The 64,465-nt window shown below is 45.6% G+C and overlaps 3 protein-coding genes across 3 annotated transcripts in view; all 3 read left to right on the forward strand.

Moving 5' to 3' along the window:
* Window positions 1-45,084: 45,084 nt before the first annotated feature.
* LOC140902612 (immunoglobulin alpha-2 heavy chain-like) lies at window positions 45,085-48,840 on the forward strand. The gene is made up of 6 exons (XM_073322872.1): window positions 45,085-45,121; window positions 45,371-45,703; window positions 46,245-46,556; window positions 47,528-47,638; window positions 48,051-48,097; window positions 48,775-48,840. Exons 1-6 carry the CDS (start codon window positions 45,085-45,087, stop codon window positions 48,838-48,840), a joined length of 906 nt encoding a protein of 301 aa, XP_073178973.1.
* Window positions 48,841-53,094: 4,254 nt separating this feature from the next.
* LOC140902611 (uncharacterized) lies at window positions 53,095-58,395 on the forward strand. Its single transcript, XM_073322871.1, has 6 exons — window positions 53,095-53,131; window positions 53,389-53,715; window positions 54,521-54,832; window positions 55,649-55,771; window positions 56,185-56,231; window positions 58,300-58,395. Exons 1-6 carry the CDS (start codon window positions 53,095-53,097, stop codon window positions 58,393-58,395), a joined length of 942 nt encoding a protein of 313 aa, XP_073178972.1.
* Window positions 58,396-62,251: 3,856 nt separating this feature from the next.
* The window catches only part of LOC140902903 (immunoglobulin kappa light chain-like), a 2,265-nt gene continuing 51 nt past the window's right edge, over window positions 62,252-64,465 (forward strand). Inside the window, exons 1-3 of the mRNA XM_073323494.1 lie at window positions 62,252-62,294; window positions 62,567-62,896; window positions 64,197-64,465. The exon at window positions 64,197-64,465 is cut by the window's right edge and continues 51 nt beyond it. Of these exons, the coding sequence (XP_073179595.1) occupies window positions 62,252-62,294; window positions 62,567-62,896; window positions 64,197-64,465 (642 nt within the window). The remainder of the gene's footprint in view (window positions 62,295-62,566; window positions 62,897-64,196) is intronic.

Raw genomic sequence — 64,465 nt, forward strand, 5'->3', positions numbered from 1 at the left:
TGGAGGTTTTTAATAACAGGTTGGACAAACACCTGTCAAGCACGGTCTAGGTTTGCTTTGTCCTGCCTCAGCACAGGCTCCTGGATTTGAGGTCTTCTCGAGGTCCGTTCCAGCCCTACATTGCTATGATCCTATGACTTGTAAACTACATTGGTGGAATCCTGGCCCTACTGAAGGCAATGGCAAAAATCCCATTCACTTCAATGGAACCAGGTTTGTAAATTAAGCCAAAGGGTTTAATGCAGTGGCTCTTAAAACTTTTGTGGTGATGACCCCTTTCACACAGCAAGCCTCTGAGTGCGACCCCCTCTTATGAATTAAAAACACTTTTTTTATATTTAACTCTATTATAAATGCTGGAGGTGAAGCAGGGTTTGGGGTGGAGGCTGACAGCTTGTGACCCCCCCAGGTAATAACCTCTCGACCCCCTGAGGGGTGACGATCCCCAGTTTGAGAACCCCTGGTTTAATGAAACGGTGCAAACATGACTACCCCAGCTCCTGATGATCCACTGGAGTCTGCTTCCTCCACAGTCCATCCCAGCTGGTGTATACTGCAGATATTGCACCATGTGGTGGCAGTTTTCCAGGTGGGGTTGATGGTGTCTCTGAGTCTGGCTTGGATTCACGGCTGTTCCAGTCCAGGTAATCAACACATCACAGTCCATTCTAGATGGACAGACCAATAGGCTCAGCAGCCCTATTAATATTTGGGCTGACTTCTCACACAGACACAAACTGAAAACAGTTCTTTCAGTCCCTTCTGCTTGGCCTTGCTGAACATGTATTCCTTCCGGCTGCTCAGTAACTCTTTGGTAGAGAAAAGCCCTATATTCAGCCAGGGAGTCACTATTGCATCTGAGTACTGACACACTATTTATATCAGTCATCGTTTGCTTTCTCACCCAGGGCCAATTTCCACCTGAAACAAGCAGGCGAAACTCCCATGGGAATCTCTGGGCAAATTCAGTTGATGTAAACAGTCATGTAAATTACACAGCAGGAGCCTGATTACCCCATGCACAGCTCCCCATGAAGTGGCAGGATAATCTGGCTCTGGGTGTAAATTGGTCAGAAAACACATGTAGGGGGTGAAGTAGTTGCGCTAACGGGCCTGTTGCCACTCTTTGACTCAAGCGGCCAGTCAAATTTCAGGGCCTTCGGGCTCCAGCTGGAACTAGAAATTGATGGACTCTCCTGTTTTCTTTGTTCATTCCTTGTAAATAAACAAGATTGCATCAAAGTCCTGCTTCTCAAATGCATGAGGAACCAAAAACAAAAGGGGAAGTTTCTTAGCTAACATCCCCAAGCCTCTTCAGCCAACACTGGGCCCAAAATATCTCTCTCTCTAGCTTTTTCCAGGATCATGCTACTCACAGGCTCCTGCCTGGCTTTCCTGCTCTTTGCCTCTGCCTCTCTGTTCTTGTCTGTTCTCAGTGTCTGTGTGTTTTCCCTGCACACACCCCACACAAGCAATATTCAGCAAACCCCCTCTGCCCACTTAGTCAGTGTGGTTTCATAACTCCCTTTTGCCGTAGGTGGGGGCATTCTGATTAATTCAGTCCAAGAGCTACATTAATTGAAGGCTGCTTTCACACCTAATCGCAGAGGTTTGTAATCCAAACTGTCACAAGTACCTCTTAGCATAACACTACTGTTTGCTGGTTGTGCAAAAGGAGTGAATTCAGGACGCAGACCATTCGCCACTATAATTCTCCTGGAGCTGGATTTACACCCTGGATGAATTTGGCCCATTCTGTCTGTTTTGGGAATACGGTAAAGGAGGGAGAACTGCAGCCTCAGAGGAGTTAAAAGGTGCATTAAAAACTCTCTGAATCCTAAACTCTTTTTTCAGCTATGTGCTGAACTCTCAAAGCAAGGTTTCCACAATCGTTTGTGTGCTAATAATGTACACCGTTTTCAAGAGGAGCATTCAGTAAAGCTTAGTAACCTGTTTGAAACCACCTGTGTCAAACTCAAACAGTTATCTGACCTTGCATGGAGGTAACTAATGGTACGAAATGTTGTCAAACAGGGTCAAAGGGTTTATGCCCAAGTGAAGTTTCAGTCAAGGAATCACAACCAGATCAGGATGCAGTGGCTGATGGAAGAGAAAAATCATAACCCACACTGGGATCCGAGCCTGGAAACTCACAGCTGGCTCACTGCCGACCTCGACGACGGCAGCCATTTTGTAAGGTGGTGTTTTTATGTAAAAGCTGTTGGATTGTTGTTACTGCTTCTGCTCTTCATGGCTGCTGCGTGTGGCTCAGTTGCAAAATATAACTCGAAAGTAACCTGACTTGTCCATCTAGAGTATAAACAGCAGGAAGTCACAGAAAGAACCACACCCGTGGAGGTGCTGCGATAGGAAAGACATTGTCATGCCTGTGAGGGGGCTGCTGGCCCCTTCCTGACACTTACTGGGGTTCTGACGGTAGAGTCAGGGGCTGGAGCTGGAGGAGCCCGGAGCTGGGCTGGGGGCAGAGCCAGGGCTCGAGCTGGAGGAGCCCGGAGCTGGGCTGGGGGCAGAGCCAGGGCTCGAGCTGGAGGAGCCCGGAGCTGGGCTGGGGGCAGAGCCGGGGGCTGGAGCTGGAGGAGCCCAGAGCTGGGCTGGGGGCAGAGCCAGGGACTGGAGCTGGAGGAGCCCGGAGCTGGGCTGGGGGCAGAGCTGGGGGCTGGAGCTAGAGGAGCCCAGAGGTGGGCTGGCGGCAGAGCCGGGGGCTGGGGCTGGAGGAGCCCGGAGCTGGGCTGGGGATAGGGCCGGGGGCTGGGGCAATGCAGGCCAGCCGCCGACAGGGAGCCAGGGCTGAGCTGCAGCTGGGAGCTGCAGGGCCGGAGCTGGGGAGTAGACGCTGGCCCTGCTGCACGTAACACCAGAGCCGAGAGCGCTGAGTGGCTGGCGAGAGTGAGGGGGACTGTGGGCAGAGGGCCCGGCTCAGGGAGACATCGCCAGATAAGAGACTTCACAGGCCGGACTCGGAGAAGGGACATGAACTCGATGGGGAGTGGCAGCCCTGGGGAGAAGGATCCTGCCACCTAGATCCTGAGGGCAAGTGGCCACCCCCAGAGCAGGGGTCTGATCCGGGGTATCACTGCAACACAGCCAGGGCTTGGGAAGGAGGCCTGGGAAGTGTGAGGAACAGGTTGTGAGCTTACCTGACATCCCAGAGCCGGCTGGTTGTGGTGTTTCCTGTGTCTGCAGGGTGGGGTTCCTTGTTCTCTTTAACCTTTCCATTTTTTCCCTATTTTTTTTTACAGTTGTTGTTTAGTGGATTGCATTGGGTTTGAACTGTATGTAATGATCCATGGGTCAGGGAAGCGTCCGGTGTGGAGAGAGGACCCCAGAGTGCGGACACCCTCGCCCCTGTCCCATGCAGCAAAGTCCTCACATCCCCGACAAGACTGGGGCTTCAGCCTCCCAGGAATCCTGGGCCCAGCCTTGTTGGCATTATGACAACTCTGCCGCATGGGAGACTGGAAGGGGAGTCCTCAAGGTCAGACAGGCATCTGAGTAAAGGGAGTTGGAGTGAGGACTCAGATCCGTTCGCTGGCCGATTCCATCGGGTTAGTGTATAAGCTAGGAAAGTTCCCCACAATAGTGGGACCATTCCCCCGATTACATACAGGTATCTTTGCAACATATTGGTACATTTAGGGACAAATCCCTCCCTCTCTGTGGGAGCAAAGGGTCGTTGACAGTGTCATTTCATAAAGGGTGTCAGGATTGCAGGAGCCTGCATGTGACCTACGTTGCACCCTGTTTGCTTCAGAACTTGGAGTGGCTCCACCACCGTTTTGTGACCCGTGAAGGAGACGATTCCTCCCCTCTTCCCCCTGAGCTCAGTTACTCAGGCTGGGTGCTGGTAACAGGAGTTGGGGCTTAGGGCCTGCCTTATTCACACAGGCCGTCACCATGAACTCAGCTACTCTCATGTCTAATCGAGTCCTTAGTGGTTTTGAAAGGGTAGGTGGGAGGTTGTACCCTCGAGAAACTGAACATCCACCTGACTGGGTGTGAGACTCAGGTGTGTTACCGGTGGCACAAGCAGGACCAGAAAAATCTAGATGCAGAACCAGCCTTGGCCCCCTGACGCACACAGCAGATGGAAGGGGCAGAACCAGACAGAAGTGACACTTTCCAGCTGGGTGGAGGTTGCTTTTGGCTGCCTCCTGGGAGCTGCCATCAGCAGGACCGTGCTGCCTGGCCAGCAGTATCGTTCCATGGTATGAGGGGAGATGACGAATGGGAAACTGTGTCTGAACGGAGCTGTGTGAGGTCAGGCTCTGTCCGCATCCCTGTCCTGGAGCTGCTACTCCAACAAATTCCTTGGGAAACTGCTGTTTTTCCTGAAGGGCTCAATCCACAGGGCCTCGTGCCAACACCCATCTATCTTCTATCCGTAACAGCGTTATCATTGGGAGGGGCTCCCCCAGCCACGGAGCCTGCACATGCTGCCTGGTTGGATCCTAACTCCTCATTTTGAAGCTGTAATTCTAAATGTTGCTCATTAAAAAATATGCCACGTCTTCCCTCATGTTTCCGTTCCTTTCTCTAGCAGCTGAGATGCATGAAGCTCAGCACATTATATATGACAGGTGACTTCTACTTTCTTTGGGCCCGATACTGCTCTCACTGGGGCTGGTGTATACGAGTACAGAGGAACTCTGGTGAAGGCAGTGGAGTTACTCTGGGTTTACAGGTGTCACTGAGAGTAGTATGTGGCCTTTTGTATTTCATTTGGGGCCAGGCGATGAGTCTCTCACTCCCATTGGGGAGTCATTATTCACAGCAGGAGTGCTGCTGAAGTCCTAGGGACTGTTCACATCCGTAACTTCTCACCAGGGTGGCTACAGGTGTTACAATCTGACCCTTAACATACATGTTCTGTTATTGGATGCTAAACCAGCCCTGTCGCTCACCACGAGTGACAGTAAAAATGTGAAAACACAGGCCTGATTGTGATCTAAGTACTGACCCCAATGCCACAGCACGACCTGCCTTGGGCTGGGATCCCTTTAGATTGCTCCCTCCACACACAGTGAGTGCTTGGGTGGAAACCTCCTCCAGTATAGTAAGTAGCTTCACAAATTCAGTGGGTGACACTGTCACCCTCAATCAGAACCAAATCCCCATCATGGTGATAAGGGATGCTATGGTGCAGGAAGTATGTAAATCCAATCCCCCCTCAACCTACAGTCGATTCTGCACAGCTTTCTTGCAAGAATGGAGGTGTCAACCCAGAATATGGGTTCAGAGAAATGACTAAGGAAGGGGTTGTGTTTCAAGGAAATTCATATCACATTATAGCACATTACAAACATGAGACTTTTTATATATCTCTCGCTTTCTCTTTCATTATTTCTTTCTGCATCTCCTGTTTTAAAAAAAACATACGCCATTTTTGTGAGACTCAGTCACAGAGGAGCATTTCTGTTACTGTACATCAGAGTCGCATATTCAGTCTGAAACAGAAAAAGGAAAGATCAGATATTAATTTTATTTGGAAAGTTCAAAAGGCATCAACTGATCAGGTTTTGTTTGATAAGAATGTGAAAAAACATATTTCCGATTTCTTGGTTGTGGTCTTTTGTCCTGGTAGCTGAGTTCAGTGGCGGGCAGGGCCGGCTCCAGCTTTTTTGCCGCCCCAAGCGGCGAAGGAAAAAAAAATAAAGAAAAAAAAAGAAGACAAACCCAATTGAGCTGCCGCCAAAGGGCTGCCAAAGAAGAAGAGAGGGAATGAAGGACCTGCTGCTGAATAGCTGCCGAAGACCCAGACGTGCCACCCCAATAACAGATGGAGTGCCGCCCCTTTCTATTGGCCGTCCCAGGCACCTGCTTCCTTCACTGGTGCCTGGAGCCGGCCCTGGTGGCTGGATGGTGTTGGTGGCTTGTGATATACATAAGGTCAGATTAGAAGTTCTGGTGGTCGCTTACAGAAATATACACTGCACTATTTCACTATCCCTGACCTGCAGCCACCTCTGGGGTGGAACCCAGGAGTTCTTCGGTACTAATAACCCTACACAACACTTCTACTAGAAGAGCAGAGAAGAATTCAAATGAAACCTCTGTGAATTCAGGAGGCAAAGTGTAGACACTAGGGTTGGAAATTGGCCAAGACACTGGTTCTAATCCCCTGTTGTTAATACACTGTATCTTTCTGACATACCAATGGTGGAAAAAGCAGTTTACCTGTGGCATCTGCCTCATAGGTATTTGATTGCCTCTTTGCACAGCTCTCCCTGATGGATGAAACAGACAAGGGGATAGTTATAGGGATGTGTGATGAGTTTCTGCTTTATAGCACAGTTATGACTGAGTTACCTCTGATGGGGCACTTTCTCCAGAGCAAGATCAACAGCTGGATCAGGAGAAGGATGAAAATACAGGGCAGCCCCGCGTAGAACACAATCCTACAGTCTTCTGCAGAGAGAAGAGATGCTGAGAATGGAAAACTGCGAGCAAAACAGATGGGCAAAAGGAGGTCTTTTCCCTGGAACTCCACGTTCATTCCTCTGTGCTCTGTAGCATGTTGCCCACCTGTATGTGGAGGCTATGGGATGTGGAAAGGACAGGGGACAGTGGCCTTACAAAAATTGTAGTAGCCAATGATCTGCCATGCAAATTCCCTTTCCTTCCCTCTACCCCTCATAATTCCTCTAATGTGTGGATCATTGAGTTTCGTGGTCAGATTCCATGTGGTTCCTTTTTTCCCAGCACAAGCTTGCAGGAAAAGCAGAGGCAATTAGGAAATTAAATGTCTGATTGGCAGGCTGGACACACTCATCTGTGCCACCTGGAATTTGTTTGGCAGGTGAAGAGCTCATCTACATGTTTATGTTTTGCCACTGTAACATTGCCGGCATCACTCCTCCTGGCTCAGGAACTGAAATAACCTGTGCTGGTGTAAGGCACCTTTATCCCGGTATAACTGCGTCCACACTGAGGCTTTTACTGGCATAGTCATGTCAGCAAAAATTTACATCACTGCCCAACAGAGTTACCCGGTAACAGTGGAGACCAGCCCTACTCCTGCTGGCTTGCACTGGACATCATTCCATTGAGTCATTTTAGCCTGAGACAACCTGCTCCAATGATGAGTGCAATAGAATCAAGTTATTTATAGGGGATAGCTCAGAATCCTAGAGGCCACAGGTGGAGATGACCTTGTTTCATTGGGTACCCTCTAACTCCCTCCTGACTACAGCAGGGTTTTTCCCTATATTATAGTGGCTAATGTTTGTCCAGTCCTCTTATTGGGGCTGTCAGCCCTGCCTCTGGGCAATTGTTCCATTATCTGTTAGATCTTGCTGTCAGGAAGCCATTCCTGACATTCATCCTGCTGTTCCCTCTGTTGATTTCCTTCCTGATGCGCCGTTATTCCCCTTTGGCTCACCCCAAGTGACACTTCTGTGTCCTTGCTGTGCTTCAGGCTGCTTGACCAGAAACCCAGTTCACACCACTGAGGGTTGAAAAATGAAGGTTTTCAGAAGGGCTGGGGGTGGGAAAGTGGGTGACGGGGGAGTGACCATAACTGTAACTGCCCCACACCTCAAGCACCTTCTCAGAGGTTTCCAAAACCTCTGCTCGCTCCCATTATACTCTGCAATGTATGCAGAGTATAGAAAACTCCCATCAGAACAAATGGGTCCTGATCTGTACCTCCCACATAGCATCATGGGCAAAGGGAGTTCCTTTCCCCAAAGCTCCACACCCATTACTCTGTGCTCTGTAGCATGCTGCCCTCCTGTATGCGGAAGCCATGGGATGTGTAAAAGACAGGGGACAGGGGCATTGCAAAATGATCTGCCAGGGTATTCTGTCTCTCTTCTCTTCCTTCCACTCCCAATAATTCCTCTGATGTGTGCACCTCCAGAGTTGTGTGGTCAGATTCCAGGTGGTTCCTTGTTACCCCAGCACAAGTTTGTGGCAAATGCTGAGGCAGTTAGGAAATTAAATGGCCATTCGGCAGGCTGGACACACCCATCTGTGCCATCTGGAATTTGTTTGGTTGGTGAAGGGCTCGACTACACTTAAAAGCTTTGCGTTGTAACATTGCCGACATAACTCCTCCTAACTCAGGAACAGAAATAAGCTGTGCTGGTGTAAGGCACCTTTATCCCAGTATAACTGTGTCCGCAGTAAGGCTTTTACTGGCATAGCCGTGTCAGCAAAAATTTCAGAGATAGAGACAACCCTGTTATACTGAGTGCCCTCTAGCTACCCCCTTGGCACTGCAGGATTGTTCTCTGTGTTATATTCACTGGTGCTTTGTCCAGTCCTGTTTACAGGGGCTTCCCGCCCTGCCCCTGGGCATCTGCTCCATTACTTGTTAAATCTCACTGTCAGGAAGCCATTCCTGACATTCATCTTGCTGTTCCCTTTGTTGATTTCCTTCCCTAGTTATTCCCCTTTGGTTCACCCCAAGTGACCCTTCAGTATCCTTGCTGTGCTCACATGGAGGGGAAGGCTCGGGCTGCTTGACCAGAAACCCATTTCTCACCACCGAGCACACAAAAATGAAGGTTTTCAGAAGGGCTGGGGTGGGAAAGGTGGGTGATTGGGGAAGCAACTGTAACTGCCCCATACTTCAAGCACCCTCTCAATGGTTTCCTAAACCTCTCCTCGCTCCCCTTAGTTATCCTTCACCTGAGCCATCCTGTCTGATTCTGTCTATTTCTCTAGCCTGGAGTAGACGTCGCTGACTCTTGGTGCCCAGATACCACGGTGAGGGGTGTAGGATAAATGCCCAGGTAGGCAGGTTAGGCTGGATGATAGGATACTGGACCTGTTTCCTTGGAGACTGTAGCACTGATGCTTCTCCCCGTGCTGTTCTCCTTGGCTGTACAAGTGCAGATCGTCTCCTGGTTCCACGTCTCAGAAGGGATTGTCGTTAGGCTCCAAACACTAAAGACCCCGTTCCCGTCTACGGCTCCAGCATCTGTCTGACTGTCAGACGCCTCCTCACCAGTGTCCCAAAGAACTTCACTCCAGGGAGAAGTGAAATCAGAGAGCAGGCAGAGCAGAGGAATGATGGGGGAAAGCTCAGCATCCTCTGGGTTGGAGGGAACCAGGATGGAAAGGCTCGGCTCGGAGGCATCTAAAAGAGAGTTGAGTCACCGAAAATAGAGACTGGGAAGAACCTGTCAGCAGTAGCTCAGCTAGTCCACACCCTGCTGCTACCCTTACCCCACCAGTGCAGTATGTTTCTAATGCTTTGTCTCTGCCTGTTTTCAGTGTCTTACACTAGTGGTTTTCAACCTTTTTTTCATTTGAGGACCCTTACAAAATTTTGAATGGAGGTGTGGACCCCTTTGGAAATCTTGGACTAGTCTGCAGACCCCCATGGGTCTGAAGAGCACAGGTTGAAAACCACTGTCTTACGCTATGGGGCATCCACCTTGGGAGACTCCCACGAACCATTGCCTTTGAGAATTTTGTACAAATATGATCATCAAGGATAATTTGCTCAGTGCCGACAATATGTTTGGTTAGATAGAAATGCAGAAGAAGAGCTGGTCAAGTATGGTGGTGAGGACACCAGACCAGGAGTCAGGAGGCCTGAGATTCATTCCCAGCTCTGTGTCTGACTTACTTTGTGACCTTGGAGACAAGTTCATATTGCATCTGTGACTCATTCCCCAAATGTAAAGTTAAGGAAACACTCCTATCTATGGATGAAAAGCCTGACAGAGAAACCTTTCTTGTTTAAATACGATAGTCATTCTACATTTTCCTATTATTACATTCATCCCATTTGTCTGAGATACAGCCTCTAGTAGCACGCAAAATAATTCCATGCCTTCTTCTTTAGGTACAGTCTTTGGAATATTTGCACAGAGTGTAGATCAAAAATATATAGATAGTAGTAGCTGTACATTGAATTATTATGTTCAATTCATACTGTGCTGCTTGAGAGACAATGAATAGTGCCCTGTATGAAAACGTTGGGGGAATCATTTCATGAAGCTTGGTGAATGCCTGAAAAAGAACCTGATTAATATTGAAGTTTTAATAGGATAGGAGGACAGGTGAAACATACCCCATGTCCTAAGCTCAGACAGTTTCAGTAGGAATCATCAGCAAGTCTGGCTATCAAATCTGATTCCTAATGTAACATACCAACTAGAAGGCAGGGAAATAGCACCTTGCACTTACAAGGTGCTTTTCATCCATAGGTCTCAAAGTGCTTTTACATAGGAGACTCATTGTCCCCATTATACAGACGAGGAATCTGAGATGCAGAGAAATTAAAGGTCAGATTTTCTAAAATTTCCCAGGTTTTGATCACAGCGTTTTAAAAGTCCCGTCATTTATTTGGGCACCTAAATGGGAGCTGTTGGGTGCTGATTTCTTTTAATCACCCCCCCTGTGCCCAGTGTTTCAGGAACAGAATCTAGGTCTCCTAATTTCCAACCCTATGCCCTGGGTCACTGTCTGGACCGTGCTGCCTCTATGCACAAATGCTGATGGCTTAAAGCTGAAACAGGGGGATCGGTCACAATCTAGCCAGAAAAAGATGATTTTTTCAAACACCACCTAGCATTACGTTATCATTGTTCTGAGGTACTGAAAACTCACCTGTGATAATTAGTCTGGTCCCATTCCCAAAGTTGGGCTGTAGATACACAGAGGCAGAGAGGCCACAGTAATAAACCCCTGAGTCATCTCTTTGTACATTACTGATAAGTAGAGAAAATGTGTTTGCCGTAATGTTCACTTTACTCAAGTATTTTCCATCTAAAGATTCAGACTGAGAACTCTGATGAATCCCATGCAAACTTCCATTTTGTTGTTCCTTGTACCACCGCACTCGCCATTCTTCTTTTGATATTCTACAGTCCAGATGTGCAGTCTGTCCAGAGGTCAGCCACAGCTGTGCTGGGCTTTGCAGGATTTGTATCCCTTCTTCCGAGGCAGCCACTATACAGAGGAAGAATGGAGTGTGTTAATATAGTGAGCACTGGACAAGCCTGGGCTTTTGCAATACACTTTACAGAGCAGATGATCCAAGAATAATATAAAGCACATATTTATTAAATATTCATTTTAATTTTCTCTATTTCTAGCCATTTGTTTTGTTAGGATTCATGTAGCCTGTGCAGGAATTAATGTAATGTAACAACAAAAAACAACCTCAGAGTTCAGAACCCAGGGGTACATACTTCCAGTTCCCAGCACTAATCACCAGGCTACACATCCCCACTTGAACTTACCAAAATCAATGGTAAAAACCCTTCATTTGACTATATTGTACATGGGAGAGGCTTTTACTAACATAACCCTTTGTGTTTCAAATTCTCCCTTTGATCATTCTGCAGAAAAATACATCAGCACGTATGTAAGACATCAGCATAAAAGAAAAATAAATTTTGCACCCCAATGCAGGATATTAACTAGAAACTATTCTCAAGGTGTTAATATCTGGCATTCCGGTTATTTTAAAATAGAATATTTCATCACCTTTCCTTAGATTTCAATTGATGGACTAAAAGATGTGAATTTCTCTCTCACCAGGCTGATGTTAGAATCTCTTGGAATTGCAGAAGGACGTTATGCATAAAGTTAATTGTTTTTAGGGTGGTAGAGAAGAAGCATGAAATAAATCAGGCTAAAATACTTACTCCGCAGATAGACTAGAATCATCCCAACTATGTGGTGGGACATCTTGTGCCTTTCTTCAGTAATCAATAGGTGATGCTGTGAGACAGACAGACGCCTGCTAGCTAATGGATCTCTTGATGAAAGACTTTGTCACGTGGAGAGGAAAATGTTCTGTTTCCTCTTAAAGATCTGTGGGGCAACATGCATGACAAAGGAAGAAGGTCAGGAGATATTAATACCCCATTCAAAACCTGCTCTGAGAACCAGCAGAGCAAACCTGGGAGAAAATATTCCTTTGCCTCCAAAATCTATAAGAGAAGAAGTTCAAGCTCAGACTGGGTAACAGCATGGTGTGTGTCTCAGATGGAATATTTGTGTTATAATTGGATGCCCATAACAAGACATTCTTCTGACTGCAATTCAGGTGGAATATTTTCTCTGCTTCAGGGATTGATAAGGTCAGATGGTATGAGCATCAATAAAAAGGCATAAAAAGGTTCATGAAAACTGTGTTAAAATTGTGATTTATCACTTTTAATTTCAGGGTTTTTTCCTGGTCCTGCTTGTTGTCTGTGGGGAAGTGTGCAATCTGGGAGCAGCAGCAGTCAGTCTGGAAAGAGCCAGCCTAGAACAAGATAGGTGAATTTTGCCTCGCTGCCTTATGGAGCAGCCTGCTTTGTCTCTCTCTGTTTTTGGTTACTGTGTGTTATCATTCTGGATTCTAAGAATAAAGGTAGTGTTAGGTTGCAAACTTTCAGCAAGAGTATTTGATGTTTTTTATCTAACTTCTCTATTGTATGCGGTGAACAGCCACCAAGAGGCATATAAAATGATTTTAGCAAAGGATGGAGGAAACCAACAAACAGGCCTACTGGGCATTCTGGAAGGGGTGAAATTAGCAAAAATACACCTTAACTTGTGTGTTTAATTATTACGATAGATTAAGAAAAGGGGGTCTCTGGGGGTGGGGCCATCTGGGAAAGCAACGGATGGGGCTAGAATATGAAAGTGTGGTGGAGTCACCCCACTCTGGAAAATTTTGGGGCAAAACCTACTTTTAGGACACTTATTTCAGATATGTGCATAATGCATCTTACTTAACGCAATGTGCAAAATGCTTTTTGGAGAGAGCAAAATGAAATGCCCACTAAGAGATTCCAAATCCATGCCCTCTGAACAGTTGTCGCCCCCGCAATCTGTGGCTTGAGTTCACTTGAACATTAAGGCTGAGAGTTGCAAAGTTCCATTGGGGATGTGATTGGCCAGATGAATTGAGCATCGAAATTGCCCTTTCAAACCTCAGCCTCAATAAAATCCTTCTGCAAATCAGGCCAAAACCTTGGCTGGGCTGAGCCCACTCTCCTATTCTCCCATGTTCATCTTCAGGCCATATATAAGCTGGCCCAGCCTGGAGGTTGCTCTAAACTGCACCAGCAGGTCATGACTCCCAAAGAGTCGTTTGCCAGCTGGGGACACCCTGAGTGCAGACTGCTCCTGCCACATGACACGCCAAGGGCTGTTGGCTGCAAGGGCTGGCTGTGTTGCCTTAACACTCCCTGGCACGTGCAGCTAGTTCCTGCTCCCTTGGTGTCATGGGAGCAGCACCAAGGGACCAGGATGAGGGCCTGGTTCTGACCCGGGTCTCATTGATACCTAGCTCAAGGGGACGTTGAATGTGGTGCAAACACCTTTCCTGGCCTAACTGGTTCACTGGGACTTCAGCACATGCTTGAAGAGAGGAAAGATGGTGCAGTTGTTAAGGTGCTAGCCAGGGATTTAGAGGCTTTCCATTAAATCCCTGCTCTGCCACAGGCTCTATGTGTTGCTGATCACTTACATCCCAATGACTTTCAAGCCTGAGTCCCTGTTGAAAGTGGGACTCTGCCTCCCAAATCACTTAGGGGCTTTTGAACATGTTGAATTGAACATGTTACCCCAAGTCTCTCTGGGCCTCCACTCCCCAGCTGTAAAATGGGGATATTTCCTCCCTTTTCTGCAGCAGGGTGGTGAGGAGAAATAAGTACACAGGTAAATTAGCAGAGCTTTGCTGAACTGGGGACCTAGTGCCATAGATGTGCTTTGTACAGCTACATCAGCATCGTACCATACAAAGCTCCTATTGACCAGGCAAATCAACTTAGCTAGAATTCAGGCTATGTTTTTCATAGAATCATAGAATCATAGAATATCAGGGTTGGAAGGGACCCCAGAAGGTCATCTAGTCCAACCCCCTGCTCAAAGCAGGACCAATTCCCAGTTAAATCATCATTTTTGGTGTGGTGTTCACAGTAACCATGAATCTGAGTAAATTCCATGACCCCTGCAATGATAGTTCCTGGCCACCGAGTCTGGGCCCGGCTCCTAGCAATGGACGTTGCAACCTGGCCCACGTGGTCTCAGGTTTAGCACATTTGTCCCTCCGTTTCCATCTACATCCGATGAAGTGAGCTGTAGCTCACGAAAGCTCATGCTCAGATAAATTGGTTAGTCTCTAAGGTGCCACAAGTCCTCCTTTTCTTTTTCCATCTCCAGAGAGGCAGTCACACCAAACCCGAGTGGCACTGTGACCAAGTGGGCCAGATCGCAATGCCCCAAGCTGGACCCAGCCCCACGGGACAGAAGGTGCCACTGCAGGGTGAGTCCAGGGCTCTCCAACCCCCCACATACCCTCTGCTCCCTCCCTTTGTTATGGTCGTTTTCCTCTACCTCTGCCTGAAATTTTCTAACAATTGCCATGATGACATTGTAGACCTGGCTATAACAGAAATCTAGCCGCTTTGGGGCACAAATACCTAAATAATTTAGGAGCCTAAGTCTCATTTTCAAAAGTGACGTAAGTCCTTGGTAATCTAAGTCCTGCTGACTTTCAGTGGTATCTAGGCTCATGAAAACCATATTTCAAGGTATTTAGGTGCTTAAAGATGCAGATAGGGCGGCACTAGGGACGTTTGCAAAAACAATGGGAGGTTTTGAATCTAAGTTATCTGGGCATGTTTGAAAATTTGCCCTAAGACTATTTTCCCCAGTCACACTTAAATGATACAAATTCATATTACACACGATCTTCTCCAATATAAGTCTACTAAAAGCCAAGACAAAGACAAAGTTACTGTCATCGTTTTTATTGATTTCATTAGTACATTATGTTTTATAAAAACAAATGAAAACCGATCTTATAAAACCACAGACTACAGGACAAACAGCCGTGTTTGCTGCAAAGGGCCAGTCGTTTAAAAATAGATCAGAACTGGCTGCTCGGAAAGCTGCACTTGCCGCTGTGGTCAGTTTCAGCCCACTTATTTTGCCACTTTTCTTTTGTTTGTTCTGCTACAAAATGCTTGGGTTATTTGTTTTTTCAGGTCTCACTCCCTGCGTTCGGTTACCAAGGAAGTGTGAACTGCTCCCCCCAGTTCATCTGCAGCCAGGGGATGGTTAGAGAAAGAGTGTATCAGTCACTAATTATCCACTGTGCAGTGTTGCCTAGTGGATAGAGTGCTGGACAGAGTCATGGGTTCTATTCCCAGCTCTGCTGTTGAGTTATCTTGAGTAAGTCACTTCCCTGCTCTGTTCCTCAGTTTCCCCATCTGTAAAATGGATAAGGTTACTGACCTCCTTTGTAAAGCGCTTTGGGATCTACTCATGACGTTCCTGGAATTTTTATCATAAAAGGGAGCCAAAGAATATGCACAAGTATCAAAGAAACCCCAATCAGAGGATTAATCATGTTGTATTGTGCTGCATGAAGTGTTTGCAGTACACCCACAATTATGGTGACCAGATAGCAACTGTGAAAAAACAGGGGGTGAGGGGTAATAGGCACCTATATAAGAAAAAGTCCCAAAAAAGGGGACTGTCCCTTTAAAAGCGTGACTTCTGGTCACCCTACCAAAGATGCACCTTACAGTCCCACAAACTCTGAGCTACAAGGCCACACCCTGCGTTCCTGTTGCACCCAGCACTATTCGACTCAAATCAATGGGAGTTTGGATTGTGCAAAAATGCAAGATCAGAAACTGCACAGTTTGGAGGCAGGTGACAAAGGTTGAGCTGTTCTGGAGTCTGGAAATCCAGCTACAGGGATTTCCTTTTCTCATTTCTCAAGCAAGCCACTGTGAGCGTTCAGGATTCACTTAAATCCTTCATGAGCCAGATCCTCAACTAGTGTAAATCAGCCTCAGTTCATTGTCTTCACTGGAGCGATGCTGATTTACACCAGCTGAGAATCTGGTCCCAAATTACCATTCAGTATCATGTTGTCAAGCAATAAGGCTCAGCGGTGAGTAAAATACTGAGGCAGCAGTGAGAAGCCTGTTTCTCAGCTGTTCATCACCCACGGCTGGGGCCACACTTCCAGAAGAGCCCAGCTCCCATTTAGGGGACGTCTACACTGCAGCTGGGAGGGTAGCGGCTCAATGTAGCGCATTGAAAGATAGCGGTGTGGCCTCGGCGGCCCAGGTGGCAGCTCGAGCTGACGTCCCAAGTTCAATTCTGCCCGACCTCCTGGACACGAACTCGTAGAGTTGGCCCGAGCCACGGCCCACGCCGCTGTGGCCACTCTGCTATTTTCACCACACTAGCTAGACCAGAGCTAGCGCTTGTCTGTCTACCCGGGCTGGGAACTACCCTGCCAGCTGCAGCGTAGATATACCCTTAGCTACCTCAATAAGGGCCATTTCTGGGAAAAATCCTTCACAATAGGCAGCAGGTACAATGCCGCCTACACAATCGCACCTTGAACCAGAGTTGTTTGCAGTCGTCTGACCTGTCAGAAAGCCCTGGCACCTGCTGTCTCTGCACCAGATGTTGTTCTGTGTTGAACTATCTCTTGCTTATTCTACATTGTGCTACGTCCTGGTGGTTATTTTGTTGTTCTGAATCTACCAGCAGCTCTATTAATAGTGGGGCTGATTTCTCACAAAAACTGAAAACAGCTCTACCAGTTCCTTCTTTGTTCCTACTGAACATTAATTCCTTCCCACACACCTGTAACACAGCAGCTCTTCCATAGAGAAGAGTGCTGTATTCAGCCAGGCTCAGTGCTTGGAACTGCTGTTGCCTCTGATGGCTGAACACACTATCTCTATCACTCATCATTTGCGTTATCGCACAGGGCAAACTTCTGCCTCAAATAAGCAGATGAAACTCCCCTGGGAATCTCTGGGCAAATTCCGCTGGGATGTAACCAGTGATGTAAATGACACGGCAGAGGCCTGGGTAGCCCATCAGTTGTAAACGCACAACTCTCATTGAAGCGGTAGGATAATCTGGCTCTGGGTATAAATTGGTGGGAAAACATCTGTAAGTGATGAAGAACAACTTTAATTTGCACAGAGCCATTCTCTGGGTCTTCAAAATCAGTGAATTTAGGGTGCAGACAGTTCTAATAGCCCCTGTCACTCTGCTAAGGCTGGATTTGGACTTTTCTGTCAGTTTTGGAAATTCAGTAAAAGAGCGAAAGCCGCAGACTCAGAGGAGTTCATGGGTGCATTAAAAACTGTCTGAATCCTAAACTCCTTTTTCAGCAGCCTCCTGAACTTTTAAAGCAAGATTCTGTGATGGTTTCTGTGCTAGTGATGTGCAGTTTGCATAGAGGAATTTTAAATAAAGCTTAACAATCTGTTTGAAAACGTAGCTGAGTGTTGTGTCCAACTCTACCAAAGTTTGGCTTCTTGACCTTGTGTGGAGGTGTCTAATGTTACTAAATGTTGTCAAACAGGGTCAAACCATTTATGCCCTCCCTGCTTTGGGCTGGGATCCCTCTATATTGCTCCCTCTACAGAGGGTCATTACTTGGATAGGAAACCTCCTCTAGTATGGGTTGTAATGTCACCGCCTCAGTTTGTGAACCTCCGTTCTATGCCTCTGAATCCGCAGCAAATGCCCATCCTGGTGATAGGGGGCATGATGGGGCTAGTGTGGGGGAAATGAGGCTGACAAGGGGCTAGTTAAGTGGGTAGGCCACAGCTTAGGGGGATTAGGTGAATGATGACGGAGCCCAGCTGAGCAGGAACAGGTGGGGCTGCAGTCAGGCCTTGTCTACACTGGCAAGTTACTGCGCAGGAAAGCAGCTTTCTGCAGTGTAACTCCCGAGGTGTACACGCTGCCAAGCCATTTAGTGCGCAGAAACTCCTCGGCGGCAGCGAAAGTCATAAGCTTTAAAGCGCAGAGGCTCCAGCGCTGTATTGGCAGGGTAAACACATTACAGCGCAGAAAGCAATCAACTGGCCTCTGGAAGTGTCCCATAATCCCTCAAGTGGCCACTCTGCTCATTGTTTTGAACTCAGCTGCCCTGGAGACATGCACCCCTCGCCTTTCAAAGCTCCATTTCTGACAGCCCTTGCGTGCTGTGCTGATCTGCTGTGGAACACAGAGCGAGCCAGAAGCAGGTGGATGTGTGTATGAGAGAGAGACAGATTGCTGTGCAGAGAGCTGGGGAGGGAGGCGAGGGCTCATGTCAGGGTTTCCCCCTCCCTTTGCCTCAGGACTGGTTGCTTCCTGCCGCTGTCTTAATTTACAAGACAGCAGGCTGATGTTATGCTGACAGACCCTGGTCGTCTGCAGGTGGGATTGAACCTGGGGTCTCTAGAGCTTAGGGCATGAGCTAAAAGCCCCCTGGCTGTTAGCTAAGGCTGTAGAGCAGACTCGTTTTCTCTCTCTTTAAGGGGTCTCGGTGCCACTAGATGGGACAGAACACCACACCCAGAAGGTGTGTGGGTTACACTGACACTCTGCGTGCCCCAAAACACACTGTCTCTCCCCTCCTCCCATACACACACACACTCCCTGTCACACACTCTGCCCCCCCCCACCCCTTCAGTTGAAAAGCAGCTGGCACTGTAGTAGGATGCCCATGGAACAATGGGATTGGGAAACCTGCATCATGTAATGCTGTGCCTGCCCCATGAGGCATTGCAAACCCTTCCCAAAGCACCCTGCGGCCAGTTGCATAGTGTGATAGCTACCACAATGCACTGCTCTCTTTGCCATTGCAAGAGCTGCTAATGTGGATGCGCTCCACTGTCACAAGGAACACAGTGTGGACATACAACAGCGGTTTAATTCCAGCGCTTTAATAAAAGTGGTATAACTTGTTGCGCAGAAACTTGCCAGTATAGACGTACCCTCACACTCTGGGCATTAGAGAGGGAAAGGAAGAAACTCAGAGGCAGAGGAGAAACCCTGAGGATCCAGGTCCTGAAGGAAGGGTTTACCCAGGAGGGTGGTGGTGTGGTGAGAGGCAGAGGAGGAAAACGTTCAGGAAAGCCCCAGCAAGGCGGGATGTTGCAGACTTTGACTGCTGATTTAAGGGTCTATGAGCTGGACCCAGGAGTTGAGGGTGGGCCTGGGTTTCCCTACCAGCCACTGGGGAAGTGGCACAGTCAGGGCACTGGGTTTGGAGACTGCCTGAGACACTTAGTTCTGTGGGACTTTGACACCCTGGGAGGGGGGAACCCAGTGACCTGGCCAGAGGGCCAAGGCATGAAGAGGAAAAGTGCAGAGTCCAAAGGAGCGAGTGGGGCTGGAGTGAGAGTGAGCTGGTGGAAGGGGGTGTCAGAGCTGGAAGGAGCTAATCCCTTGAGCAGCCAGGAGGAGGCGCCCTGGGGTGAGTGAACTCTGAGATAGGGCATTATGGTGCAGGAAGTGACATGTTTGAGATGAGATGTAAATCTAATGTCCCACAAATCTGCAGGCAATTACTAATGAACCCTAATGACATGGCTTTTTGCAAGAATGGAGATCTCTACCCACAATATGTGTTAAGAGAAATGACTGTGGAAGAGGTTGTATTTCAAACAAACTCACATCACATCATAGCACATTACAAACATGAGATTTTCCATATTTCTCTCACTTTCTCTTTCGTTCTTTCTTTTTGCTTCTCTTGCTTTTAAAAAAATATAAACCACTTTTATGAGACTACATCAGTCACCGAGGAACATTTCTGTTGTTGTACGTCAGAGCTGCATATTCAGTCTGAAATAGAAAAAGGAAAGAGCCAATATTAATATTAATTCTTTGTATTAGAGCAGCACTTAGACGCCCCCAACAGAGACGTCCCCATTGTGCTGGGCTCTCCACACACATGGAAAGAGACAGTTCCTGACTCAAACGGTTTATAGTCAAAATACACAAGGGCAATGCCTATTGGACTCAATATTAGGGTAACTCGGTGAAAGGCCTGTGATATATGAGAGGTCAGTCTAGATGATCTGGTTGTCCTTTACAGAAATATACACAGCTATTTTTCCATCCCGGATCTGCAGCCACCTCTGGGGTGGAACTCAGCAGTTCTTCCGTACCGATAACCCTACACAACACTTCCACTAAGAGGGCAGAGGGGAATAAATTCAAATAAGAATTCAGGAGGAAATGTGTAGGCACTAGGGTCGGACATTGGCCAGGACACTGGTTCTAGCCCCCTGTTGTTAAGAGGCTGTGTCTTTCTGATGTGCCAAAAGCTGAAAAAGCAGTTTACCTGTGGGATCTGCCGCATAGGTATTTCCTTCTGTCTTTGCACAGCTCTACCTGATGGAAGAAACAGAGAAAGGGACAGTTATAGGGACGTGTGATGAGTGGCTGTGTTCATAGCAGTCAGAGTTATGACTGAGTTACCTCTGATGGAGCACTTTCTCCAGAGCAAGATCAAGAGCTGGATCAGGAGAAGGATGAAAATACAGGGCAGCCCAGCGTAGAACACAATCCTACAGTCTCCAGCGTCTTGTCTCTCTGCAGAGTATAGAAAACTCCCATCAGAACAAATGGGTCCTGATCTGTACCTCCCACATAGCATCATGGGCAAAGGGAGTTCCTTTCCCCAAAGCTCCACACCCATTACTCTGTGCTCTGTAGCATGCTGCCCTCCTGTATGCGGAAGCCATGGGATGTGTAAAAGACAGGGGACAGGGGCATTGCAAAATGATCTGCCAGGGTATTCTGTCTCTCTTCTCTTCCTTCCACTCCCAATAATTCCTCTGATGTGTGCACCTCCAGAGTTGTGTGGTCAGATTCCAGGTGGTTCCTTGTTACCCCAGCACAAGTTTGTGGCAAATGCTGAGGCAGTTAGGAAATTAAATGGCCATTCGGCAGGCTGGACACACCCGTCTGTGCCATCTGGAATTTGTTTGGTTGGTGAAGGGCTCGACTATACTTAAAAGCTTTGCGTTGTAACATTGCCGACATAACTCCTCCTGGCTCAGGAACAGAAATAAGCTGTGCTGGTGTAAGGCACCTTTATCCCGGTATAACTGTGTCCGCAGTAAGGCTTTTACTGGCATAGCCGTGTCAGCAAAAATTTCAGAGATAGAGACAACCCTGTTATACTGAGTGCCCTCTAGCTACCCCCTTGGCACTGCAGGATTGTTCTCTGTGTTATATTCACTGGTGCTTTGTCCAGTCCTGTTTACAGGGGCTTCCCGCCCTGCCCCTGGGCATCTGCTCCATTACTTGTTAAATCTCACTGTCAGGAAGCCATTCCTGACATTCATCCTGCTGTTCCCTTTGTTGATTTCCTTCCCTAGTTATTCCCCTTTGGTTCACCCCAAGTGACCCTTCTGTATCCTTGCTGTGCTCACATGGAGGGGAAGGCTCGGGCTGCTTGACCAGAAACCCATTTCTCACCACCGAGCACACAAAAATGAAGGTTTTCAGAAGGGCTGGGGTGGGAAAGGTGGGTGATTGGGGAAGCAACTGTAACTGCCCCATACTTCAAGCACCCTCTCAATGGTTTCCTAAACCTCTCCTCGCTCCCCTTAGTTATCCTTCACCTGAGCCATCCTGTCTGATTCTGTCTATTTCTCTAGCCTGGAGTAGACGTCGCTGACTCTTGGTGCCCAGATACCACGGTGAGGGGTGTAGGATAAATGCCCAGGTAGGCAGGTTAGACTGGATGATAGGATACTGGACCTGTTTCCTTGGAGACTGTAGCATTGATGCTTCTCCCCGTGCTGTTCTCCTTGGCTGTACAAGTGCAGATCGTCTCCTGGTTCCACGTCTCAGAAGGGATTGTCGTTAGGCTCCAAACACTAAAGACCCCGTTCCCGTCTACGGCTCCAGCATCCGTCTGACTGTCAGACGCCTCCTCACCAGTGTCCCAAAGAACTTCACTCCGGGGAGAAGTGAAATCAGAGAGCAGGCAGAGCAGAGGAATGATGCGGGGAAGCTCAGCATCCTCTGGGTTGGAGGGAACCAGGATGGAAAGACTCAGCTCGGAGGCATCTAAAAGAGAGTTGAGACACCGAAAATAAAGACTGGGAAGAACCTGTCAGCGGTAGCTCAGCTAGTCCATACCCAGCTCCTGCCCCTGCCCCAGCCAATGGATGTTTTAAATGTCTAATGCTTTGTGTGTTCCAGTTATCAGTGTCTTACATTCCAGAGCATCCACCTTGGGAGACTCCCCCGATCTGTCACTGCTCAGAAGTTTGTCCTGATATGACCATCCTGAATTATTTGCTGAGTGCCAACAGCATGTTTGGTTGCGTACAAATCACATCGAATGAGCTGGTCAGTCTGGTGGTGAGGACGCCAGGTTGGGAGTCAGGAGGCCTGAGATCTATTCCCAGCTCAGTCTTTGACTTCCTGTGTGACCTTGGATATTAGTTCACTTCCCCTCTCTGTGCCTCAGTTTCCCCAACTGAAAAATTAGGGAAATGATACTTAGTCACCTTTCCAAGGTGCTTTGATATCTAGTTATGCAAAGCCTGATAGAGGAACCATTCTTAATTAGACATAACAGTCAGGCTAAATTTTCTATTACGTTCATCCTGTTAGTCTGAGGAACAGCCTCTAGTACTGCCCAAAGTAATTCCTTGCCTTCCTTTTTATGTGCACTCTTTGGAATATTGGCACAGAGTGTGATCAAAAATATATAGATCTCACTAGTCATATACTGAATTATGTAAAAAGAACAGGAGGACTTGCGGCACCTTAGAGACTAACCAATTTATTTGAGCACAAGCTTTCGTGAGCTACAGCTCACTTCATCGGATGCAGTCAGTGGAAAATACAGTGGGGAGATTTATATACACAGAGAACTTGACACAGTGGGTGTTACCATATACTCTGTAATGACAGTGATCAGGTAAGGTGAGCTATTACCAACAAGAAACCTTTTGTAGTGATAATCAAGGTGGGCCATTTCCAGCGGTTGACAAGAACGTCTGAGGAACAGTGGGGAGGGGGGGAACTATTTCCCCATGTTTATTCGCCCCCTCCATCCCCCATTGTTCCTCAGACGTTCTTGTCAACTGCTTTGCATAATGACAGGTTTCAGAGTAACAGCCGAGTTAGTCTGTATTTGCAAAAAGAAAAGGAGAACTTGTGGGACCTTAGAGACTAACCAATTTATTTGAGCATGAGCTTTCGTGAGCTACAGCTCACTTCATCGGATGCATTCAGTGGAAAGAGTAGAAGATCTTTTTATATACACTCAGGCATTGGCACCCTGACAGCAGGATTGTCTGGCTATGTAGACTCCTTCCTCAGGCCCTACGCTACCAGCTCTCCCAGCTACCTTCGAGACACCACTGACTTCCTGAGGAAACTACAATCCATCGGTGATCTTCCTGATAACACCATCCTGGCCACTATGGATGTAGAAGCCCTCTACACCAACATTCCACACAAAGATGGACTACAAGCCGTCAAGAACACTATCCCCGATAATGTCACGGCTAACCTGGTGGCTGAACTTTGTGACTTTGTCCTTACCCATAACTATTTTACATTTGGGGACAATGTATACCTTCAAATCAGCGGCACTGCTATGGGTACCCGCATGGCCCCACAATATGCCAACATTTTTATGGCTGACTTAGAACAACGCTTCTTCAGCTCTCGTCCCCTAACGCCCCTACTCAACTTGCGCTATATTGATGACCTCTTCATCATCTGGACCCATGGAAAAGAAGCCCTTGAGGAATTCCACCATGATTTCAACAATTTCCATCCCACCATCAACCTCAGCCTGGTCCAGTCCACACAAGAGATCCACTTCCTAGACACTACAGTGCTAATAAACAATGGTCACATAAACACCACCCTATACCGGAAACCTACTGACCGCTATTCCTACCTACATGCTTCCAGCTTTCACCCTGATCACACCACACGATGCATTCTCTACAGCCAGGCTCTGCGATACAAGCACATTTGCTCCAACCCCTCAGACAGAGACAAACACCTACAAGATCTCTGTCAAGCATTCTTACAACTACAATACCCGCCTGCGGAAGTGAAGAAACAGATTGACAGAGCCAGAAGAGTTCCCAGAAGTCACCTACGACAGGACAGGCCCAACAAAGAAAATAACGGAACGCCACTAGCCATCACCTTCAGCCCCCAACTAAAACCCCTCCAATGCATAATCAAGGATCTACAACCTGTCCTGAAGAATGACCCAACACTCTCACAAATCTTGGGAGACAGGCCAGTCCTTGCCTACAGACAGCCCCCCAACCTGAAGCAAATACTCACCAACAACCACATACCACACAACAGAACCACTAACCCAGGAACCTATCCTTGCAACAAAGCCCGTTGCCAACTGTGCCCACATATCTATTCAGGGGACACCATCACAGGGCCTAATCACATCAGCCACACGATCAGAGGCTCGTTCACCTGCACATCCACCAATGTGATATATGCCCTCATGTGCCAGCAATGCCCCTCTGCCATGTACATTGGTCAAACTGGACAGTCTCTACGTAAAAGAATAAATGGACACAAATCAGATGTCAAGAATTATAACATTCATAAACCAGTCGGAGAACACTCAATCTCTCTGGTCACGCGATTACAGACATGAAAGTTGCTATATTACAACAAAAAAACTTCAAATCCAGACTCAAGCGAGAAACTGTTGAATTGGAATTCATTTGCAAATTGGATACAATTAACTTAGGCTTGAATAGAGACTGGGAGTGGCTAAGTCATTAAGCAAGGTAACCTATTTCCCCTTGTTTTTTCCTACCCTGCCCCAGACGTTCTTGTTAAACCCTGGATTTGTGCTGGAAATGGCCCACCTTGATTATCATACACATTGTAAGGAGAGTGATCACTTTAGATAAGCTATTACCAGCAGGAGAGTGGGGTGGGAGGAGGTATTTTTTCATGCTTTGTGTGTATATAAAAAGATCTTCTACACTTTCCACACTGAGCATCCGATGAAGTGAGCTGAGGCTCACGAAAGCTCATGCTCAAATAAATGGGTTAGTCTCTAAGGTGCCGCAAGTCCTGTTCTTTTTGCGAACACAGACTAACACAGCTGCTCCTCTGAAACCATTGAATGATGTGCAGTTCATACTGTGCTGCTTGAGACATTGAATGGTCCCCTGTATGAACACAGGAATGGAGTCATTTAATGAAGGTTGGTGGATGCCTGGAAAAGAACTTGAGTAATATTAAAGTCGTATAAGGTTAGCAGGACAGGTGAAACATACCCCACATCCTAGACTCAGGCAGTTGCAGCAGGAAACATCAGAAAGTGTGACTAGCTAATCTGATTCCTAATGTAACATCCCAACTAGAAGGCAGGGAAATAATAACACCTAGCACAGACACGGTGCTTTTCATGCATCGATCTCAAAGTGCTTTCACACAGGACGGTCATTATCCCCATTATAGAGATGAGGAATATGAGATGCACAGAAATTAAAGGCCAGATTTTCCAAACTATTCCAGATTTTCAAAAGCTGATTTTTGGTTGGAGCATTTTAAAAATGCGGCCATTTATTTATGCACCTAATTGGGAGCAGTTGGCTCCTGGGGCCTTCTGAAAATTTCACCCTAAGTGCCCAGTGATTCAGGAACAGAGCCCAGCTCTCCTAATTTCCTACCCCATGTCCTCTAATTCCCTACCGCATGTCCTGGGTTACTGCCTGAACTGTGCTGCCTTTTTCCACAAATACACAAGTCTTAACACTGAAATGGTGATCAGTTACAACCTTGCAAAAAAAAAGGATGAGTTTTTCACAGCACCTGCTAGCATTGCGATATCATTATTTTGACCCATTGGAAACTCACCTGTGACAATTAGTCTGGTCCCATTCCCAAAGTTGGGCTGTACATACACAGAAGCAGAGAGGCCGCAGTAATAAACCCCCGAGTCATTTCTTTGTACATTATTGATATTAAGAGAGAACTTATTTGCCGTCATGTCCACTTTACTCGAGTATTTTCCATTTGAAGTTGCAAACTGAGAACTCTGGTAAATCCATTGTAAACTTCCACTCTGCTGTTCTTTGTACCACACAACGCTCCATTCTTTTTTTGAAGGGTTACAGTCCAGCTGTGCAGTCTGTCCAGGGGTCAGCCTCTCCTGTGCTGGGCTTTGCAGAATTTGTATCTCTTCTTCTGAGGCAGTCACTATACAGGGGAAGAAAGGAGTGTGTTAATACAGTGAGCACTGGAAAAGGTTCGGCTTTTGCAACACACTATACAGAGCAGGTGATCGAAGAATAACAAAATGTACTTTGTTAAAGATTCGTTATCATTTTTCTCTATTTCTAGCCAATTTTTTTGTTAGGATTCATGTAGCCTGTGCGGGAGTTAATGTAATGTAAGAACAACATCAGAGTTTAGAACCAAGAGGTACAGACTTCTAGTTCCCTGTCCTAATTACCAGGCTACACATTCCCACTCGAGTTTACCCAAATCAATGGTAGCAAACTTTTTACTAAATTGTACATGGGAGAGTCTTTTATTAACTTACCTGTTATTGCTCAATCTCGGGTTGAAAAGCGGCTGAACGCCACTTGTCCCTCTAAGAAGTTAGCAACTTGTATGTCAAATTCTTTTTGATCTACAGAAAAATACATCAGCCCCTACGTAATGCATCAGCATGAAGGAAAAGTAGATTTTGAACCTTAATTCAGAATACTAACCAGAAACTATTTTCAAGGTGTTTGTCTCTGGCATTCAGGTTGTTTTAATATAAAATATTTCATCACCTCTCTTAAGATTTCAATTGATGGACAAAAAGAGGTGAATTTTTCTCTCACCAGGTTGATATTAGCACCTTTTGGAATTGCAGAAGGTCCTTCTACAGAAAGTTAATTGTTTTTAACATGTTGGAAAATAAGAACGAAATTAATCAAGCTAAAATACTTACTATGCAGACAGACTAGAATCACCCCAACTATCTGGTGGGACATCTTGTGCCTTTCTTCAGTAATGAATAGATGATGCAGTGTGAGAGACAGATGCCTGTCAGCTAATGGATCTCTTGATAAAAGACTTTATCACGTGGGGAGGAAAATGTTCTGTTTCCTCTTAAAGATCGTGGGGGAACATGCATGACAAAAGAAGAGGGCCAAAAGATATCGATAACCCTCAACTACTCAAACTACTTAACTACTCAAAACCTTACTCTTAGTGCCAGCAGAGCAAAGCTGAGGGGAAAAAATTCCTTTGCCTCTAAAAGGCTCAGACTGGGTAATAGCATGTTGTGTCTCACAGATGGAATATTTGTGTTATAATTGGATGCCCATAACAAGACATTCTTTTGACTGCAATTCAGGTGGAACATTTTCTACACTTCAGAGATTTATAAGGTCAGATGGTATTAGCATTAATAAAATGGCAATAAACTCTCATTGTGGTTTATGAAAACTGTGTTAAAATTGTGATTTATCACTTTAATTTTCAGGGTTTTTTCCTGGTCCTGCTTGCTGTCCTTAGGGAAGCGTTCAATCTGGGCCTAGCAGCAGTCAGTCTGGAAAGAGCCAGCCTAGAACAAGGTGGGGTGAGTTGTGTGTCGCTCTATTAAGGAGCAGCCTGCTTTGTCTCTCTCTGGTTTTTGTTACTTTTTGTTATCGTTCATGGTTCTAAGAATACAAGTTGTGTTAGGTTCCAACCTTGCAGCAAGAGTATCTAAGTTTTTTGCTTAACTTCTCTATTTGTATGCTGTGAACGTAACAGTCCCCAAGAGGTATATCACACGATTTAAGCAAAGGATGGAGGTTCATTGGGCACCATGGAAGTCATGAAATTAGCAAATATACAACTTAGCTTCTATAAAAATGTGGGGAAAAACCTACTTTTACAATACATATTTCAGATATGTGCTTAATGCATGTTCCTCAGTGTAATGTACAAAAAGTTTACAGAGAGAACATGCCCACTAAGATTCTAAATCCATCCCTTCTAAACAGTTGTCACTCACGCAGTCTGGAATACGGTCATCTCTGAGGATGGTCTTTGCTTGAACATCAAGGCTGAGATTTGCAAAGTTCCGTCAGGGATTTGGCTGCCCAGATCAACTGGCATCCAAATTGTCCTTTCACAACCTTAGCCTGGAGGCTGCTCTAATCTGCATCAGCTGGTTATGATGCCCAAGGATCAGTTTGCCATCTGGGGATACCCCAAGTGCAGCATGCTTCAGCCACATCACATGACAAGGGCTGTTGGCTGCAAGGGCTGGATCTGCTGCCTTTACACCCACTGGCATGTGCAGCCAGTCCCTGCTCCCTTTGTGTCAAGAGGGCAGCAAAAGGAACCAGAGTGGAGGCCAGGGTCTAACCCTTCTCTCATAGATACCTAGCTCCAGGGAAAGTTGAATGTGGTACAAACACCTCAAATGACCTAATTAGTCCACTGGGAATTAAGCACATACTTAAAGAGAGGAAGGACGGTGCGGTTGTCAAGGTGCTAGCTAGACAGTCGGGGTCCTCCATTCAAACCCCTGCTCTGCCACAGGCTCCATGTGTGACCTAGGGCTGGTCAGTTACATCCCAATGACTTTCAAGCCTTAGTCCCCGTTGAAAGTGAGACTTTGCCTCTCAAGACACTTAAGACGCTTTTGAACTTGTCACCCCAAGTCTCTCTGGGCCTCCATTCCCCAGCTGAAAAATGGGGCAAATTCCTCCCTACTTTGCAGCGGGGTAGTGAGCATATATAAATACAGAGCTAGATTAACAGAGCTTTGGGTCAGATCGCAATGCCCTGAGCCAGGCTCAGCCTCGCAGCACTGCAGGATGGTCTCGATCTCCAACCCCCACCTCCGACCCCGCATACCCTGCTCCCTCCCTTTCTTATGGTGATTGTCCTGTACCTCTGCCTAAAATTTATTAACAATTGCCATGATAAAATTGTAGTCCTAGCTATAACAGATATGTAGCCACATTGGGGCACAAGTACCTAAATTATTTAGGAGTCTAAGCCTCATTTTCAAAAGTGATTGAGGTATGGACAGGTGTAGACAGTGCTTTGTCAGGGGGAGACGCTCTCCCGCCCACAAAGCTACACTGCCTCGTTTGGGGGGGTCATATTTTGTCGGCAGGAGAGTAGACTGTAAGGTGTGCAGTAAGGGCACTGACTTTCAATGGTATCTAGGCTCAGAAGAACTAGATTTCAAGGTATTTAGTTGCTTAAAGATGCAGCTAGGTGCCTAGGGATCTTCTGAAAATCAATGGGAGTTAGGCACCTAAGTCACTTGGGCATATATGAAAGACTGTTTCCCCCCGTCACACTTAAGTGATACAGATTCTTTTTACCCTTCCTCTTCCCCTGTAAACGTCTATTAAAAGCCAAGACAAAGACAAAGTTACTGTGATAGTTTTGATTGATTTCATTTCTACATTATGTTTTATGAAAACAAATTGAAACCGGTCTTAAAAAACAACAGGCTGCAGGACAAAGAGCCGTGTTTGCTGCAAAGGGCCAGTCGTTTTAAAATAGATCAGAACTGGCTCCTCGGAAAGTTGCACTTGCTGCTGTGGTCAGTTTCAGCTCACTTATTTTGACACTTTTGTTTTGTTTGTTCAGCTAGCACAGTGCTTGGGCTGTTTGCTTTTTCAGTTCTCTCTTCCTGCTTTTGGTTACTAAGGAAGTGTAAATTGCTCCCCGCGATTCATCTGTAGCCAGTGGCTGCTTAGAGTAAAACTGAAGCAGAAGAATCCATGAAATAACTGCAGAAACTGGAATTTACTGTTCAGCAATGTGAAACAAACTAAACGTTGTGGCACAAACCAGAGACATTGAGAAATTGTATCAGTTACTAAATATCCATTATGCAGCGTGGCTTAGTAGATAGAGCACTGGTTGGTGACTTGGGTTCTAGTCTCAGCTCAGCTGCTGGGTAATCTTGGGTAATTCATTGTGCCTCTCCGTGCCTCAGTTTCCCCATCTGTAAAATGGGGATAGCATTACTCACCTCCTTTGTAAAGCACATGGGGATCTTCTCATGATGAGTTTAGAATTATTATTAGGAATAAGGAGCTAAACAACATGCACAGGTATCAAAGCCACACCAATCAGGGGATTAATCATGGTATATTGTGCTGCATGAAGTATTTGCAGTACCCCCAGGATGGCCCTTACTGCCCCTCAAACTCTGGGCTAACAAGACCAGATCCTGTGTTCCTTGTGCATCCAGCACTATTCCACTTGAATCAATGGGAAGTTGGGGTGTGCTAGAATGCTGGATCAGAAACAGTACAGTTTGGAGGCAGGTGACAAAGGTTGAGCCGTTCTGGACTCTGGAAATCCAGCCACAGGGATTTCCTGGTCTCATTTCTCAAGTGAGTCATACTGTGAGCATTCAGGATTCCTTTAAAGACCTCTGAGGGCCAGATTCTCAAGTAGCGTAAATCAGCGTCAGTTCATTGGCTTCAGTGGAGCTGAGAATCTGGTCCCAAATTACTGCTCACTATCATGTTGTCAACAAGTAAGGTGCAGTGGTGGATAAATTACTGAGGCAACAGGGAGATAAATTACCCCCTAAAAGCCATTTCTCAAGTGTTCATCACCCCTGGTTTGGGCCACACTTTCAGAAGAGCCCAGCTCCCATTTAAGGCATTTCTACATTGCAACGGGGAGAGTAGCTGACCAAGCTAGCGCACTGAAAGACAGCAGTGTGGCCACGGTAGCTACCCTCCTGAATGCAATTATAGGACTCCTCGTTGGTTTTGCTGACCTCCTGGACACGTTCTTGCACAGCTGGCCTGAGCCACCAAGCTTGCTGCTGTGGCCACTCTGCTATTTTCACCACACTAGTTCGAGCAGAGCTAGCGCATGCCTGTCTACCCGGGCTGGGAACTACCCTTAACCGCCTAAATAAGGGCCAGGTGTTTACAAGTTCTTGGAGCATTAGATGCTCATTGGATGCTGATCTCCTGTGAATCCATCTGGGTGCTGAGCCCTGTTGAAAATTGTGCCATTAGTTAGATGTCTAAGTAGGAGCTGGGCTCTTTAAAAATCTGGCCCCAGTTGTGGGGGCTGATCCCTTGAGAAAATCATTTGCAATAGGCAGCAGGTACAATGCTATAAATTGCCCCTTTAACCCGAGTTGCATGCAGTAGTCTCAAAACTAGGTTGACTGGGCAACAAAATGGCAGATGAAATTCAATGTTGATAAATGCAAAATAATGCACATTGGAAAACATAATCCCAAATGAACATATAAAATGATGGGATCTAAATTAGCTGTTAGCACTCCAGAAAGAGATCTTGGAATCATTGTAGATAACTCTCTGAAAAATATCCACTCCAGATGCAGCGGCAGTCAAAAAAGCCAACAGAATGTTGGACATCATTAAGAAAGGGATAGATAAGACAGAAAATATCATATTGCCTCGATATAAATCCCATGATATGCGCACATCTTGAATACTGTGTGCAGATGTGGTCACCCCCTCTCAGAAAAGATATATATGAATTGGAAAAGGTTCAGAAAAAGGCAACAAAAATTATTAGGGGTATGGAATGGCTTCTGTATGAGAAGAGATTAATAAGACTGGGACTTTTCAGCTTGAAAAAGTGGTGACTAAGTGGGGGGGATATGATTGAGGTCTATAAAATCATGACTGGTTCAGAGAAAGTAAACAAGGAAGTGTTATTTACTCCTTCTCACAACACAAGAACTAGGGGGTACCAAATGAAATTAAGAGACAGTAGGTTTAAAACAAACAAAAGGAAGTATTTCTTCACACAACGCACAGTCAACCTGTGGAACCCCTTGCCAGAGGATGTTGTGAAGGCCAAGACTATAACAGGGTTCAAAAAAGAACTAGATAAGTTCACGGAGGATAGGTCCATCAATGGCTATTAGTCAGGATGGGCAGGGATGGTGTCCCTAACCTGTTTGCCAGAAGCTGGGAATGGGCGACAGGGAAATGATCACTTGATGATTACCTATTCTGTTCATTCCCTCTGGGGTACCTGGCATTGGTCACTGTCAGAAGACAGGATACTGGGCTAGATGGACCTTTGGTCTGACGAAGTATGGCTGTTCTTATGTTCTTACTTCAGAAAGTCCAGCTACCTGCTGTCTCTGCACTAGGCGTTGTTCTGTGTTGAACTATCTCTTTCATATTCTACATTGTGCTACGTCCTGGTGGTTTTTTTGTTATTCTGAATCGTTACACTATATCCTAGCAGCAGCCCTATTAATAGTTGGGCTCATTTCTCACAAAATCACAAAAACTGAAAACAGCTCTACCAGTTCCTTCTCTCTGTCCCTATTGAACATTTATTCCTTCCCACATAACGCAGCAGCTCTTCCATAGAGAAGAGTGCTGTATTCAGCCAGGCTCAGTGCTTGGAACTGCTGTTGCCTCTGATGGCTGAACACACTATCTCTATCACTCATCATTTGCGTTATCGCACAGGGCAAACTTCTGCCTCAAATAAGCAGATGAAACTCCCCTGGGAATCTCTGGGCAAATTCCGCTGGGATGTAACCAGTGATGTAAATGACACGGCAGAGGCCTGGGTAGCCCATCAGTTGTAAACGCACAACTCTCATTGAAGTGGTAGGATAATCTGGCTCTGGGTATAAATAAATTGGTGAGAAAACGGCTGTAAGTGGTGACAAAAAACTTTAATTTAATTTAATTCTCTGGGTCTTCAAAACCAGTGACTTTAGGATGCAGGCAGTTCCGATGCCCCTGTAGTTCTGCCAAGGCTGGATTTGCCCTTTTCTGTCTGTTCTGGAAATTGAGTAAAAGAGTAAAAGCAGCTGACTCAGAGGAGTCAGTGGGTGCATTTAAAAACTGTCTGAGTTCTAAGCTCATTTTTTCAGCAAGGTCCTGAACTTTTAAAGCAAGATTCCCAATTTGGTGTCTGTGCTAATGATGTGCGCTGTTTGCACAGAGGGACTGTAAATAAAGCTTAACAATCTGTTTGAAAATGTACCTGACAGTTCTGTCCAGCTCTATCAAAGTCTGGCTATTTGACCTGGCATGGAAGCATCTGATGTTACTCAATTTTGTCTAACCATTTGTGCCCTACCTGCCTTGGTCTAAAATCCCTTTAGATTGCCACCTTCACATCGGGTCAGTGTTTGGATGGGAAACTTCCTCTAGTACAGGATGTAGTGTCATCTGCTATGTCCTATCACCCTGCATCAGCCCCAAATGCCCATCCTGGTGAGGATATGGGGCGTTCACAACTTCTAGGCTAGTGGGGGGAATGAGGTTGAGAAGGGGCCAGTTAAGAGGATAGGCCACAGCTGAGGGGAATTAGGTGGCCTAAGTAACCTGTGAAGGATGCTGGAGCCCAGCTGAGCAGGAGCACACGGGGCTGGTATAAAGCCAGGAAGCTAGCAGCAGAGAAGCAGTGTAGTGAGGAAGGCTGTAGTCATTCTCTGGGTATTAGAGGGGGAAAGGAGGAAACCCAGTGGCAGAGAAGCCCTGGGCATCCAAACCCTGAAGCAAGGGTCCACCAAGGAGGGTGGTGCAGCAACAGAGACAAAGATGGAAAAGGCTAAGGGAAGACCCTAACAAATTTGGAGGTTGCAGGTTTTGCCTGCTGATTTGAGGGTCCCTGAGTTGGAACCAGGAGTAGAGGACTGGCCCGGGTTCCCCTACCAGCCACAGGGGAAGTGTCACAGTCAGGGCAGTGGGCTTGGAGACTCCCTGAGACAATTTGTCCTGTGGGACTTTGATACCCTGGCAGGGGGAAAACACCCAGTGACCTGGCCAAGGCCTGAAGAGGGAGCAGCCAAGCCAAGAAGAGGAAAGGGGCAGAGTCCCAGAGAGCGAGTGGGGCTGTGGCAAGAATGAGATGACAGAAGGGGGCATCGGAGCCGGAAGTAGGTTATCCCACGAGCAGCCAGGAGGAGGAACCCTAGGGGTGAGTGAACCCTGTGACAAGGTGGGGGAAGTGACATGTTTGAGATGAGATGTAAACCCAGTGCCCCACGAACCTGCAGGCACATCGCTAATGACCCCATGTGGCTTTTTTGCAAGAATGGAGATGTCAGCCCAGAATATGGGCTCAGAGAAGTGAGCATGGAAATGGTTGTATTTCAAGGAAACTCACATCACATCATAGCACATTACAGACATGAGACTTTCTGTATTTCTCTGTTTCTCTTTTCATTCTTTTCTCTTGTTTTACAAAATATAAACCACTTTTGTGAGACTACATCAGTCACCGAGCAGCGTTTCTGTTGTTGTACGGCAGAGTCGCATATTCCGTCTGAAATAGAACAAGGAAAAAGCCAATATAATTAGTAATTCTTTGCATTAGAGCAGCACTTAGAAGCCCCAGTGGAGACTGAGGACCTGTTGTGCTGGGCTTTCTGCACACATGCAAAGAGATAATCCCTACCCTGAAGGGTTTATTGTCAAGATACACAAGGACACAAAGTGGGGGAGGGGAGACAGAAGCACCATGAGCTAAAGTGACTTGGCGACGGTTGCCCAGCAGGTCAGTGGCTGGACCAGGAAAAAAAAATCCTGACTCCCAGTCCAGTATCCTCTGCTAGCCCACACTGCCGCCCATACGGTAATATGCCTAATGAGAATCTACCATCTCATGCATTTAATTAACTGTCCTTCCAGAATGCCATAGCCAGACAAGATGGGTGAGTTGTTCCTTTCCAATAATAAGAAAGGAACAATAAATAAAGAGAAAGAAAGAAATAATAAGTTGTTCCTTTCCAGCAGTTGTTCCTTTCCAATAAACCTACACAACACTTCCACTAGCAGGGTAGAGAGGAATAAATTCAAATAAGACTTCAGGAGGCAATGTGTAGATACTGGGGTAGGAAATTGGCCAGGGCGCTGTCTCTAGCCACCTGTTGTTAATACTGTACCTTTCTGATGTGCCAAAAGCTAAAAAAAGCTGTGTACCTGTGGGATCTGCCTCATAGGTGTTGGATTCCCTCTTTGCACAGCTCTCCCTGGTGGATGAAACAGACAAAGGGACAGTTATAAGGATGTGTGATGAGTGGTTGCTTTTCTGCAGACAGAATTATGACTGAGTTACCTCTGATGGAGCATTTTCTCCGGAGCAGGATCAACAGCTGGATCAGGAGAAGGATGAAAATACAGGGCAGCCCAGTGTAGAACACAATCCTACAGTCTCCAGTGTCTTGTCTCTCTGCAAAGTATAGAAAACTCCCATCAAAACAAATGGGCCCTGATCTGTACCTCCCACATAACATCATGGGCAAAGGGAGGTCCTTTCCCCAAAGCTCCACACACATTACTCTGTGCTCTGTAGCATTTTGCCCTTCTGTATGTGCAAAGGACAGGGTAAAGAGGCTGTGCAAAATTATGTGCCATGGGTATTCTGTTTCTCCTCTCTCCCTTCCTCCCTCAATAATTCCTCTAATGGGTGGCTCTTTGAGCTTCCTGGTCAGATTCCAGGTGGTTCCTTTTTTCCCCAGCACAGGTTTGTGGCACATACCGAGGCAATTAGGAAATTAAATGGCCATTCAGCAGGCTGGGCACACCCGTCTGTGTCACCTGGAATTTGTTTGGTGGTTGAAGGGCTCGACTACACTTAAAAACTTTGCCACTGGAACATTTCTGGCATAACTCCTCCTGGCTCAGGAACAGAAATAAGCTGTGCTGGTGTAAGGCACCTTTATCTCGGTATAACTGCGTCCACACTAAGGCTTTTACTGGCATAGCCGTGTTGGCATGGGTGCCCTCTAGCTCCCCCTTGGCCGCTCCAGGATAGTTCCCTACGTTCTATTCACTAGTGCTTTGTCCAGTCCTATTTATGGGGGCTTCCTCCCCTGCCTCTGGGCATCTGTTCCATTACTGGTTAGATTTCGCTGTCAGGAAGCTATTCCTGACATTCATCCTGCTGTTCCCTTTGTTGATTTCCTTCCTGCTGCTCCTAATTATTCTCCTTTGGCTCACCCCAAGTGACCCTTCTGTATCCTTGCTGTGATCACATGGAGCGGGAGGTTCAAGCTGCTTCACCAGAGGGATGTTGATTAATCACAGTTTACTCACACGATTAACTCAAAACAATTGTGATTAAAAAAATTAATCGCAATTAATTGCAGTTTTAATTGCACTGTTAAACAATAGAATACCAATGGAAATTTATTAAATATTTTATATATTTTTCTACATTTTCAAATATACTGATTTCAATTACAACACAATACAAGGTGTGCAGTACTCACTCATATAATTTTTATTATAAATAGTTGCACTGTAAAAATGATGAGACACTATTTTTCAATTAATGTCATACAAGTACTGTAGTGTAATCTCTTTATTGTGAAAGTGCAACTTACAAATATAGGGTTTTTTTTGTTACATAACTGCACTCAAAACCAAAACAATGTAAAACTTTAGAGCCTACAAGTCCACTCAGTCCTACTTCTTGTTTAGCTAATCGCTAAGACAAACAAGTTATTTTACATTTACAGGAGATACTGCTGCCCGCTTCTTATTTACAACATCACCTGAAAGTGAGAACGCATTCGCATGGCACTGTTGTAGCCAGCATTGCAAGGTATTTATGTGCCAGATATGCTAAAGAGTCGTATGCCCCTTCATGCTTCAGACACTATTCCAGAGGACATGCTTTCATGCTGATGATGCTCGTTAAAAAAATAATGCATTAATTAAATTTGTGTCTCATATCCTTGTCGGGGGAGGGAGAATTGTATGTCTCCTGCTCTGTTTTACCCGCATTCTGCCATATATTTCCTGTAGTAGCAGTCTCGGATGATGACCCAGCACACATTGTTCATTTTAAGAACACTTTCACTGCAGATTTGAGAAAACAAAAGAAGGTACCAATGTGAGATTTCTAAAGATAGCTACAGCACTCGACCCAAGGTTTAAGAATCTGAAGTGCCTTCCAACATCTGAGAGGGATGAGGTGTAGAGCATCCTTTCAGAAGTCTTAAAAAAAGTAACACTCTGATGTGGAAACTACAGAACCCGAACTACCAAAAAAGAAAGTCAACCTTGTGCTGGTGGCATCTGACTCAGATGATGAAAATGAACATGTGTTGGTCCACACTGCTTTGGATTGTTATCGAGTAGAACCCATCATCAGCATGGACGCATGTCCTCTGGAATGGTGGTTGAAGCATGAAGGGACATCTGAATCTCTAGTGGATTTGGGACATAAATATCTGCAACAGCAGCTACAGCAGCGCCATGCGAACACCTGTTCTCACTTTCAGGTGACATTGTAAACAAAAAACAGGAAGCATTATCTCCTGTAAATGTAAACAAACTTGTTTGTCTGGACGATTGACTGAACAAGAAGTAGGGCTGAGTGGGCTTGTAGGCTCTAAAGTTTTACATTGTTTGGTTGTTGAATGCAGTTATTTTTGTACATAATTCTACCGTTGTAAGTTCAACTTTCATGATAAAGAGATTGCACTAGAGTACTTGTATGAGGGGAATTGAAAAATACTATTTCTTTTGGGGTTTTTACAGTGCAAATATTTGTAATAAAAAATAAATATGAAGTGAGCACTGTACACTTTGCATTCTGTGCTGCAACTGAAATCAATATATTTGAAAATGTAGAAAACATCCACAAATATTTAAATAATTGGTGTTCTATTATTGTTTAGCAACACGATTATTTGTGATTAATTTTTTTAATCGCTTGACAGCTAAACCAGAAACCCATTTCTTACCACCGAGCATCAAAAAAAAAAAAGGCTTTCAGAAGGGCTGGGGGTGGGAAAGGTGGGTGATGGGGGAAGTGACTGTAACTGCCCCACAACTCAAGCACCCTCTCAATGCTTACCAAAACCTCTCCTCACTCCCATTAGATATCATTCACCTGAGCCACCCCATCTGATTCTCTCTATTCCTCCAGCCTGCAGTCGATGTCACTGACCCACGGTGAGGGATGTAGCATAAATGCCCAGGTAGGTAGGTTAGAGTGGATGATACAATACTGGACCTGTTTCCATGGAGACTGTAGCATTGATGCTTCTCCCCGTGCTGCTCTCCTTGGCTGTACAAGTGCAGATCGTCTCCTGGTTCCACGTCTCAGAAGGGATTCTCATTAGGCTCCAAACACTAAAGACCCCATTCCTGTCTATGGCTCCAGCATCCATCTGACCTTCAGACACCTCCTCACCCATGCCCCAGAGAACTGCACTCCAGGGAGGAGTGAAATCAGAGAGCAGGCAAAGCAGAGGAATGACAGGGGGGAGCTCAGCATCCTCCGGGGCTGAGGGCACCAGAATGGAAAGTCTTGGCTCGGAGGCATCTAAAAGAGAGTTGAGTCACCGAAAATAGAGATTTGGAAAGATCTGTTAGTGGTAGCTCAGCTAGTCCATACCCAGCTCCTGCTCCTGCCCCTACCCCAGTCAGTGCAGATGTTTTAAATATCTAATGCTTTGTCTATTCCACTTTTCAATGTCTTATACTCCAGGGCATCCACCTTGAGAGACTCCACTGATCTATCGCTGCTCAGAAGTTTGTCCTAATATGATCTTTGTGGATTATTTACCGAGTGCCGACAGCATGTTCGGTTCAGTATGAAATTCAAAGGAAGAGCTGGTCAGTCTGGTGGTGAGGACACCAGACTGGGAGTCAGGAGGCCTGAGATCCATTCCCAGCTCCGTCTCTGACTTGCTGTGTGACCTCGGAGATGAGTTCACTTCCCGACTCAATGCCTCAGTTTCCCCAACTGTAAACTTAGTGAAGTGATACATAGTCACCTTTGCAAGCTGTTTTGAGATCTAGCTGTGAAAATCCTGATAGAGGAACCATTCTTACTTACACTTAATTGTCAGGCTAAATTTTCCTATTACGTTCATCCTATTAGTGTAAGTTACAGCCTCTATTAGTGCCTGTAATAATTCCTTGCCTTCCTTTTTATTTTGCACTCTTTGGTCTATTTGCACATAGTGTGGATCAAAACTATATAGATATTATTCGTTATAATTGAATTATTCTGTGCAATTCATGCTGAGCTGCTGGAGACAATGAATAGTTCCCTGTATGAACAGGTGGGCGCAATCATTTAATAAAGCTTGGTGGATGCCTGGAAAAGACCTTGAGTAAAATTAAAGTCGTATAAGGTTAGGGGGGCAGCTGAAACATACCCCGTGTTCTAGGCTCAGGCAGTTTCTGCAGGAATCATCACAAGTATGAATATCAAATCTGAATACTAATGTAACATCCCACCCCAGAAGGCAGGGAAATAACACCTTGCACTGATATGGTGCTTTTTATCCATAGATCTCAAAGTGCTTTTACACAGGAGAGTCATTATCCCCATTACACAGATGAGGAATCTGAGATGCAGAGAAATTAAAGGACATTTTCCAAAATGTCCCTGATTTTCAAAAGCTAGGTTTTAACTGGAGCATTTTAAAAATCTGGTAATTTCTTTGGTCACTGAAACGGGAACTGTTGGGTGCTGACTTCTTTTGAAAATCTTGCCTCGGTGCCCAGTGATTAAGGAACAGAGCCCAGGTCTCCTGATTTCCACCCCAATGCCCTGGCTTACTGCCTGGACCATATTGCCTCTTTGCACAAATACCAATAGCTTAGAGCTGAAATAGGGAAGATTGGTCACAATCTTGCTAAAAAAGAGGATGATTTTTTCACATCTCCTAGCATTGGGATATCATTGTTCTGGGCCATTAGAAACTCACCTGTGACAATTAGTCTGGTCCCATTCCCGAAGTTGGGCTGTAGATACATAAAGGAAACGAGGCCACAGTAATAAACCCCTGAGTCATCTCTTTGTACATTACGGATAATTAGAGAAAACGTGTTTGCCGCAGTGTTCACTTCACTTGAGTATTTTCCATCTGACGATGCAAACTCAGAACTCCGGTAAATCCACTGGAAACTTCCACTCTGTTCCTTGTACCACATTACACTCACTTCATCTTCTAATGTTTTACAGTGCAGCTGTGCAGCGTCCCCAGATTTCAGCCAAACCTGGGCTGGGCTTTGCAGGATTTGTATCTCTTTTTCCGAGACAGTCACTATACAGGGGAAGAAAGACATGTGTTAATACAGTGAGCACTGGACAAGCCTGGGCTTTTGCAATATGCTATATAGAGCAGAGGGTCCAAGAATAACAAAAAGCACATATTTGTTAAAGATTTATTTAAATTTTTCTCTATTTCTAGCCATGTATTTTGTTAGGATTCATGTAGCCTGTGTGGGAATTAATGCAACGTAACAACAGAAATCAACCTCAGAGTTCAGACTTCCAGTGCCCTGCCCTAAACCCCAGACTACAAATGCCCACTCATGCTTACCCAAATCAATGATAAAAGACCTTCCTTTGACTAAATTTTACATGGGAGAGTCATTTATTAACTTAGCCATTTGTGTTTCAAATTCTATTTTTGATCATTCTGCAGAAAAATACGTCAGCCTGTGTGTAATACATCAGCATAGGAAAAAAAAATAGATCCAGGACATTATCCAGAACCAGAAACTATTTTCAAGGGGTTTGTGCCTGGTATTCTGATTGTTTTAAAACAGAATATTTCCTCACCTCTCAAGATTCCAGTTGATGAACTGAAAGATGTGAATATCTCTCTCCCAAGTTGATGTTAGCATCTCTTGGAATTGCAGAAGATCCTTGTGCAGAAAGTTAATTGTTTTTAATGTGGTAGAAAACAAGCGTGAAATAAATCAGGCTAAAATACTTACTTTGCAGGTAGATTAGAATCATCCCAACTGTCTGGTGGGACATCTTGTGCCTTTCTTCAGTAATGAATAGGTGATGCTGTGAGACAGACAGATGCCTGCTAGATAATGGATCTCTTGATGAAAGACTCTGTCACGTGGAGAGGAAAATGTTCTATTTCCTTTTGTAGATCTGTGGGGCAACATGCATGACAGAAAAGGAGCGCCAGGACGTACTGAGAACCCCGTTCAAAATCTTACTCTGAGAGCCAGCAGAGCAAACCGGGGGAAGAATGTTCCTTTGCTTCCAAAATCTACTAAAGAAGAAATTCAAGTTTAGACTGGGTAACAGCATGGTATGTGTGTCTAGTGGGCAATCTGCTGTGTTCTGATTGGATGTCCATAACAAGACTCTCTTCTGACTGCAATTCTGTGTTTCACGGGTGATTAAGGTCAGATGGGATTAGCATCAATATCACAATGGTGTATGAAAATTGTGATTTATCCCTTTAAATTTCAGGGGGTTTCCTGGTCCTGCTCCCTATCTGTAGGGAAGCACGCAATTGGGGCCTAGCAACTCTCAGTCTGGAAAGAACCAGCCTAGAAAAAGATGAGGTGAGTTTTGCTTCTCTGCCTAACAGAGCAGCCTGCTTTGTCTCTCTCTGGTTTTGGTTACTGTATGTTATCGTTCAGGCTTCTAAGAATAAAAGTCATGTTAAGCTGCAACCCTCTAGCAAGAGTATTTCATGTTTATTTAACATCTCTGTTTGTTATGTCCACATCATACAATCGCCAAGAGGCATATCACATGGAGGTCAAAGTTTCCCAAAGATTTTAGCAAAGGATGGAAGAAACCAGCAAACAGGCTCATTGGGCACCATGGAAGTGGGAAAATTAGCAAAAACTTTGTATGGGAGTTTAGTTATAACTATAGATAAAGGAAAGGGCTGGGAATGGGGCCCATTGGGAAAGCAATGGATGGAGCTAGAATATGGAAGTGTGGTGAAGTGACACCATGTAGGACAATTCGGGGCAAAAAGTGTTTTAGGACACTTATATCTGAGATACACAGAATGCATGTTCCTTAGCGTAATGTGCAAAATTGTTTACCAAGGGAGAAAAGTGAAATGCTCACTAGGAAATTCCAAATCCATCCCCTCTAAACAGTTTTCACCAACCAACGAACCAAATTTGGTGGTGAATCCTGGTCTCGTGCCACCTGAGGCACATTGCACATGTGCTAAGAAAACCCCACGCAGGCTGGAATATGACCATCTCTGCGGATCGGCTGCACTTGGACATTAAGGCTGAGATCTGCAAAGCCCCATCAAGGGATTTGATTGCCAAATTCACATTAACTGAACGTCCAAATTGCCCTTTCAAACCTCAGCCTCAATAAAACCCTACTGCAAATCAGGGCCAGATCCTCAGCTAAAACCACTCTCCTGTTATCCCAGGTTGATCTTCCAGCCATATATAAGCTGGCCCAGCCTGGAGGCTGCTCTAAACTACACCAGGCAGTAATGACTCCCAAGGATCCATTTACCAGCTGCGGGTTCTACAAGTGCAGCATGCTCCGGCCACACCCCACATACCAAGGGCTGTTGGGCTGCAAGGGCTGGCTCTGCTGTCTTTACACCCCCGGCACATGCAGCCAGTTCCTGCTCCCTTCGTGTCACGGGACCACCACAAAGGGACCAAAGTGGGGGTCAGAATCTGACCTGTGTCTCATTGAGACCTAGGTCCAGGGGAAGTTGAATGTGGTCCAAACACCTCTCCTGGCCTAACTATTTCACTGGGACTTCAGCACATGCTTGAAGAGAGGAAGGACGGTACAGTTGTCAAAGTGCTAACTAGGCATTCAGGGGTCCTCCGTTTAAATCCCTGCCCTGCCACAGGCTCTGTGTGTGATCTAGGGCTGGTCACTTACATCCCAGTGACTTTCAAAGGATTTAAGAGCTTTAGTCCCTGTTGAAAGTGGGGCTTTGCCTCCCAAGTCACTTGAGGCTTTTGAACATGTTACCCCAAGTCTCTTTGGGCCTCCACTCCCCAGCTGTAAAATGGGGACAATTCCTCCCTTCTCTGCAGCAGGGTGGTGAGGATAAATAAGCACAAAGCTAGATTAAAAGAGCTTTGCTGAACTGGGGGGGGCCTAGTGCCATAGATGTGCATGGTGCAGGTACATTGTCGTTATGCCCTGTGTAAAGGTCCTGTATATCAGGGCAATCAACTCAGCTAGAATTCAGGCTATGATTTCGGCATGGTATTCATGGGATCCACAAATCTGAGGAAACTCCATGACCCCGTGCAGTGGCGGCTCCTGGCCAGCAAGACTGGGCCAGGCTCCTACCAATGGACATTGTGACCTGGCTGGCCCACATGGTCTCAGCCTCACTCAGCTTTGGCATATCTGCCCCTCGGTTTTCTTCTAAAAAGCAGGGGACGCACCAAACCTGAGTGGCACTGTGAGCATATGGGCCAGGTCGCAATGCTCGGAGCTGGACCCAGCCCCCCGGGACAGGAGGTGCCCCTGCAGGGTGAGTGTAGGGTGGTCTCGCTCTCCAACCCCCGCATCTTTCCCCTGCTCCCTCTCTTTCTTATGGCTGTTTTCCTGTATTTATGACAAATTTTCACGATAAAACCATAGCCTTAACTGTAATTGTTAAAGAAATTTAGCCAAATTGTGATGGAAGCACCTAAATCACTTAGGAGCCTAAGTCTTATTTTCAAAAGTGGTTTAGGTACTTGGAAGACTAAGTACCATTGATTTATTTTTCAGCGGTATCTAGGGCTCTCAGAACTACATTTTCAAAGGTATTTAGGTGCTTAAAGATCCAGGTAGGCGACTAGCAGGGTTTTCAGAATCAGTGGGAGTTAGATGCCTAAGTCATTTAGGCATGTTTGAAAATTTATCCTAAAGACTATTGCCCCCAGTCACACACAATGGATATACATTCATTTTGCATTTAATCTTCTCCAGTGCAAGTCTATTAAAATCCAAGACAAAGAAAAAGCTGTCTAATTGTTTTGATTGATATTTATTTCTACATTGTTTTAGAAGAAAGCAAATTGAAACTGGTCTTAAAAAAACCACAGACTACAGGACAAAGAGCCGTGTTTGCTGCAAAGGAGCAATGGTTTAAAAAAAGATCAAAACCTGTTTGCGCAGATAATTAAACTTGCTTTTGTGGTCAGTTTCTACCCACTTATTTTGACGCTTTTGTTTTGTTTGTTCACTGAGCAAAGAGCTGGGGCGGATTTCTTCTTTTCAGTTCTATCCCCCTGCTTTTGGTTACCAAGGAAGTGTAAACTGCTCCCCCCCACCCCAATTCCTCTGTAGCCAGTGGATGGTTAGAGCAAAAGTGAAGCAGAGCAGTCGAACTAACCACAAAAACTGAAATTTACCTTTCAGCAGTGTGAAACAAATGAAATGTCATGGCACAAACCAGAGACGTTGAGAAAATATGTCAGTCAATAATTATCAACAAGACAATGTTAATAATTAGCTCTATCCAGTAGGCAGTTTTGGACTGAGACTCGGGAGAGTTGTCTCTGCTGTGGGTGATTCTGGGCAAGTCAATGGCCCTCTCTGTTTCCCCATCTGTACAATGGGGATGATGATATTAACCTCCTTTGTAAAGCAAGTTGGATCTACTCATGATAAGATCGGAATTATTATGATTATAAATGAGGAGTGGAACAACTTGCTGCATGAAGCGTTTGCAGTGCACCCATAATGCCCCTTAGAGCCCCACAGACTCTGGGCTGACAAGGCCAGATCCCGCGTTCCTGGTGCACCCAGCACTATCTCACCCAAATCAATGGGAGTTTGGGGTGGGCAAAAATGCAGGATCTGAACTGCACAGTTTGGAGGAAGGTGACAAAGCTTGAGTTGTTCTGGAGTCTGGAAATCCAGCCACAGGGATTTCCTGGTCTCGTTTCTCGAGTGATCCACATTGTGAGCGTTCAGGATTCACTTCAAGTCCTCCAAGGGCCAGATCCCCAACTAGTGTAAATCAGCATCAGTTCATTAGCTTCAGTGGAGCGATGCTGATTTACACCAGCTGAGAATCTGGTCCCAAATTACCGTTCAGTATCACGTTGTCAAGCAATAAGGCACAGCGATGGGTAAAATACTGAGGCAGCAGGGAGAAGCCCGTTTCTCAGCTGTTCATCACCCACGGCTGGGGCCACACTTCCCAGCTCCCATTTAGGGGACATCTACACTGCAGCTGGGAGGGTAGCGGCTCAATGTAGTGCACTGAAAGGTTGCGGTTTGGCCACAGCGGCCCAGGTGGCAACTAGGGTTACCCTCTCAAATGCAATCGTGCCCGACCTTCTGGACACACATGGCTAGCCTGAGCCAGCACCCATGCCGCTGTAACCACACTGCTATTATTTCTTGCATATTCTACATTGTGCCACGTCCTGGTGGTTATTTCTTTATTCTGAATCATTATAATATATCCATGTTTGATTCAAATGCAGCAACGGCCGACAAGAAGCCCCTGTGAAAAGCATCTGTCACCACAGCACTTCCCCCGGGAGGCGTTCCTCAGCAGAACGGACCAGGATGTTGGAGCCTTTGCACTTGAGCAGCGTACCAGACGGGTGCTTTGAAATTTCATCTTTCAGAATATTGTTTGTAACAATCATGCTGTTCTCCAAATATCTGCTTTTGTCTTTCCTGGGTAAAGCTATTGCATTAGTCATACCGTTAAGCTTGAAATTGAGAAAGGAGTCTTTTCAATTGGACATTGGCTTTCATGATATCTGGTAGCTTAGGACAGTTCTGCTGCAGTTTAGATGCTCTTCCATTTACTTTTGCACAATGTAATCTCATTGCATTTGGTTTAATTCTGAATTATCCTGATTATTTAAGGCAGACCGTGACCTGCTGAAAATTGACTCTAATAACACATCCTCTTTTATTCCTACAGTGATACGAGTGCAGTTATTTTTGCACCAACTTCAGCAGTTCCTGTTTGTGAACATTAATGATACAGCGAAGATCCAGTGCTCTTCCAAAGAAAAATTTGTAGCAGGAGGTATAACAGCTGAGTGGTACAGGAGACGGGAAGGTGAGGCCCCCATGTTAATTAAGAGATGCTCAGATATTAAAAATGCAAGTAAAGTTGCTTGCATATCGGAAGGACACAACTTGACCCTGGTAATCTACAATGCCCAAAGGAATGACTCTGGGGTTTATTACTGTACCGATTCATACATGAGCTTCTTGACATTCGGCAACGGATCCACACTGATTGTAGGAGGTAAGGAAACAATTGGATGATTAGGAAAGAAATGGAATGACAATGCTGACATATTTCATGTGCATGTTAAAATATAAAAAGATGGTTTGACTGCTTATCAAAGATTCCATTGTTAAAAGACAGACTGTTTGGAACCAAAAAAGAGCAAGTAAACAGTAATTGCTGAAAGAAGAGAAAAAAAATATATTTTGCGCAATTAAAACTAGAAAAATAGTGAAAATGATCTCTTGAAAATGTTCTGACATTCCTGGTCAGGGCACACGCTAGGAATATTTGTAATCTAAGAGTCATGTTTAAATGAAAGAACGTCTTGAAATTAGGAAATGTTCTTAGACTGCATCAGTTTTTAGATAGCACAGAATTTCTAAGTGCAAATATCTGTTTAGTTTGGGCGCGATTTGATTTTTCAGATTCTTCGTATTTTCTTATTTATACAACGTATTTTTCCTTTGAGCTACTTTCATCTTGTACGTTTAACCCCCTGAATCAAACGGCAGCTCAGCTGAACCTCACATTGAACTCTGTGCTTTCTCCTGCTCAGACAGTTACACCAGCAGCAGTTGGGTGCTGACTCTGGCTCCATCTCCCCATGGCCTCCTCTCCCCCGGGACGGCTGATCTGGCTTGCGTGGTCCATGGAGTTTCCAACCCAGTCCAAATTTCCTGGAGTTTTTCTGGGGATCTGCAGGAACATGGGCTGATGCATTCACTGAAAGCAAAGGATGGCTCCTTCGTGTTCATAAATCACATTAGCGTCCCGGTGGACACCTGGACCAGTGGGAAGATTTTCACCTGTGATGTTAAATTCAACTCTTCTGGAAAGAGTGTTAAGAAAATTGCCAGATATATTGAAGGTGAGTCATTTTATATTCGCTTCTGGGGTAGAGGGGAGTCAGATCAATAGCTCAGTGAGGGCCTGGTCCATGACTGGGACTCCAAGGCGCTATGATGATTAGGATGGTAATTAGACATGCAAAGTGTCCATGGTCAGAGCTACTTTAATGCAATTTGCAATTAGAGAAAGTTGTGAAATGCTGGATAATGTGTAGGGGCAGGCAGATCTGCAGAGAACTTTGGGAAAGGAGGAAAGGGGAATTGCACTGCTCGCAGACAGTGATTTTCAATAGAAACTGTCATGCCAACTGTACCTGCAAAGCACCCTAAATGAGGACCAGTGTCAGAGGGAGAAGGGAACAGAGGCACTTGAGGGTGGAGAGAGCTGTTTCCTGATGAGATGTGGAGAGGTGATGAGGTGAGGAGAGACCTACAGGGAGGATTTTGTAGATGGCAGAAGGTGCAGAGAAGATTCTGATTCCTGGAGAAATCATCAGCCTAATGAAATGGGCACAACAGAGGGTGAAAGGTGCTGAAGGCTCCTGTATCCTCACTTCTCAGGGGTTAAGGCCCGTGGTGAAATGGGGATCAGGAGAGAAGAGCTGGATGTGGTGGCATCAGAACCAGAGGCGGATTAAGATTTCATGGGGCCCTGGACCAGAGCAAGTGGGGGGGCCCCTCCCCATCTCTTCTGCCTGCAGTCCTGCCCCATCTGCCTATGACCCCGGCCACAGCCCCACCCCCCATTCTTCCTCTTCCACTGCAGCCCACCCAATTCCACCCACAGTCTGTCCCACCCAGCCTGGTGCTACTGATTGGGAGGAGGGTTGGGGCATGGGGACTTGCCCCACCCCACCCACCTGCCCAGCGCTCCCACCAGGGCATGGGGAGCCCATTTTTCTGGGAGCCCCCAATTGGCCCCCACTGGGCAACTTGACCCTTTTTACATGAGTCAGCTACTTATGTCTGGTTTTTTTTGCTTCCTCCACAGCCCCTGCCAGCAAGTGCTCACATTACATTGTGCCCCTTGCGGCTGGAGCTGGTCTGCTGCTGCTGGTGGTGTCTCTGAGCCTTGTCCGGACCCTCTGCCCTTCCACACTAGGTAATAAACACAGCCCAGCCCAGACGCTCTCCCACGGAGAGAAATCCTGCTCCCCTGCTTGCTACTGGGGTCTGCAACTGTCCCGTCCAACACACGAACACGCTGCAAATGTCACAACTGCCGGCACTGATCTCCGAAAGTTTGTTTTCCGAAACTTGAATGTCCTGTGTTGGGAGAACGGCTTTGTTCTCCATGACAAAGGGAGCGATGTAGAAAGGCTTCTACTGCCCCTGGCCCAGGCACCTTGTCTATAGTTCACAAAGAGCACTAGCCTTTCTGTTGAGCCTCTATCCATGTGCCATCATGGAGGTGCCCTGCGCACCCGCAGCTCAGATGCACCATTAGTCAATGAACTGCAGCTGGGGGGTGACCGTGGAAGAGGAACTTTGACTGTTGTTTTTGTTTGTTCCAGGACTCAAGCCCAGGATCTCAGCACCCCCAGCTTCCGAGGAGCCCCAGGTACGGCTCTTTGCAAACTGTCTCTGTGTAAATCAATGTGTCTGCCTTCAACTTCATGTATTCATATATTTGGCACTTAAACTGATCATTCTGGAAGGAGAAGGTGAAAGTGAGGTTTAGCTCTTGGAGTAGCAGAAGAGGACCAAAGAGTCTTATTGTTAGCTTTGCTGCTAATTAACTATGGGATAGTAGGTAAAGCACTTACTGCTCTGTGACTGTTTCCCCGTATGTAAAAAGTGGATAACAAAACTTACTGTACAAGGATGATGGGAAGTTTGATGTTTCATTGGTTCTGACCTTGCCTGTTACAGGGTTTCTGTGTAGCTGGGAACATTTTTGCCACTTAAAAGATAAAGAGCTATGAAAAATTATATTTGTAAAGCACATGAAGATTTTCCTGTGAAAGGTGTTAGGGACCTGATCCAAAGCTCACTGATTGTCCGTTTATATGGGGTTTGGATCTGACAAAATATTGTCAGTAGCTGAGTTCTTAAATTCAAAATCCAGCGCGGGTTTCCATTCTGATAACACGCACAGTTAATAGGACAAGCAGGAGAATAAGAGATGAGAGGGAATATTTCATCAGGCTAAACTCACTTGGATGTTCAGTGCTGTCTCAGCTTGTATCTCTTCATTTCAAAAGGAGGGGGCTAATTTTACTAATTGTCACCAAACAGGGTGGAATCTTATACACTCATCTGGATTTTGATTTGCGGAGTCGTGACAGGAGCACGATGCAGTGATCGGCCAGAGGGAAAAGCATAAAACCCTGAATTGTCTAGTCCAGGGGAATCTGCAAGCGGTAACTGATGTCTGCTTCTCTGCTGATCTGACGTAGCAGCTGGAAGAAGGCTCTGTCTGTCTCAGTCACCTTTTTTACTTATTTTCTCTCCTTCTCTGTTTAGAAATAAAAAGTCAGAAGACCCCCACAGAGTCCAGCCTCATCAGGTGGGAAATCTCCTTTTGGGATATAAAGACATCGTGGTGTAGATGACTTTACACGTCACTTGTGTATTAGATTGGAAGCTCTTTGGGGCAGGGACTGTCTCTTTGTTCTGAGTTTGTGCAGCGCCTAGCACAACGAGGCCTGGTCCATAACTGGGGCTCCTGCGTGTTATGGTAACACAATAATTGTCATCATCATCCTCCCCCATGTGCAGAGGGACCCGGACACAGCTGAACGGCTCCAGCTTACCTGCATAGAGTGAGACCGGAGGGCAGGAGCCTGCAGAGGGGATGTGCAGTCCCAGCATACATCAGAGCTCCCAGCTTCCCTAATCTCCTTCCCCAGCGGGCACATGGTCCCTTTGCAGTAACACTACATGGACGTGCCGTGGGATTGGGAAGGGGAAGGATGGATGCGGGAGGAGCTGGGATGGAAGAGAATCTCTCCCCAGGCCAGGGCTGGAGCTGCTACCCCAGTGCTGCCTTTGCAGGCTGCTGCTTCCCCCTGGGAGCAAGTTCCACAGCCCCTCTGCGCCACCTAACAATAACAACACGTTATCGGAGACTGGAGCTCTCCTGGTGCCTGAACCTGCACGCGCTGCCTGTTTGCATCACAAGATGCTGTTCAAGCTGTCGTTCGAACTGTCTCTCATTAAAAAGAGACGGCAACCCCATTGGTGATGTTTACGTTGCCTTTTTTACCTGTTCAATGCATCAAGTTCAGCTCATTGTGTAATAAGAAAAGGTGACCTCTTAAATCTTTTGGGCCAGATTCTGCTCTGTTTTCCAGTAGTGTAAATCTGGAGGAACTCTGTTGCAGTCAGTGGAGTTACTCCAGTTTTACACCAGTATCTCTGAGAGCAGAATCTGGCCCTTTCTAGCCCATTTCGTATCTGTTTCTTTTGAAGGATGATACAACCAATGTGTTACACACCCCTTGTTACACACAAAGCCCTTCACATATGGTAAGGGCTGTTTCAAAGAGGATGGTGATCAATTGTTCTCCATGTCTGCTAAAGGCAGGTCAAGAAGTTATGGGCTTAATCTGTAGCAAGGGAGATTTAGGTTAAATGTTAGGAAAATCTTTCCAACTCTAAGGGGAGTTCAGCTCTGGAACAGGCTTCCAAGGGAGGCTGTGAAATCCCCGTCACTGGAGGTTTTTAAGAACAGGCTGGATAAACACCTGTTGGGGATGATCTAGGTTTACTTAGTCCCGCCTCAGCACTGGGGGCTGGACTTGATGACTTTTCGAGGTCCCTTCTAGCCTGACGTTTCTGTGAATGCAAATAAAAATGAATGAATAAGGGCCTGAATCTGGTCCCATGCATACCCGGAGTAACCTGACCTCTCTGAAGTCAATGGGGCTGCAAAGGGGTCCGTATTTCAGTTGAAACTTAAACCTGAGGGCTGGACTGAATGGTGACTTGAACTCCCTGGCAATCCCATGAATCTTTCTGAAAGATGAGAGCAGCTGGCTCTAGTGACCTGGCCACCTTCCCATTTGGGTAATTTCAAGGGTTGGTTGGCTAGAAAATGATTTTTGGTTCAATAAAATGTTTGAGATTTTGACTTTTCGTCCCAGTTTGACACAGGAAAATTTTTCAATATCTTGAAAATTTGTGTGGAAAATCCATTTTCTGCCCCAGCCCTGGTAATTACATGAGTGTAAAATTGCATCTGTAGCTGCAGTTGGCTACATGGCTCCTTTTCACTTCCTGCCCCAAGCCACTGCGCAGGGCTGTGGGGCTGTCAAAACACCACAGTGGATGAAGAGATTTCCATACACAGCATAAGGGCCCAATCCTGCATGGTGCTGACTCTGCTGAGGCACTTCCTGTGACATGCCGGGCACCCGCAACACTGAGCAAAGTCCAGAGGAGTGGTGGGTGCTCAGCTGCTTTTAGGATCAGCTCCTGCCTTCAGTTCCTTAAAGCACTGCACATTATGAAGGTCGCTATCTTAAAACAAAAAAACTTCAAATCCAGACTCCAGCGAGAAACTGCTGAATTGGAATTCATTTGCAAATTGGATACTATTAATTTAGGCTTAAATAGAGACTGGGAGTGGCTAAGTCATTATGCAAGGTAGCCTATTTCCCCTTGTTTTTTCCTAAACCCCACCCCCCCCGGACGTTCTGGTTAAACTTGGATTTAAACTTGGAGAGTGGTCAGTTTGGATGAGCTATTGCCAGCAGGAGAGTGAGTTTGTGTGTGTATGGGGGTGGGGGGGTGAGAAAACCTGGATTTGTGCTGGAAATGGCCCACCTTGATTATCATGCACATTGTAGGGAGAGTGGTCACTTTGGATGAGCTTTTACCAGCAGGAGAGTGAGTTTGTGTGTGTGTTTTTTGGAGGGGGGTGAGGGGGTGAGAGAACCTGGATTTGTGCAGGAAATGGCCCACCTTGATTATCATGCACATTGTGTAGAGAGTTGTCACTTTGGATGGGCTATTACCAGCAGGAGAGTGAGTTTGTGTGTGGGGGGGTGGAGGGTGAGAAAACCTGGATTTGTGCTGGAAATGGCCCAACTTGATGATCACTTTAGATAAGCTATTACCAGCAGGACAGTGGGGTGGGAGGAGGTATTGTTTCATGATCTCTGTGTGTATATAAAGTCTGCTGCAGTTTCCACGGTATGCATCCGATGAAGTGAGCTGTAGCTCACGAAAGCTCGTGCTCAAATAAATTGGTTAGTCTCTAAGGTGCCACAAGTCCTCCTTTTCTTATTATGACACATTGTCACTGGGATCCTTATGGCAGTAAATAGGGCTTTGTGCCATTGTCAATCAGTGTTATTCGGAGGGTTGTACTTACAAGAACCGGGCTGGGGAGACATTGTGCTTGAATAGCGTTATGGTTTCTATTGGTTTTATCTGTACTACCTCTGACAACATTCAGCACCTTAACAGTGAGCCTGGGGACCTGATTCTCATAGGCACTAAGCCCCTTTCCACCATGGTAACACACAGGGGCCTGGAAGTGGGTGTGAGTGTAATTTCTGCTCCTCTAAACTCCTCCTTACATTGGTGCAAAGGGGAAGCTGTGTAACTGTGAGTAATGCCCTTTGGCTAGAAATCAGGCAGAATTTTGGCCAGTCCAGTCATCCTTCGTCAAGCCAAATTCCTGCTTCCACTTAACATTGCCTCAGACAGGGACTGCAGGATTTAGTCCGGGTCACTCCCCAACCATGTGGGGGAGGAAGGCAGGGGAGGGTAGAAGGGAAGGAAGGAAGGACGATGGTCCCCAGCTTTAGAGAGCTGCCTGGAAGGAGTTTGTGACAGATGGATCCAGGGGAGCTGCAGCCATTCAGTACAGCCTCAGAAGTGGGGTGTGGTCTAAGGAGATGTGGCCAAGTCACCTAGAGAATCTGTTCTTTTTTGAGCCAGTCGCTCTGATCACTACCCCAGGTTGCCCTCTATTATCAGCTGTTTCACAAGGGACACTGACAGATGCACTTTACTTCTTTCTCCCCTCTTTGTGCAGCCAGACGCAGCTTTCTAACCAGCCCCATTCAGTTCATTTTTAGCCAGTTCATTGCTAGCTCCAAGATGAGGCCCTTCACTTCAGTAGGATTGAGGCTCCTAACCCTGTTAGCCGTGTTTGAAAATCCCAGTAGGTGCCTCTCTGCATCTATAAGCACCCAAATACTTCTGAAAATCTGGCCCTAAGTCTCTTGAAAAAGGGACTTGGGCACTTTTGAAAATTGTATCCTTCATTGTCTCATTTCTCACACATGCCAGAGCTTCAGTTTGATGATTTAAAATGCAATTAAAGTCTTCCAAGACAAGACTCCAAATGATTGTTTCAGGCCAGCATTGTACCACCAAGAAATATGGGATAATTATGGACTAATCTTGAATGCAGAGAAATTCTGTACCTTCTGTAGATTCTTTAACCCACCCCTCTAGTATCTATCACCACAGCACATCTGCTCAGAGGCATTCCTCACCGGAAATGACCAAGACACTGTACCCAGTCACTGCAGCAGTGCGCTAGAGATCAGCCTTTGGGCTAGCGAGTCGGGATTTTCTTTTCCTTTTTTTTTTACAAAAATGATCTTTGCCAAGTACCTGGTTTTATCTTCTTTAGGTAAAACATCCGCATTAAGCTTTGGAATTGGGAAAACAGCCTCTTCAGTGGGACATCAGTGTTGAATATCTGATATGTTTGGAAACTTCTGCTGGATATAAATTGCATTTCCATTTAGTTGTACATAGTTATAGCAAGTTTATTTAGCAGAGCATAAATATTATCAGACTAAGTATATGCTGTTCCTGAACTAGCCAGTTTATCTATGGCAGTTGGAGACTTGATGGAAACTGACTAAAAATATTTTATTTCTCCAGTGCTAGGAGTGCAGTTATTTCTGTACCAGACTCAGCAGATCCAGTTTGTTGAAGTTAATGGCAGTGCAGAGATCCACTGTTCTTCCAAAGAAAAAATGGAAGGAGACGACATGTTTTGGTATTTGAGAAGAGAAGGAGAGAAACCCATATGCATTAAGTACTGTTTGGATAATCTAAATGTAAGTAAATTTGCTTGCAAACATGAGAGACACAGCTCGACACTGGAAATCAACAACATCCAAAAGAATGAGACTGGCGTTTACTACTGTGCATTTATATACACTAGCTACCTGATTTTTGGAAATGGATCCACACTGATTGTTGGAGGTAAGATACCATAGCTTGTTTAAGGAGACTAATGATTGCTTGACAAAACATATTTCATGTTCCTATTAAAATGTAACAAGATACCATAGCTACTGAGGAACAGTTAAAAGAAAAGCTGACTTTAGACCATAAAGATCAGCTGAACATTAAATGCTATGGACAGAGAAGGAGCATATTAGGCGTATATTTCATAACTAGAAAACTTCACATTTGAAAAAGTTGAAAATAAACCTTCGCAGTTTCTCTGTGACTATTCAAGGCACTTAGGTTGGCAATATTTCTAGCCTAAGAGCCATGACTGCATGAAACAATATTTGGAGTTAATGAAATGGTCTTAAGAGTGCATCTCTTTATAAAATTGCACATAATTTTCTTTTAGCAGGTGTGGATATTTATTGCGCTATTTCCTAGTTGGTGTTGGCATGGTGATTTAATACTTCCTTCTTCAACAGATTTTTTTAAAATTAATGTCTTAGTGAAAGATTTATCCACTCATCTTGTAGCTGTGTTGGTCCTAAGATATATAATAGAGACAAGGTGGGTGAGATAAAATATTTTATTGGACAAGCTTTTGAACTTACACAGAGCTCTCCTGTAGATCTGGGAAATTACACTGTGAATGTATTTCCCAGACCTGAAGAAGAGCTCTGTGGAAGCTTGAAAGCTTGTCTCTCTCACCAACAGAAGTTGGTCCCATGAAAGATTTTACATCACGCACCTTGTGTCTGAGTGAAAGGTTAACATCTTTAATCAGACTGCAGTTCATCTGACTATCACACTGAATTCGCCACCTTCTTTTGCTCAGACAGTTATACAAACAGCAGCTGGGTGATGCTTCTGGTCCCATTTCCACATGGTAGTCAAGTCACTGGGACAGCAAATCTGGCCTGTGTGATCCATGGAGTGTCCAACCCAGTCCATGTTTCCTGGAGTGTTTCTGGGGAGCTGCAGGAACAGGGGCTGATGCGCTCATTGAAAGCAAAGGATGGATTGTTAACACTCATAAATCACATCAGTGTCCCCATGGACACCTGGACCAGTGGGAAGATTTTCATGTGTGAAGTCAAATTCAACTCTTCTGGCAAGAGTGTGAAGAAAAGCACCAGGTATCCTGCAGGTGAGTGATATTATATTTGAGGCAAAGGGAGACTCAGATGTGAAATAGGTGTCAAGTGGCCATACTCAGAGCAACTTCTACATGACTTTCCATTACAGAAAGCTGGAATAGTCTATGTCCTATTAGTTAGAATTTCTCTAGAGAATTTGGGGAAAGGAAACGAGACATTACAGGGATCACAAGACAATTTAGTTGTGACCTTTAGGGCAGCTTTCACCCAGATTGTAGTTATGAATCCCTGTAAAGAGTTAAATAATAAATGAAGGGGAATTAAGAGACATTTGAGAAGACATGCTCTCCAATGAGATATGCAAAGTGATGGAGAGGAAATGAGATGAGGAGAGACCTATAGAGAGGATTTTGTAGACATGCAGAGAATTTTGGGAAAGGAGATGAGGAATTGCATTGTTCAGAAGACAGTAACTTCCTATGGAAACTTTCACACCAACAGTACCTGTAAAGCACCCTACCGAGTTAAACAATGACCAATATCAGAGGGAGAAGGGTACAGAGGTACTTGAGGGTGCAGAGAGCTGTTTTCTGGTGGGATGTGGAGAGGCGATAAGGTGAGGCGAGATCTACAGGGAGGATTTTGTAGATGGCAGAAGGTGCAGAGAAGATTCTGATTACAGGAGAAATCATCGGCCTAATGAAAAGGGCACAACAGACAGAGGCTGAAAGGTGCTGAAGGCTCCTGTATCCTCACTCCTTGGGGGTTAAGGTCTATGGTGAAATGGGGATCAGGAGAGAAGAGCTGGATGTGGGGGCATCACGGACCCTCTTTGCTGAAGTCATACACGTGTGTCTCTTTTTTAGCTTCCTCCACAACCCCTGCCAGGGAGTGCTCACATTACATTGCGCCCCTTGCGGCTGGAGCTGGTCTGCTGCTGCTGGTGGTGTCTCTGAGCCTCATCTGGACCCTCTGCCCTTCCACGCTAGGTAATAAACACAGCCCAGCCCAGACACTCTCCCACGGAGAGAAATCCTGCTCCCCTGCTTGCTACTGGGGACTGCAACTGTCCCGTCCAACACACGAACACGCTGCAAATGTCACAACTGCCAGCACTGATCTCCGAATGTTTGTTTTCTGCATCTTGAATGTCCTGTGTCGGGAGAACGGCTTTGTTCTCCGTGACAAAGGGAGCGATGTGGAAAGGCTTCTACTGCCCCTGGCCCTGGCAGCTTGTTTATAGCTCACAAAGAGCACTAGCCTTTCTGACGAGCCTCGCTCCATTTGCCATGCATGGAGGTGCCCTGCGCACCCACAGCTCGGATGCACCACTCATCAGTGAACTGCAGCTGGGGGGTGACCGTGGAAGAGGAACTTTGACTGTTGTCTTTGTTTGTTCCAGGATTCCAGCCCAGGGTCTCAGCACCCCCAGCTTCCGAGGAGCCCCAGGTAAGGCTCTTTACAGACTGTCTCTGTCTAAATCAACGTGTCTGTCTCAGGCATTTCTAGTGCATATATTTGGCACTTAAATTGATTGTTCTGGAAGGAGAAGATGAAAGTGAGATCTAGCTATCGAAAAAAGAACAGGAGGACTTGTGGCACCTCAGAGACTAACCAATTTATTTGAGCATAAGCTTTCGTGAGCTACAGCTCACTTCATCGGATGCATACTGTGGAAAGTGTAGAAGATCTTTTTATATACACACAAAGCATGAAAAAATACCTCCTCCCACCCCACTCTCCTGCTGGTAATAGCTTATCTAAAGTGATCACTCTCCTCACAATGTGTATGATAATCAAGATGGGCCATTTCCAGCACAAATCCAGGTTTTCTTATCCCCCCCCGCCCACACACACACAAACCCACTCTCCTGCTGGTAATAGCTTATCTAAAGTGACCACTCTTCTTACAATGTGTATGATAATCAAGGTGGGCCATTTCCAGCACAAATCCAGGGTTTAACAAGAACGTTTGAGGACGGTGGTGGGGGGGAGGTAGGCAAAAACAAGGAGAAATAGGTTACCTTGCTTAATGACTTAGCCACTCCCAGTCTCTATTCAAGCCTAAGTTAATTGTATCCAATTTGCAAATGAATTCCAATTCAACAGTTTCTCGCTGGAGTCTGGATTTGAAGTTTTTTTGTTGTAATATAGCAACTTTCATGTCTGTAATCGCGTGACCAGAGAGATTGAAGTGTTCTCCAACTGGTTTATGAATGTTATAATTCTTGACATCTGATTTGTGTCCATTTATTCTTTTACGTAGAGACTGTCCACTTTGACCAATGTACATGGCAGAGGGGCATTGCTGGCACATGATGGCATGTATCACATTGGTGGATGTGCAGGTGAACGAGCCTCTGGTAGTGTGGCTGATGTGATTAGGCCCTGTGATGGTGTCCCCTGAACAGATATGTGGGCACAGTTGGCAACGGGCTTTGTTGCAAGGATAGGTTCCTGGGTAAGTGGTTCTGTTGTGTGAGAAACTGTCGAATTGGAATTCATTTGCAAATTGGATACAATTAACTTAGGCTTGAATAGAGACTGGGAGTGGCTAAGTCATTAAGCAAGGTAACCTATTTCCTCTTGTTTTTTCCTCCCCCCCCCCCGATGTTCTTGTTAAACCCTGGATTTGTGCTGGAAATGGCCCAACTTGATTATCATGCACATTGTGAGGAGAGTGATCACTTTAGATAAGCTATTACCAGCAGGAAAGTGGGGTAGGGGGAGGTATTTTTTCATGCTTTGTGTGTATAAAAAGATCTTCTACACTTTCCACAGTATGCATCCGATGAAGTGAGCTGTAGCTCACGAAAGCTTATGCTCAAATAAATTGGTTAGTTTCTAAGGTGCCACAAGTACTCCTCTTCTTTTTGCGAATACAGACTAACATGGCTGTTACTCTGAAACCTAGCTATTGAAGTAGCTGAAGGAGAGCACGGAGTCTTACAGTATGTTAGTAGCAAAGTTATCTGTGGGAAAGTGGGCAAGTCACTTAGTGCTCTGTGACTCAGTTTCCCCCTACATAAATAGTGGATAACAAGACTTATGATATCAGAGTGGTAGCCATGTTAGTCTGAATCTGTAAAGGCAGCAGAGTCCTGTGGCACCTAAAAGACTAACAGATGTATTGGAGGGTTTTTGTGTGTAGCTGGGAACATTTTTGGCACTTAGAATTTCTTACATCACTTTATCTTATATTTGTAAGGCACATGAAGATTTTCCAGTGACAGGTGCTGTGGGCCTGATCCAAAGCTCAGTGACCTCAATAGGACACTGTCCATTGACATGGGGTTTGGATCTGGCAGAATGTTGTCAGTAGCTCAGTTCTTAAAGTCAGAATCCAACGCTGGTTTCCATTCTGATAACATGCACCATTTACAGGACAAGCAGGAGAATCAGAGATGAGAGGGAATTTTTCATCAGGCTAAACTCACATGGATGTCTGGTTCTGTCTCAGCTTGTGTCCCTTCATTTTACAAGGTGGGGGCTAATTTTACTAACTGTCACCAAACAGGGTGGAATCTTATACGCTCATCTGGATTTCGATTCACAGAATCGCGACGGGCGCAGGATGCAGCCATCAGCCAGAGGAAAAGGTGTAAAACCCTGAACTGTCTCGTGCAGGGGAATCTGCACGTGGGAACTGATGGCTGGTTCTCTGCTGATTGGACGTAGACAGAGCCTTCTTCCAGCTGGCTATCTCAGTCTATTTTCTTTTTTATTTTCTCCACTTATGTTTCAAATATAAAGGTCAGAAGATCCCCAAAGAGAATCTCCTTTTGGGATATAAAGGCACATGGTGTAGATGATTTTACACGTCACTTATGTATTAGATTGGAAGCTCTTTGGGGCAAGGACTGTCTTTTTGTTCTGTGTTTGTGCAGCGCCGAGCACCAGGGGGCCTGATCCATAACTGGGGCTCCTGGGTGGTATGATAATACAATCATTATCATCATCATCATCCTCCTCCCCTCATCTGCAGAGAGACCCGGACACAGCTGAACGGCTGCAGCTTCCTGGCACAAAGAGTGAGGCTGGACGGCAGGAGGCTGCAGAGGGGACATGCAGCCCCTGTATACGCCGCAGCTCCCAGCTGATCCTCAGCAGGCTCGTGCTCACGTTACCTGGACATGCAATGGGATTCTGAAGGGGAATGATGGATGCGGGAGAAGCTCTGAGTGATGGGAATCTCTCCCCAGGCCAGTGCTGGAGCTGCTAACACAGTGTCCCTTCTAGAGACTGCTGCTTTTCCCCATGGGCGAGATCCACAGGCCCCCATGTGCCAGCCCTTCTGCACCATCTAACAAAGACAACACCTTTGCAATGACTAGAGCTCTCCTGGTGCCTGAACCTGCACATCACAGCTTCTTGTTCTTCAAGCTGTCGTTCTGTCACTCATTGAAAAGGGCCGGCAACCCCACTTGTGATGTTTGTGTTGCCTCTTTTACCTGTTCAATGCATCAATCTCAGCATATTGTGTAATAAGGAAGGTGATCTCTTAAATCCTTTGGGCCCAATTCTGCTCTGGTTTGCAGCAGTGTAAATCTGGAGGAGACCCGTTGCAGTCAGTGAGTTACTCTGGATTTACACCTGTACCTTTGAGAGCAGAATCCAGCACTTTCTATCCCACTTAGCATCTGTGTTTCTTTTAAAGGATGATACAACCAATGTGCTACACACCACTTGTTACACACACTTCACATATGCTAAGGGCTGTTTCAAAGAGGACGGTGATCAATAGTTCTCCATGCCCATCAGAGGAAGGACAAAAAGCAATGGGCTTAATCTGCAGCAAGGGAAATTTAGGTGAGATACTAGGAAAATCTTTCTAACTCCAAGGTTAGTTCAGCTAGGGATCAGGTGTCCAAGGGAGGTCGTGGAATCCCTGTCATTGGAGGTTTTTAAGAACAGGTTTGACAAACACCTGTCAAGGGTGGTCCAGGTTTACTTGGCCCTGCCTTAGCATAGGGGGCTGGACTTGAAGGTTTTTTGAGGTCCCTTCCAACCTGACATTTCTATGATTCTATGAGTGCCAATAAAAAATGAATGACTCACGGTCTGAATCTGGTCCTATATTACCCTGAGTACTGAACCCACCGGGGCTGCAGGAGGGCCCAGATTTCCATTGAAACTTAAACCTGAGGGCTGGACTGAATGGTGACTTGAACTCCCTGGCAATCCCATAATGCTTTCTGCAAGACGAGAGCAACTGGCTCTGGTGCCTTGGTTCCCTTCCCAGGTAGGTAATTACTAGGCCTGCTTGGCAGTTTTTAGAAGAAACATTTCTATAGCAGAAAATTCTAATTCAATGAAATGGGAAATTTTTGTGGGAAAAGGGTTGGTTTTGATAAAGATATTTTACTTGGAAAAAAGGTTTTTCAAAATTGTTGAAATGTTTCATTTTGATATTTTACAGAATGAAAAATTCCAGTTTTCCCAGTTCCCAATGACTTCTTGCTTCGAAATTTAAGCTAATTATAGTTGAAATTTTATAAATCATTTCATATACTCAAATATGAAAGGATTCATTTCATAACTGTGAAAAGAAAATGCCCCCATTCATCCAAACCAAAAATTATTTTTGGATATTTGGTTCAAGAAAATTGAGATTTTGACTTTTCATCCCAATTTGAGATGGGAACATTTTTCGGTATCTTAAAATTTGTGTGGGGTGGGAAATCCATTTTCTGCCCAGCCCTGGTAATTACAAGAGTGTAAAATTGCTCCTGTCGCTGCAGTTGGCTACATTGCGCCTTTCCACTTCCTGCCCTAAGCCACTGCGCAGGGCTGCTGTGGGGCTGTCAAACAGCTGCCCCGCTTCACCCCCACCGTGCATGAAGAGATTTCTATACACAGCATAAGGGCCCAATCCTGCTGAGGCACCTACTGTGACGTGCTGGGCACCTGCCACACTCTGCAGAGTCAAGGGGAGAGGTGGGTTCTCAGCTGCTTTTATGCTCAGCACCTACGTTCAGTTCCTTAAAGCACTGTACGTTGTAAAGCATTGCACTGGGATCCCTAGAGCAGTAAATAGGGCTTTGTACCGTTGTCAGTCAGTGTTACTGGGAGGGTGATAACAGGCCCTTACAGGAACTGGGCTGGGCAGACATTGTGCTCGAATAGCGTTATGATTTCCATGGTCTTATCTGTATGACCACTGACAACATGCAGACTATTAACAGCGACCCTGGGGACCGGATTCTCATTTGCACTAAGCCCCTTTCCACCATGATAACGCACAGGGGCCTGGAAGTGGGTGTGAGTGTAATTTCTGCTCCCCTAAACTCTTCCTTACGTTGGTGCAAAGGGGAACCTGTGTAATTGTGAATAATGCCCTTGGGCTAGAAATCAGGCAGAATCTTGGCCAGTCCAGCCATCCTTTGTCAGCCAAACTCCTGCTTCCACTTCACACTGCCTCAGTCAGGGACTGCAGGATTTAGCCCAGGTCGCTCCCCAGCCATGGGCGGGAGGAAGGCAGGGGAGGGTAGAAGGCAAGGAAGGAAGGACGATGGTCCCCAGCTTTAGAGAGCTGCCTGGAAGGAGTTTGTGACAGATGGATCCAGGGGAGCTGCAGCCATTCAGTGCAGCCTCAGAAGTGGGGTGTGGTCTAAGGAGATGCTATCAAAGCACCTAGGGAAATCTGGTCTTTTCTGAACAAATGGCTCTATTCGCTAGCCCATGTTGCCCTCTATTGCCCACTGTTTCAGAAGGGTCACTGACAGATACGCTTTAATTCTTTCTGCATACTCTGTAAAGCCAGATGCAGCTCTCTAACCAGCCTCGTTCTGTTCATTTTTAGCCAATCCATTGCTAGATCCAAAGGGAGGCATGTGAGGTGTTTAGCTTCCATTGACTTCTGAAGCAGTGAGGCCCCTGACCCGCTTAGCTATGTTTGTAAATCCCACTAGGTGCCTCTCTGTTTCTCAAACATGTCGGAGCTTTTAGTTTGATGATTAAAGGTGTAATTTAAGGCCTCAGTTTGATGATTAAAGGTGCAATTTAAGTCCGCCAAGATGAGACTCCAAAAGTTCATTACAGGTCAGTGTTGTAGCACCAAGAAATATGATACAATAATGGACCAAACGTGGAAGGCTGGGGAGAGACTTAGGTTGGGGCTGTCAAAAGAACTAAGTGATTAAGGAGCATTCTCCTTTGAAAGTCAATGGGACTTGTGCTCTAAAATCATGTGGGTTTGTTTACATAGATCATCCATGTTCTGGATGTTAAAATTATTCTAAATCATTATAGTACACCTCTGTGCCATTGGAATGCACAGAAATTCTACAAGAAATGTTGTACTCTCTATAGATTCTTTAACCCACCCCTCTAGTATCTATCAGCACAGCACATCCTCCTTGGAGGCGTTCCTCACTGGAAATGACCAAGACACTGTACCCAGTCACCGCAGCAGTGCACTAGGCATCAGCCTTTGGGCCTATGAGTCAGGATTTTATTTTAATTTTTTTATGAAAATGATCTTTGCCGAATATCTTGTTTTATCTTCCCTAGGTAAAATGTTTGTATTAAAATTTGGAATTGAGAAAACAGCCTTCTTTAATAGGACATCAGTGTTGAATATATATGATAGTTTGGAGACTTTTGCTGGATTTTAATTGTATTTCCATTCACTTGTACAAAGTTATACCTGGGTTTTTTAGCATTTAGGCTGCAGAGCATAGATATTATCAGATTTAGTAAATTCTATTGCTGAGCTATCCATTCCATCTGTGGCAGTTGGAGACCTGATGGAAACTGACTATGACGATATTTTATTTCTCCAGTGCTAGGAGTGCAGTTATTTCTGCACCAGACTCAGCGGATCCAGTTTGTTGAAGTTAGTGACACCGCAAAGATCCACTGTTCTTCCACAGAAAACTTGGAAGGAGGAAGTAGCATATTATGGTATTTGAGAAGAGAAGGCGAGACACCCACCTGCATTAAGCGCTGTTTGGATGATCAAAATGTAAGTAAATTTGCTTGCAAACATGAGACACACAGCTCGACACTGGAAATCAGCAACGTCCAAAAGACTGAGTCTGGCATTTACTACTGTGCATATAGATACAGCAGCTACCTGATTTTTGGGAATGGATCCACGCTGATTGTTGGAGGTAAGGAACCATAGCTTGTTTAAGGAAATTAATAACTGATTGACAAAGCATATTTCATGTTCCCAGAGCTGGATTTAGGGGGCAGGTGATCCAAGTGATCCCTTGAGATGCTGGGCTCGGAGGGCGTATGGCTCAGGGTGCTGTTTTTGCAGTTTGCGAGGGCAAAGGCGAGAAAAGTGACCTTTTGCACAGAAGGACGAGGGTTAACATTCTTAGGCTGTCACCTACTGTGACACTAATTAATAGTGGTCACCCAGTGTTGGTGCACAGTTCAATTTCTTGATGTAAGTACATTTGTTATTTTTAAAATTAAAAAGATTCTAGAAGCTCAGAGGAAACGTATTTTTTTATTTGCTTATATAGGGCATGAATCAATACAGATTTACGGATCCTAGCATGCAAATTTATCGGCTTATATGACAGGGATAAATCATGCATGCAAAGTTGTGAAATGGGCTACAAATGCAATAAAAAAATAAGGTATTCAAAAGTTTAAAAAATGGAGAGGTGGGGCACTCCTCGCCTCGGGGGCCCATTGGTCTAGGGCTAGCCTTGCATGTTTCCAGTAAAATGTAATTATATACCATAGCTATTGATGAAGGGCTAAAGGGAAAGCATACTTTAAAACAAAAAGATCAGCTAAACATTAAATGCTATGAGTACAGAAGGAATATCATACACATATATTTTATATCCAAAAGGTAAAAACTTGAAAGTGCCGGAAAAAAACTATTGAAGTTACTCTGTGACTGTTCAGGGCACCTAGGAGGGGAATATTTCCAACCTAAGAGCCATGACTGCATGAAATTATATTTCAATTTAATGAAAAGTTCTCAAGAGTGCATTTCTTGATAAAAGAGCACACAATTTCCATTCTGGCTAATGTAAGTATATATTATGCTATATTCCAGTTTAATCTTGGCATGGTGATTTCATATTTCCTTCTTCTTCAAGAGATTTTTTTCTTTGAATTAATGTCTTAGTGAAAGATTAACATCTTTAGTCAGACTGCAGCTTCTTTGATTATCATACTGAATTCTCCTGTTGGTGTGAGAGACAAGCTTTTGAACTTACACAGAGCTCTCCTGCAGATCTGGGAAATTACACTCTGAATTTATTTCCCAGACCTGAAGAAGAGCTCTGTGGAAGCTTGAAAGCTTGTCTCTCTCACCAACAGAAGTTGGTCCAATGAAAGATTTTACCTCACGCACCTTGTGTCTGAGTGAAAGGTTAACATTTTTAATCAGACTGCAGCTCATCTGACTATCACACTGAATTTGCCACACCTCCTTTTGCTCAGACAGTTATACAAACAGCAGCTGGGTGATGCTTCTGGTCCCATTTCCACATGGCAGTCAAGTCACTGGGACAGCGAATCTGGCTTGTGTGATCCATGGAGTGTCCAGCCCGGTCCATGTTTCCTGGAGTGTTTCTGGGGAGCTGCGGGAACAGGGGCTGACACGCTCATTGAGAGCAAAGGATGGATCTTTAACCCTCATAAATCACATCAGCGTCCCCATGGACACCTGGACCAGTGGGAAGAATTTCACCTGTGAAGTCAAATTCAAC

This window comes from Lepidochelys kempii, chromosome 24, assembly GCF_965140265.1.
Source record: "Lepidochelys kempii isolate rLepKem1 chromosome 24, rLepKem1.hap2, whole genome shotgun sequence".
Lineage (NCBI taxonomy): Eukaryota > Metazoa > Chordata > Testudines > Cheloniidae > Lepidochelys > Lepidochelys kempii.

Bases quoted from the DNA above. Each gene is read 5' to 3' on its own strand.
- LOC140902612 (XM_073322872.1), top strand. From the start codon at position 45,085: ATGCTGTTCTCCAAATATCTGCTTTTGTCTTTCCTGG. The intron at 45,704-46,244 runs GTAAGGAAACAA...TCTCCTGCTCAG, and splicing joins ATCCACACTGATTGTAGGAG to ACAGTTACACCAGCAGCAGT. The intron at 48,098-48,774 runs GTACGGCTCTTT...GTCACCAAACAG, and splicing joins CAGCTTCCGAGGAGCCCCAG to GGTGGAATCTTATACACTCA.
- LOC140902611 (XM_073322871.1), top strand. From the start codon at position 53,095: ATGATCTTTGCCAAGTACCTGGTTTTATCTTCTTTAG. The intron at 53,132-53,388 runs GTAAAACATCCG...TTATTTCTCCAG, and splicing joins CCTGGTTTTATCTTCTTTAG to TGCTAGGAGTGCAGTTATTT. The intron at 53,716-54,520 runs GTAAGATACCAT...TCTTTTGCTCAG, and splicing joins ATCCACACTGATTGTTGGAG to ACAGTTATACAAACAGCAGC.